General features: G+C 58.4%; 1 protein-coding gene and 3 pseudogenes across 1 annotated transcript; all 4 read right to left on the bottom strand.

Moving 5' to 3' along the window:
- Nucleotides 1–1,801: 1,801 nt before the first annotated feature.
- On the bottom strand, nt 1,802–2,661 carry LOC133073000 (ubiquitin carboxyl-terminal hydrolase 17-like protein 6; annotated as a pseudogene).
- Nucleotides 2,662–6,427: 3,766 nt separating this feature from the next.
- LOC133072999 (ubiquitin carboxyl-terminal hydrolase 17-like protein 6) lies at nt 6,428–7,287 on the bottom strand (annotated as a pseudogene).
- Nucleotides 7,288–15,680: 8,393 nt separating this feature from the next.
- On the bottom strand, nt 15,681–16,540 carry LOC133072998 (ubiquitin carboxyl-terminal hydrolase 17-like protein 6; annotated as a pseudogene).
- A 13,018-nt stretch (nt 16,541–29,558) lies between these two features.
- LOC133072997 (ubiquitin carboxyl-terminal hydrolase 17-like protein 6) lies at nt 29,559–30,418 on the bottom strand (the record flags this gene model as incomplete). Its single annotated transcript, XM_061166513.1, is given in 2 exon segments — nt 29,559–29,740; nt 29,743–30,418. Coding segments are annotated over 2 exon segments (858 nt in total), but the record flags the coding sequence as incomplete, so codon positions are not given.
- Between the last annotated feature and the right edge of the window lie 39,278 nt (nt 30,419–69,696).

The raw sequence follows: 69,696 nt of genomic DNA, 5'->3' as shown, positions 1-69,696 counted from the left end.
AGCGGAACGTTCTCTGTTCCTTGCCAAGCCGACTAGCGCGGTCAGGAGCCACAGTTGTCCCTCTAGGTCCAAGATGCTAAATCGCTAATTCCAGATCCACCGTTTAATGGAGGGTTTTGGGTTTGAAGCCGGCAACCAAGAGAAAGAAAGAAACCGCAAGAGGGGATTGATAAGGGTCCTCGGGCGCCCCTCCACCAGGTCACGGGATCACGAGGCAGGAGGGAAAGCAGCTAGGAGAGGACAGTTTCCCCACCGGCCCAGACACTTCAGAGGCCGGCCGCGTCTCATGGCGTCCACCCGCTTTTGTCCGGGGCCAAGCTGGACGAGACAACTGACTGACAGGTAGGATGGGCAGACTCGGGTGTCCAGTTGTCTTGCTCTCCCAATCTAGGGCGGGCTTGGGTCTTTCCTCAGTGTGGGGAGGACCTTTGCTTTCAGAAAGCAATGGTTGCATGACCCGTCTCCACTTAGGCCTCTGTGCCATGCTGGTGGAGAAGTTTCTTTGGGACTCCATGGGTCGCCTTTCTCCCCTTGGCCTTCGTGTTGGTGCCTGTGGTGCTGCTGGTGATGCTCGTGGCACGGTGAATCACTTGTCCCGTTTGGCACTTGGAGGTTCTGCAGCAGTCTCCTTGCACCGGAAATGGAGCCCAGGCAACTCTGTGCACGAGTGTCCCGCCGGTGACGAACACATCCCTGCGTCATTCCTGCCGAAGGTCCCTTTCCCAAGTAGCACTACACCTCCCAAGGACATTCCACATATAGAGCCTGTTCGCCCATCTTCTCCCCGGACCCTGCTCGACGTGTGTGGCGTTTTTGAGAGCCTGGCCAGCCAGAAGGAGATGATTCACGGACCTGCACCCGCTCCTCCCTGCCCCCCGGAGGGCTCAGGAGATGGTCTACTTGCTCCGTTGGCTGTGGGCATACTGCGAGGCGTCACCCTGCCGCATCACTCACCAGAGGCCAGCGGTAAGGCCAGAGAATGCAGACCGGGAAAGAAAGGCAAACCAACATCCAAAGTCCCGTCCAGAGAGGACTCTCCCACCCCCGCAGAAGTGCGAGGCCCTCGGATCGTGCTCAAACGCGGTCACGCACCCCATCGTCCCCAGGAACTTCCCAGCAGAGACAGCCCTCGAGAGCTCGGCTGCTCAGCGTGATCCAGGTGAACACCGGGGCCCCGGGCACACTGCAGGCCCCGCCTTTTTCCAGGAGGCTGCACCAGCCACACCGCCGAGAGGAACTCGCTCGTCGCCGGAACACTTGGTGGGTCACACAGGGCGTGCCGCACGCAGAGTGTGCCTGTGCGTCTGCATGCATGTGCCTCAGAGCCTACCTACCGCCACAGCCCCAGAGATGGCTGCGGCTTCTTGTTCTTCCTCTTGGTCGCTCAGGCCCTCCCGCTGGCACAAGGGCCATTGCCAACGCTCGTGAGGCCCGGAGGCGGGCTGTCCGTTCTGGGACGGCCGAGCCGGTCGTGCTCCTGTTCTGGAAGCTTGCCGTTTCTCCCTTCTCCGTGGTTGGACTGGTGAATCACGACTGCTCCGGCAGGCAGAGCTGACTGGATCTTCCGGAGGTCGAAGGCCGGCTTCGGCCGCTTGTGCTCTTGGAGGCGTCTCCACTGCTCTAAGCTGATTCCTTCGACCTCTGTGTCCCCCGGGGACACGTGCGACTCAGGAGCTCTGCCGCTGGCGGCTCCCGCAGGCTCCCCGGGGCCGGAAGGGTCAGGCTCCCCGGGGTGAGTGGGGTCAGCCGTGAGGGGGGCCGCTGCCCCTCCCCCACCTCCCCCTTGCCACGCACCCTCCCGGGAGTAGAAGAGCACGTAGGCGCTCTGGCTCAGGGCAGCACTCTCGTCACAGGCGCTCACCTTGGCATCATCCATCTTATACCACTGGCCGTTGCCCGCTCGCACGTAAGAAAAGTAGTGTCCTCGCTCACAGCTCCAGCCGGAGTGCACCAGCACGGCATAGAGCACGTAGCCCAGTGGCCTGCCTTCCACTCAGACGTGTAGGGCTGCAGGTCGAGGCACTGGGGAGAGCGCACTTCCTGAGCCCTTTTGGCCCCGCTCACCTGTGTGAACCGCTTCAGCACCAGCACCAGGACCTGGGACGTGCTGTGCAAAGTCAACCTCTTGGTGGCAGGCACCTTCCGGAGACAAACGCCACAGTCATATGCGTTTTCAGCGTCCAGCTTCTCGGGCTTCAGCAGCTCTCTCAGAGCTTGCTCCACACTCTGAGCCGCCGTGATATCCAGACTGATGTCCAGGTAAGGATCGAACGTGTCCGAGACTCCGAGGCTGTGGACACACTGTATCTGAGTCCTCCAAGTCCCGCCAAAGATCTGACGGATGAGGGTGGTGTCCTCGGAGGGATGGCCCGACAGCTGAGATGCACTCAAGCACCCTTGCTGCATGGTATTCAGAGTGAATATCAGAAACTCGTGGGCATCTTCCTGCTGGTGTCTTTCGAAGCCCGCCAGCAGGTCCTTGCGGGGCCGGATCACCTCTCCCGGCTGAAGGAGGGCTCGGGTCACGTGAGCTCGCACGGCACAGAGCGTGCAGGAGGTGCTGGCCGGACAGAGGGTGGCGTGCTGCTGGGACACCATCCAGCTGGCCAGGGGCGGCGTGTGGCTCAGACACTGCAGCGCTGCATTCACGTAGCAGGTATTCCCCAGAATATGAAGCCCAGCCCAGACCCTCCACGGCCCCCTCCAATTCAGGGCGACTTGGTGGCCAGGCACCAGCCCTGCTGACCCATGAGCGAAGTCACACCTCTGGGGCCGCCCGACCGCCGGCCACGGCCCCTCACGGACACAGGGTTCCCAAAGGGTTTCCACACCCGCGGCACTGGGCCGACAACCTTGCCCTCCGGGGAAGACGTTGAAGGGAGAAGGACATTCACCTCCCCCGTGCGCAGAAGCAGCCCCCGGGTCTCTGCAAACAAGGCCCACGAGTCTTTCCGTCTCCTACCTGCCTCTGCACAACGAAGCCTCCTTCCCTCAGAGGGTGCTTCTCTGAGAAAGGGCCTGGGCCCCGCCCCCTCGGGCCTTTTATGGCTTTCCCACGGCCCCACCCCCGCACGCGCAACATCCTCATTGGCTGAGGCCTCCCAGGGCGTGCTCACTGCCACTCCCGACATTCCACCACCGACACTTTTCTCCGGGAATTCCCCATGACGAACCCCCGCACGTACTTCCTATCTGGCCCTGGACCAAAGGGCTCAGGATGCAAATGAATCCCGGGGCCTTTGGCCTTCCAGACTTGCCTGCTAGACAGTCACTGCAGGGCTTCCAAGTTCAGCACACACATGTGGGCTGGGGAGGAATTCCGTGGGCTCGCCCTTCAGGTCCTAACACACTTGTGGAAAGACATGTCTGCCCACCTACCCTCTCTCCTTGAGGGCTCTCCCCACCCCAGTCCCCTGCCTGAGGACAACCCCTCCCCAGAGAACAAGAAACCCTTGCCTCAACTTTGCTCTCGACTGAGGTCCACTCCAATTTCTATGGTTTCTCACGAGCCACTCTTCTAGCGTTCAGGGTCCTGGCACCAAAACATGCCGCGACTGTGGCACATATGCTTCTCTCCCTTCAGGGCCGTTGGTTATGGTCCAAAGCGAGCTCCTTCAGAAAGCCACAGGCTCGCTGAAACTTTGGATTCATTTCTTCAGCTCCTTTCCAACCTTAGTTGTCTTCTTTATTATTTGCTTCTTTTTTTTTTGGGGGGGGGGGTATTCGCTCATTTATTATTGGTTATTTTTTTTGTATTGTCTGTTCATTTTATTTATTTATTTATTCATTTTTGCTTGATATTATTCTCTGTTTCTACCTTAATTACACTAGTTGACTTTTAGAGTCATCTTTCCAATGTAGGGGCTCAAAACGCACTATAACTTAAGGTATAAAGAGATTTCCCTCCTGGAAGAGGATGACTGTTGGTTTCTTTCTTGGCTTGTGACATGTATGTTTGTTTGCTCTGCCGACCTGGATATTGTGCTTGCCTTCCAACACTACGGGCGTTCCACAGTCCATGGGTTTCCCATAGCTGATGTGGTGATTCCTTTGATCCTTACTAGGAAAAGACGGTCGTGACCCCATTTTCTTCCTTAGCCTATTGCACCCCTCCCACCTCCCGCTGCCCCATCCCATCCCAGGACCCTACTGCTTTGTGCTTTATGACGCACGTGCTCACACACTTGCTGTCCTTTTGCCTCCTTCCTATGGCACAGAGAAGCCAGATCAGCCAGTATTTGTCTCTCTTTTGCACAGATTTCCCCCAGCATCAGGCGACATTCCCCTTCCCCCTGCCACGCCATTCCAATCACTGTTTTCTCCTTCTTCTCCTTCTTCAACTTCTTCACCTCCTTCTCCTTTTCTGTCTCCTTCTTCTTCCTCGTCGTCTTCTTCTTCTTCCTCTTCTTCAGAGGGTGTAGATGGGGCAAGCAGTAAGTTCATTTGAGGCGATGGGGCAGAGGAAGACTGGTGGGGATACTGAGGGTGGCCTGTGGGTGGCTCGACTTCCTCGTCCAGGGCACGCTTGTTCGTGTTCTTGGGCAAAGGTACTGCTCATCATTCTTTTTCCTCTCTGCGTGTGGTGGGCACGGTGCTTTGTAGGTAACCGTGCGGGGGGAAGGAGCCAGCGGAACGTTCTCTGTTCCTTGCCAAGCCGACTAGCGCGGTCAGGAGCCACAGTTGTCCCTCTAGGTCCAAGATGCTAAATCGCTAATTCCAGATCCACCGTTTAATGGAGGGTTTTGGGTTTGAAGCCGGCAACCAAGAGAAAGAAAGAAACCGCAAGAGGGGATTGATAAGGGTCCTCGGGCGCCCCTCCACCAGGTCACGGGATCACGAGGCAGGAGGGAAAGCAGCTAGGAGAGGACAGTTTCCCCACCGGCCCAGACACTTCAGAGGCCGGCCGCGTCTCATGGCGTCCACCCGCTTTTGTCCGGGGCCAAGCTGGACGAGACAACTGACTGACAGGTAGGATGGGCAGACTCGGGTGTCCAGTTGTCTTGCTCTCCCAATCTAGGGCGGGCTTGGGTCTTTCCTCAGTGTGGGGAGGACCTTTGCTTTCAGAAAGCAATGGTTGCATGACCCGTCTCCACTTAGGCCTCTGTGCCATGCTGGTGGAGAAGTTTCTTTGGGACTCCATGGGTCGCCTTTCTCCCCTTGGCCTTCGTGTTGGTGCCTGTGGTGCTGCTGGTGATGCTCGTGGCACGGTGAATCACTTGTCCCGTTTGGCACTTGGAGGTTCTGCAGCAGTCTCCTTGCACCGGAAATGGAGCCCAGGCAACTCTGTGCACGAGTGTCCCGCCGGTGACGAACACATCCCTGCGTCATTCCTGCCGAAGGTCCCTTTCCCAAGTAGCACTACACCTCCCAAGGACATTCCACATATAGAGCCTGTTCGCCCATCTTCTCCCCGGACCCTGCTCGACGTGTGTGGCGTTTTTGAGAGCCTGGCCAGCCAGAAGGAGATGATTCACGGACCTGCACCCGCTCCTCCCTGCCCCCCGGAGGGCTCAGGAGATGGTCTACTTGCTCCGTTGGCTGTGGGCATACTGCGAGGCGTCACCCTGCCGCATCACTCACCAGAGGCCAGCGGTAAGGCCAGAGAATGCAGACCGGGAAAGAAAGGCAAACCAACATCCAAAGTCCCGTCCAGAGAGGACTCTCCCACCCCCGCAGAAGTGCGAGGCCCTCGGATCGTGCTCAAACGCGGTCACGCACCCCATCGTCCCCAGGAACTTCCCAGCAGAGACAGCCCTCGAGAGCTCGGCTGCTCAGCGTGATCCAGGTGAACACCGGGGCCCCGGGCACACTGCAGGCCCCGCCTTTTTCCAGGAGGCTGCACCAGCCACACCGCCGAGAGGAACTCGCTCGTCGCCGGAACACTTGGTGGGTCACACAGGGCGTGCCGCACGCAGAGTGTGCCTGTGCGTCTGCATGCATGTGCCTCAGAGCCTACCTACCGCCACAGCCCCAGAGATGGCTGCGGCTTCTTGTTCTTCCTCTTGGTCGCTCAGGCCCTCCCGCTGGCACAAGGGCCATTGCCAACGCTCGTGAGGCCCGGAGGCGGGCTGTCCGTTCTGGGACGGCCGAGCCGGTCGTGCTCCTGTTCTGGAAGCTTGCCGTTTCTCCCTTCTCCGTGGTTGGACTGGTGAATCACGACTGCTCCGGCAGGCAGAGCTGACTGGATCTTCCGGAGGTCGAAGGCCGGCTTCGGCCGCTTGTGCTCTTGGAGGCGTCTCCACTGCTCTAAGCTGATTCCTTCGACCTCTGTGTCCCCCGGGGACACGTGCGACTCAGGAGCTCTGCCGCTGGCGGCTCCCGCAGGCTCCCCGGGGCCGGAAGGGTCAGGCTCCCCGGGGTGAGTGGGGTCAGCCGTGAGGGGGGCCGCTGCCCCTCCCCCACCTCCCCCTTGCCACGCACCCTCCCGGGAGTAGAAGAGCACGTAGGCGCTCTGGCTCAGGGCAGCACTCTCGTCACAGGCGCTCACCTTGGCATCATCCATCTTATACCACTGGCCGTTGCCCGCTCGCACGTAAGAAAAGTAGTGTCCTCGCTCACAGCTCCAGCCGGAGTGCACCAGCACGGCATAGAGCACGTAGCCCAGTGGCCTGCCTTCCACTCAGACGTGTAGGGCTGCAGGTCGAGGCACTGGGGAGAGCGCACTTCCTGAGCCCTTTTGGCCCCGCTCACCTGTGTGAACCGCTTCAGCACCAGCACCAGGACCTGGGACGTGCTGTGCAAAGTCAACCTCTTGGTGGCAGGCACCTTCCGGAGACAAACGCCACAGTCATATGCGTTTTCAGCGTCCAGCTTCTCGGGCTTCAGCAGCTCTCTCAGAGCTTGCTCCACACTCTGAGCCGCCGTGATATCCAGACTGATGTCCAGGTAAGGATCGAACGTGTCCGAGACTCCGAGGCTGTGGACACACTGTATCTGAGTCCTCCAAGTCCCGCCAAAGATCTGACGGATGAGGGTGGTGTCCTCGGAGGGATGGCCCGACAGCTGAGATGCACTCAAGCACCCTTGCTGCATGGTATTCAGAGTGAATATCAGAAACTCGTGGGCATCTTCCTGCTGGTGTCTTTCGAAGCCCGCCAGCAGGTCCTTGCGGGGCCGGATCACCTCTCCCGGCTGAAGGAGGGCTCGGGTCACGTGAGCTCGCACGGCACAGAGCGTGCAGGAGGTGCTGGCCGGACAGAGGGTGGCGTGCTGCTGGGACACCATCCAGCTGGCCAGGGGCGGCGTGTGGCTCAGACACTGCAGCGCTGCATTCACGTAGCAGGTATTCCCCAGAATATGAAGCCCAGCCCAGACCCTCCACGGCCCCCTCCAATTCAGGGCGACTTGGTGGCCAGGCACCAGCCCTGCTGACCCATGAGCGAAGTCACACCTCTGGGGCCGCCCGACCGCCGGCCACGGCCCCTCACGGACACAGGGTTCCCAAAGGGTTTCCACACCCGCGGCACTGGGCCGACAACCTTGCCCTCCGGGGAAGACGTTGAAGGGAGAAGGACATTCACCTCCCCCGTGCGCAGAAGCAGCCCCCGGGTCTCTGCAAACAAGGCCCACGAGTCTTTCCGTCTCCTACCTGCCTCTGCACAATGAAGCCTCCTTCCCTCAGAGGGTGCTTCTCTGAGAAAGGGCCTGGGCCCCGCCCCCTCGGGCCTTTCATGGCTTTCCCACGGCCCCACCCCCGCACGCGCAACATCCTCATTGGCTGAGGCGTCCCAGGGCGTGCTCACTCCCACTCCCGACATTCCACCACCGACACTTTTCTCCGGGAATTCCCCATGACGAACCCCCGCACGTACTTCCGATCTGGCCCTGGACCAAAGGGCTCAGGATGCAAATGAATCCCGGGGCCTTTGGCCTTCCAGACTTGCCTGCTAGACAGTCACTGCAGGGCTTCCAAGTTCAGCACACACATGTGGGCTGGGGAGGAATTCCGTGGGCTCGCCCTTCAGGTCCTAACACACTTGTGGAAAGACATGTCTGCCCACCTACCCTCTCTCCTTGAGGGCTCTCCCCACCCCAGTCCCCTGCCTGAGGACAACCCCTCCCCGGACAACAAGAAACCCTTGCCTCAACTTTGCTCTCGACTGAGGTCCACTCCAATTTCTATGGTTTCTCACGAGCCACTCTTCTAGCGTTCAGGGTCCTGGCACCAAAACATGCCGCGACTGTGGCACATATGCTTCTCTCCCTTCAGGGCCGTTGGTTATGGTCCAAAGCGAGCTCCTTCAGAAAGCCACAGGCTCGCTGAAACTTTGGATTCATTTCTTCAGCTCCTTTCCAACCTTAGTTGTCTTCTTTATTATTTGCTTCTTTTTTTTTTTTGGGGGGGGGGGTATTCGCTCATTTATTATTGGTTATTTTTTTTGTATTGTCTGTTCATTTTATTTATTTATTTATTCATTTTTGCTTGATATTATTCTCTGTTTCTACCTTAATTACACTAGTTGACTTTTAGAGTCATCTTTCCAATGTAGGGGCTCAAAACGCACTATAACTTAAGGTATAAAGAGATTTCCCTCCTGGAAGAGGATGACTGTTGGTTTCCTTCTTGGCGTGTGACATGTATGTTTGTTTGCTCTGCCGACCTGGATATTGTGCTTGCCTTCCAACACTACGGGCGTTCCACAGTCCATGGGTTTCCCATAGCTGATGTGGTGATTCCTTTGATCCTTACTAGGAAAAGACGGTCGTGACCCCATTTTCTTCCTTAGCCTATTGCACCCCTCCCACCTCCCGCTGCCCCATCCCATCCCAGGACCCTACTGCTTTGTGCTTTATGACGCACGTGCTCACACACTTGCTGTCCTTTTGCCTCCTTCCTATGGCACAGAGAAGCCAGATCAGCCAGTATTTGTCTCTCTTTTGCACAGATTTCCCCCAGCATCAGGCGACATTCCCCTTCCCCCTGCCACGCCATTCCAATCACTGTTTTCTCCTTCTTCTCCTTCTTCAACTTCTTCACCTCCTTCTCCTTTTCTGTCTCCTTCTTCTTCGTCATCGTCTTCTTCTTCTTCCTCTTCTTCAGAGGGTGTAGATGGGGCAAGCAGTAAGTTCATTTGAGGCGATGGGGCAGAGGAAGACTGGTGGGGATACTGAGGGTGGCCTGTGGGTGGCTCGACTTCCTCGTCCAGGGCACGCTTGTTCGTGTTCTTGGGCAAAGGTACTGCTCATCATTCTTTTTCCTCTCTGCGTGTGGTGGGCACGGTGCTTTGTAGGTAACCGTGCGGGGGGAAGGAGCCAGCGGAACGTTCTCTGTTCCTTGCCAAGCCGACTAGCGCGGTCAGGAGCCACAGTTGTCCCTCTAGGTCCAAGATGCTAAATCGCTAATTCCAGATCCACCGTTTAATGGAGGGTTTTGGGTTTGAAGCCGGCAACCAAGAGAAAGAAAGAAACCGCAAGAGGGGATTGATAAGGGTCCTCGGGCGCCCCTCCACCAGGTCACGGGATCACGAGGCAGGAGGGAAAGCAGCTAGGAGAGGACAGTTTCCCCACCGGCCCAGACACTTCAGAGGCCGGCCGCGTCTCATGGCGTCCACCCGCTTTTGTCCGGGGCCAAGCTGGACGAGACAACTGACTGACAGGTAGGATGGGCAGACTCGGGTGTCCAGTTGTCTTGCTCTCCCAATCTAGGGCGGGCTTGGGTCTTTCCTCAGTGTGGGGAGGACCTTTGCTTTCAGAAAGCAATGGTTGCATGACCCGTCTCCACTTAGGCCTCTGTGCCATGCTGGTGGAGAAGTTTCTTTGGGACTCCATGGGTCGCCTTTCTCCCCTTGGCCTTCGTGTTGGTGCCTGTGGTGCTGCTGGTGATGCTCGTGGCACGGTGAATCACTTGTCCCGTTTGGCACTTGGAGGTTCTGCAGCAGTCTCCTTGCACCGGAAATGGAGCCCAGGCAACTCTGTGCACGAGTGTCCCGCCGGTGACGAACACATCCCTGCGTCATTCCTGCCGAAGGTCCCTTTCCCAAGTAGCACTACACCTCCCAAGGACATTCCACATATAGAGCCTGTTCGCCCATCTTCTCCCCGGACCCTGCTCGACGTGTGTGGCGTTTTTGAGAGCCTGGCCAGCCAGAAGGAGATGATTCACGGACCTGCACCCGCTCCTCCCTGCCCCCCGGAGGGCTCAGGAGATGGTCTACTTGCTCCGTTGGCTGTGGGCATACTGCGAGGCGTCACCCTGCCGCATCACTCACCAGAGGCCAGCAGTAAGGCCAGAGAATGCAGACCGGGAAAGAAAGGCAAACCAACATCCAAAGTCCCGTCCAGAGAGGACTCTCCCACCCCCGCAGAAGTGCGAGGCCCTCGGATCGTGCTCAAACGCGGTCACGCACCCCATCCTCCCCAGGAACTTCCCAGCAGAGACAGCCCTCGAGAGCTCGGCTGCTCAGCGTGATCCAGGTGAACACCGGGGCCCCGGGCACACTGCAGGCCCCGCCTTTTTCCAGGAGGCTGCACCAGCCACACCGCCGAGAGGAACTCGCTCGTCGCCGGAACACTTGGTGGGTCACACAGGGCGTGCCGCACGCAGAGTGTGCCTGTGCGTCTGCATGCATGTGCCTCAGAGCCTACCTACCGCCACAGCCCCAGAGATGGCTGCGGCTTCTTGTTCTTCCTCTTGGTCGCTCAGGCCCTCCCGCTGGCACAAGGGCCATTGCCAACGCTCGTGAGGCCCGGAGGCGGGCTGTCCGTTCTGGGACGGCCGAGCCGGTCGTGCTCCTGTTCTGGCAGCTTGCCGTTTCTCCCTTCTCCGTGGTTGGACTGGTGAATCACGACTGCTCCGGCAGGCAGAGCTGACTGGATCTTCCGGAGGTCGAAGGCCGGCTTCGGCCGCTTGTGCTCTTGGAGGCGTCTCCACTGCTCTAAGCTGATTCCTTCGACCTCTGTGTCCCCCGGGGACACGTGCGACTCAGGAGCTCTGCCGCTGGCGGCTCCCGCAGGCTCCCCGGGGCCGGAGGGGTCAGGCTCCCCGGGGTGAGTGGGGTCAGCCGTGAGGGGGGCCGCTGCCCCTCCCCCAGCTCCCCCTTGCCACGCACCCTCCCGGGAGTAGAAGAGCACGTAGGCGCTCTGGCTCAGGGCAGCACTCTCGTCACAGGCGCTCACCTTGGCATCATCCATCTTATACCACTGGCCGTTGCCCGCTCGCACGTAAGAAAAGTAGTGTCCTCGCTCACAGCTCCAGCCGGAGTGCACCAGCACGGCATAGAGCACGTAGCCCAGTGGCCTGCCTTCCGCTCAGACGTGTAGGGCTGCAGGTCGAGGCACTGGGGAGAGCGCACTTCCTGAGCCCTTTTGGCCCCGCTCACCTGTGTGAACCGCTTCAGCACCAGCACCAGGACCTGGGACGTGCTGTGCAAAGTCAACCTCTTGGTGGCAGGCACCTTCCGGGGACAAACGCCACTGTCATAGGCGTTTTCAGCGTCCAGCTTCTCGGGCTTCAGCAGCTCTCTCAGAGCTTGCTCCACACTCTGAGCCGCCGTGATATCCAGACTGATGTCCAGGTAAGGATCGAACGTGTCCGAGACTCCGAGGCTGTGGACACACTGGATCTGAGTCCTCCAAGTCCCGCCAAAGATCTGACGGATGAGGGTGGTGTCCTCGGAGGGATGGCCCGACAGCTGAGATGCACTCAAGCACCCTTGCTGCATGGTATTCAGAGTGAATATCAGAAACTCGTGGGCATCTTCCTGCTGGTGTCTTTCGAAGCCCGCCAGCAGGTCCTTGCGGGGCCGGATCACCTCTCCCGGCTGAAGGAGGGCTCGGGTCACGTGAGCTCGCACGGCACAGAGCGTGCAGGAGGTGCTGGCCGGACAGAGGGTGGCGTGCTGCTGGGACACCATCCAGCTGGCCAGGGGCGGCGTGTGGCTCAGACACTGCAGCGCTGCATTCACGTAGCAGGTATTCCCCAGAATATGAAGCCCAGCCCAGACCCTCCACGGCCCCCTCCAATTCAGGGCGACTTGGTGGCCAGGCACCAGCCCTGCTGACCCATGAGCGAAGTCACACCTCTGGGGCCGCCCGACCGCCGGCCACGGCCCCTCACGGACACAGGGTTCCCAAAGGGTTTCCACACCCGCGGCACTGGGCCGACAACCTTGCCCTCCGGGGAAGACGTTGAAGGGAGAAGGACATTCACCTCCCCCGTGCGCAGAAGCAGCCCCCGGGTCTCTGCAAACAAGGCCCACGAGTCTTTCCGTCTCCTACCTGCCTCTGCACAATGAAGCCTCCTTCCCTCAGAGGGTGCTTCTCTGAGAAAGGGCCTGGGCCCCGCCCCCTCGGGCCTTTCATGGCTTTCCCACGGCCCCACCCCCGCACGCGCAACATCCTCATTGGCTGAGGCGTCCCAGGGCGTGCTCACTCCCACTCCCGACATTCCACCACCGACACTTTTCTCCGGGAATTCCCCATGACGAACCCCCGCACGTACTTCCGATCTGGCCCTGGACCAAAGGGCTCAGGATGCAAATGAATCCCGGGGCCTTTGGCCTTCCAGACTTGCCTGCTAGACAGTCACTGCAGGGCTTCCAAGTTCAGCACACACATGTGGGCTGGGGAGGAATTCCGTGGGCTCGCCCTTCAGGTCCTAACACACTTGTGGAAAGACATGTCTGCCCACCTACCCTCTCTCCTTGAGGGCTCTCCCCACCCCAGTCCCCTGCCTGAGGACAACCCCTCCCCGGACAACAAGAAACCCTTGCCTCAACTTTGCTCTCGACTGAGGTCCACTCCAATTTCTATGGTTTCTCACGAGCCACTCTTCTAGCGTTCAGGGTCCTGGCACCAAAACATGCCGCGACTGTGGCACATATGCTTCTCTCCCTTCAGGGCCGTTGGTTATGGTCCAAAGCGAGCTCCTTCAGAAAGCCACAGGCTCGCTGAAACTTTGGATTCATTTCTTCAGCTCCTTTCCAACCTTAGTTGTCTTCTTTATTATTTGCTTCTTTTTTTTTGGGGGGGGGGGTATTCGCTCATTTATTATTGGTTATTTTTTTTGTATTGTCTGTTCATTTTATTTATTTATTTATTCATTTTTGCTTGATATTATTCTCTGTTTCTACCTTAATTACACTAGTTGACTTTTAGAGTCATCTTTCCAATGTAGGGGCTCAAAACGCACTATAACTTAAGGTATAAAGAGATTTCCCTCCTGGAAGAGGATGACTGTTGGTTTCTTTCTTGGCGTGTGACATGTATGTTTGTTTGCTCTGCCGACCTGGATATTGTGCTTGCCTTCCAACACTACGGGCGTTCCACAGTCCATGGGTTTCCCATAGCTGATGTGGTGATTCCTTTGATCCTTACTAGGAAAAGACGGTCGTGACCCCATTTTCTTCCTTAGCCTATTGCACCCCTCCCACCTCCCGCTGCCCCATCCCATCCCAGGACCCTACTGCTTTGTGCTTTATGACGCACGTGCTCACACACTTGCTGTCCTTTTGCCTCCTTCCTATGGCACAGAGAAGCCAGATCAGCCAGTATTTGTCTCTCTTTTGCACAGATTTCCCCCAGCATCAGGCGACATTCCCCTTCCCCCTGCCACGCCATTCCAATCACTGTTTTCTCCTTCTTCTCCTTCTTCAACTTCTTCACCTCCTTCTCCTTTTCTGTCTCCTTCTTCTTCGTCATCGTCTTCTTCTTCTTCCTCTTCTTCAGAGGGTGTAGATGGGGCAAGCAGTAAGTTCATTTGAGGCGATGGGGCAGAGGAAGACTGGTGGGGATACTGAGGGTGGCCTGTGGGTGGCTCGACTTCCTCGTCCAGGGCACGCTTGTTCGTGTTCTTGGGCAAAGGTACTGCTCATCATTCTTTTTCCTCTCTGCGTGTGGTGGGCACGGTGCTTTGTAGGTAACCGTGCGGGGGGAAGGAGCCAGCGGAACGTTCTCTGTTCCTTGCCAAGCCGACTAGCGCAGTCAGGAGCCACAGTTGTCCCTCTAGGTCCAAGATGCTAAATCGCTAATTCCAGATCCACCGTTTAATGGAGGGTTTTGGGTTTGAAGCCGGCAACCAAGAGAAAGAAAGAAACCGCAAGAGGGGATTGATAAGGGTCCTCGGGCGCCCCTCCACCAGGTCACGGGATCACGAGGCAGGAGGGAAAGCAGCTAGGAGAGGACAGTTTCCCCACCGGCCCAGACACTTCAGAGGCCGGCCGCGTCTCATGGCGTCCACCCGCTTTTGTCCGGGGCCAAGCTGGACGAGACAACTGACTGACAGGTAGGATGGGCAGACTCGGGTGTCCAGTTGTCTTGCTCTCCCAATCTAGGGCGGGCTTGGGTCTTTCCTCAGTGTGGGGAGGACCTTTGCTTTCAGAAAGCAATGGTTGCATGACCCGTCTCCACTTAGGCCTCTGTGCCATGCTGGTGGAGAAGTTTCTTTGGGACTCCATGGGTCGCCTTTCTCCCCTTGGCCTTCGTGTTGGTGCCTGTGGTGCTGCTGGTGATGCTCGTGGCACGGTGAATCACTTGTCCCGTTTGGCACTTGGAGGTTCTGCAGCAGTCTCCTTGCACCGGAAATGGAGCCCAGGCAACTCTGTGCACGAGTGTCCCGCCGGTGACGAACACATCCCTGCGTCATTCCTGCCGAAGGTCCCTTTCCCAAGTAGCACTACACCTCCCAAGGACATTCCACATATAGAGCCTGTTCGCCCATCTTCTCCCCGGACCCTGCTCGACGTGTGTGGCGTTTTTGAGAGCCTGGCCAGCCAGAAGGAGATGATTCACGGACCTGCACCCGCTCCTCCCTGCCCCCCGGAGGGCTCAGGAGATGGTCTACTTGCTCCGTTGGCTGTGGGCATACTGCGAGGCGTCACCCTGCCGCATCACTCACCAGAGGCCAGCGGTAAGGCCAGAGAATGCAGACCGGGAAAGAAAGGCAAACCAACATCCAAAGTCCCGTCCAGAGAGGACTCTCCCACCCCCGCAGAAGTGCGAGGCCCTCGGATCGTGCTCAAACGCGGTCACGCACCCCATCGTCCCCAGGAACTTCCCAGCAGAGACAGCCCTCGAGAGCTCGGCTGCTCAGCGTGATCCAGGTGAACACCGGGGCCCCGGGCACACTGCAGGCCCCGCCTTTTTCCAGGAGGCTGCACCAGCCACACCGCCGAGAGGAACTCGCTCGTCGCCGGAACACTTGGTGGGTCACACAGGGCGTGCCGCACGCAGAGTGTGCCTGTGCGTCTGCATGCATGTGCCTCAGAGCCTACCTACCGCCACAGCCCCAGAGATGGCTGCGGCTTCTTGTTCTTCCTCTTGGTCGCTCAGGCCCTCCCGCTGGCACAAGGGCCATTGCCAACGCTCGTGAGGCCCGGAGGCGGGCTGTCCGTTCTGGGACGGCCGAGCCGGTCGTGCTCCTGTTCTGGAAGCTTGCCGTTTCTCCCTTCTCCGTGGTTGGACTGGTGAATCACGACTGCTCCGGCAGGCAGAGCTGACTGGATCTTCCGGAGGTCGAAGGCCGGCTTCGGCCGCTTGTGCTCTTGGAGGCGTCTCCACTGCTCTAAGCTGATTCCTTCGACCTCTGTGTCCCCCGGGGACACGTGCGACTCAGGAGCTCTGCCGCTGGCGGCTCCCGCAGGCTCCCCGGGGCCGGAAGGGTCAGGCTCCCCGGGGTGAGTGGGGTCAGCCGTGAGGGGGGCCGCTGCCCCTCCCCCACCTCCCCCTTGCCACGCACCCTCCCGGGAGTAGAAGAGCACGTAGGCGCTCTGGCTCAGGGCAGCACTCTCGTCACAGGCGCTCACCTTGGCATCATCCATCTTATACCACTGGCCGTTGCCCGCTCGCACGTAAGAAAAGTAGTGTCCTCGCTCACAGCTCCAGCCGGAGTGCACCAGCACGGCATAGAGCACGTAGCCCAGTGGCCTGCCTTCCACTCAGACGTGTAGGGCTGCAGGTCGAGGCACTGGGGAGAGCGCACTTCCTGAGCCCTTTTGGCCCCGCTCACCTGTGTGAACCGCTTCAGCACCAGCACCAGGACCTGGGACGTGCTGTGCAAAGTCAACCTCTTGGTGGCAGGCACCTTCCGGAGACAAACGCCACAGTCATATGCGTTTTCAGCGTCCAGCTTCTCGGGCTTCAGCAGCTCTCTCAGAGCTTGCTCCACACTCTGAGCCGCCGTGATATCCAGACTGATGTCCAGGTAAGGATCGAACGTGTCCGAGACTCCGAGGCTGTGGACACACTGTATCTGAGTCCTCCAAGTCCCGCCAAAGATCTGACGGATGAGGGTGGTGTCCTCGGAGGGATGGCCCGACAGCTGAGATGCACTCAAGCACCCTTGCTGCATGGTATTCAGAGTGAATATCAGAAACTCGTGGGCATCTTCCTGCTGGTGTCTTTCGAAGCCCGCCAGCAGGTCCTTGCGGGGCCGGATCACCTCTCCCGGCTGAAGGAGGGCTCGGGTCACGTGAGCTCGCACGGCACAGAGCGTGCAGGAGGTGCTGGCCGGACAGAGGGTGGCGTGCTGCTGGGACACCATCCAGCTGGCCAGGGGCGGCGTGTGGCTCAGACACTGCAGCGCTGCATTCACGTAGCAGGTATTCCCCAGAATATGAAGCCCAGCCCAGACCCTCCACGGCCCCCTCCAATTCAGGGCGACTTGGTGGCCAGGCACCAGCCCTGCTGACCCATGAGCGAAGTCACACCTCTGGGGCCGCCCGACCGCCGGCCACGGCCCCTCACGGACACAGGGTTCCCAAAGGGTTTCCACACCCGCGGCACTGGGCCGACAACCTTGCCCTCCGGGGAAGACGTTGAAGGGAGAAGGACATTCACCTCCCCCGTGCGCAGAAGCAGCCCCCGGGTCTCTGCAAACAAGGCCCACGAGTCTTTCCGTCTCCTACCTGCCTCTGCACAATGAAGCCTCCTTCCCTCAGAGGGTGCTTCTCTGAGAAAGGGCCTGGGCCCCGCCCCCTCGGGCCTTTCATGGCTTTCCCACGGCCCCACCCCCGCACGCGCAACATCCTCATTGGCTGAGGCGTCCCAGGGCGTGCTCACTCCCACTCCCGACATTCCACCACCGACACTTTTCTCCGGGAATTCCCCATGACGAACCCCCGCACGTACTTCCGATCTGGCCCTGGACCAAAGGGCTCAGGATGCAAATGAATCCCGGGGCCTTTGGCCTTCCAGACTTGCCTGCTAGACAGTCACTGCAGGGCTTCCAAGTTCAGCACACACATGTGGGCTGGGGAGGAATTCCGTGGGCTCGCCCTTCAGGTCCTAACACACTTGTGGAAAGACATGTCTGCCCACCTACCCTCTCTCCTTGAGGGCTCTCCCCACCCCAGTCCCCTGCCTGAGGACAACCCCTCCCCGGACAACAAGAAACCCTTGCCTCAACTTTGCTCTCGACTGAGGTCCACTCCAATTTCTATGGTTTCTCACGAGCCACTCTTCTAGCGTTCAGGGTCCTGGCACCAAAACATGCCGCGACTGTGGCACATATGCTTCTCTCCCTTCAGGGCCGTTGGTTATGGTCCAAAGCGAGCTCCTTCAGAAAGCCACAGGCTCGCTGAAACTTTGGATTCATTTCTTCAGCTCCTTTCCAACCTTAGTTGTCTTCTTTATTATTTGCTTCTTTTTTTTTTTTGGGGGGGGGGGTATTCGCTCATTTATTATTGGTTATTTTTTTTGTATTGTCTGTTCATTTTATTTATTTATTTATTCATTTTTGCTTGATATTATTCTCTGTTTCTACCTTAATTACACTAGTTGACTTTTAGAGTCATCTTTCCAATGTAGGGGCTCAAAACGCACTATAACTTAAGGTATAAAGAGATTTCCCTCCTGGAAGAGGATGACTGTTGGTTTCCTTCTTGGCGTGTGACATGTATGTTTGTTTGCTCTGCCGACCTGGATATTGTGCTTGCCTTCCAACACTACGGGCGTTCCACAGTCCATGGGTTTCCCATAGCTGATGTGGTGATTCCTTTGATCCTTACTAGGAAAAGACGGTCGTGACCCCATTTTCTTCCTTAGCCTATTGCACCCCTCCCACCTCCCGCTGCCCCATCCCATCCCAGGACCCTACTGCTTTGTGCTTTATGACGCACGTGCTCACACACTTGCTGTCCTTTTGCCTCCTTCCTATGGCACAGAGAAGCCAGATCAGCCAGTATTTGTCTCTCTTTTGCACAGATTTCCCCCAGCATCAGGCGACATTCCCCTTCCCCCTGCCACGCCATTCCAATCACTGTTTTCTCCTTCTTCTCCTTCTTCAACTTCTTCACCTCCTTCTCCTTTTCTGTCTCCTTCTTCTTCGTCATCGTCTTCTTCTTCTTCCTCTTCTTCAGAGGGTGTAGATGGGGCAAGCAGTAAGTTCATTTGAGGCGATGGGGCAGAGGAAGACTGGTGGGGATACTGAGGGTGGCCTGTGGGTGGCTCGACTTCCTCGTCCAGGGCACGCTTGTTCGTGTTCTTGGGCAAAGGTACTGCTCATCATTCTTTTTCCTCTCTGCGTGTGGTGGGCACGGTGCTTTGTAGGTAACCGTGCGGGGGGAAGGAGCCAGCGGAACGTTCTCTGTTCCTTGCCAAGCCGACTAGCGCGGTCAGGAGCCACAGTTGTCCCTCTAGGTCCAAGATGCTAAATCGCTAATTCCAGATCCACCGTTTAATGGAGGGTTTTGGGTTTGAAGCCGGCAACCAAGAGAAAGAAAGAAACCGCAAGAGGGGATTGATAAGGGTCCTCGGGCGCCCCTCCACCAGGTCACGGGATCACGAGGCAGGAGGGAAAGCAGCTAGGAGAGGACAGTTTCCCCACCGGCCCAGACACTTCAGAGGCCGGCCGCGTCTCATGGCGTCCACCCGCTTTTGTCCGGGGCCAAGCTGGACGAGACAACTGACTGACAGGTAGGATGGGCAGACTCGGGTGTCCAGTTGTCTTGCTCTCCCAATCTAGGGCGGGCTTGGGTCTTTCCTCAGTGTGGGGAGGACCTTTGCTTTCAGAAAGCAATGGTTGCATGACCCGTCTCCACTTAGGCCTCTGTGCCATGCTGGTGGAGAAGTTTCTTTGGGACTCCATGGGTCGCCTTTCTCCCCTTGGCCTTCGTGTTGGTGCCTGTGGTGCTGCTGGTGATGCTCGTGGCACGGTGAATCACTTGTCCCGTTTGGCACTTGGAGGTTCTGCAGCAGTCTCCTTGCACCGGAAATGGAGCCCAGGCAACTCTGTGCACGAGTGTCCCGCCGGTGACGAACACATCCCTGCGTCATTCCTGCCGAAGGTCCCTTTCCCAAGTAGCACTACACCTCCCAAGGACATTCCACATATAGAGCCTGTTCGCCCATCTTCTCCCCGGACCCTGCTCGACGTGTGTGGCGTTTTTGAGAGCCTGGCCAGCCAGAAGGAGATGATTCACGGACCTGCACCCGCTCCTCCCTGCCCCCCGGAGGGCTCAGGAGATGGTCTACTTGCTCCGTTGGCTGTGGGCATACTGCGAGGCGTCACCCTGCCGCATCACTCACCAGAGGCCAGCAGTAAGGCCAGAGAATGCAGACCGGGAAAGAAAGGCAAACCAACATCCAAAGTCCCGTCCAGAGAGGACTCTCCCACCCCCGCAGAAGTGCGAGGCCCTCGGATCGTGCTCAAACGCGGTCACGCACCCCATCCTCCCCAGGAACTTCCCAGCAGAGACAGCCCTCGAGAGCTCGGCTGCTCAGCGTGATCCAGGTGAACACCGGGGCCCCGGGCACACTGCAGGCCCCGCCTTTTTCCAGGAGGCTGCACCAGCCACACCGCCGAGAGGAACTCGCTCGTCGCCGGAACACTTGGTGGGTCACACAGGGCGTGCCGCACGCAGAGTGTGCCTGTGCGTCTGCATGCATGTGCCTCAGAGCCTACCTACCGCCACAGCCCCAGAGATGGCTGCGGCTTCTTGTTCTTCCTCTTGGTCGCTCAGGCCCTCCCGCTGGCACAAGGGCCATTGCCAACGCTCGTGAGGCCCGGAGGCGGGCTGTCCGTTCTGGGACGGCCGAGCCGGTCGTGCTCCTGTTCTGGCAGCTTGCCGTTTCTCCCTTCTCCGTGGTTGGACTGGTGAATCACGACTGCTCCGGCAGGCAGAGCTGACTGGATCTTCCGGAGGTCGAAGGCCGGCTTCGGCCGCTTGTGCTCTTGGAGGCGTCTCCACTGCTCTAAGCTGATTCCTTCGACCTCTGTGTCCCCCGGGGACACGTGCGACTCAGGAGCTCTGCCGCTGGCGGCTCCCGCAGGCTCCCCGGGGCCGGAGGGGTCAGGCTCCCCGGGGTGAGTGGGGTCAGCCGTGAGGGGGGCCGCTGCCCCTCCCCCACCTCCCCCTTGCCACGCACCCTCCCGGGAGTAGAAGAGCACGTAGGCGCTCTGGCTCAGGGCAGCACTCTCGTCACAGGCGCTCACCTTGGCATCATCCATCTTATACCACTGGCCGTTGCCCGCTCGCACGTAAGAAAAGTAGTGTCCTCGCTCACAGCTCCAGCCGGAGTGCACCAGCACGGCATAGAGCACGTAGCCCAGTGGCCTGCCTTCCGCTCAGACGTGTAGGGCTGCAGGTCGAGGCACTGGGGAGAGCGCACTTCCTGAGCCCTTTTGGCCCCGCTCACCTGTGTGAACCGCTTCAGCACCAGCACCAGGACCTGGGACGTGCTGTGCAAAGTCAACCTCTTGGTGGCAGGCACCTTCCGGGGACAAACGCCACTGTCATAGGCGTTTTCAGCGTCCAGCTTCTCGGGCTTCAGCAGCTCTCTCAGAGCTTGCTCCACACTCTGAGCCGCCGTGATATCCAGACTGATGTCCAGGTAAGGATCGAACGTGTCCGAGACTCCGAGGCTGTGGACACACTGGATCTGAGTCCTCCAAGTCCCGCCAAAGATCTGACGGATGAGGGTGGTGTCCTCGGAGGGATGGCCCGACAGCTGAGATGCACTCAAGCACCCTTGCTGCATGGTATTCAGAGTGAATATCAGAAACTCGTGGGCATCTTCCTGCTGGTGTCTTTCGAAGCCCGCCAGCAGGTCCTTGCGGGGCCGGATCACCTCTCCCGGCTGAAGGAGGGCTCGGGTCACGTGAGCTCGCACGGCACAGAGCGTGCAGGAGGTGCTGGCCGGACAGAGGGTGGCGTGCTGCTGGGACACCATCCAGCTGGCCAGGGGCGGCGTGTGGCTCAGACACTGCAGCGCTGCATTCACGTAGCAGGTATTCCCCAGAATATGAAGCCCAGCCCAGACCCTCCACGGCCCCCTCCAATTCAGGGCGACTTGGTGGCCAGGCACCAGCCCTGCTGACCCATGAGCGAAGTCACACCTCTGGGGCCGCCCGACCGCCGGCCACGGCCCCTCACGGACACAGGGTTCCCAAAGGGTTTCCACACCCGCGGCACTGGGCCGACAACCTTGCCCTCCGGGGAAGACGTTGAAGGGAGAAGGACATTCACCTCCCCCGTGCGCAGAAGCAGCCCCCGGGTCTCTGCAAACAAGGCCCACGAGTCTTTCCGTCTCCTACCTGCCTCTGCACAATGAAGCCTCCTTCCCTCAGAGGGTGCTTCTCTGAGAAAGGGCCTGGGCCCCGCCCCCTCGGGCCTTTCATGGCTTTCCCACGGCCCCACCCCCGCACGCGCAACATCCTCATTGGCTGAGGCGTCCCAGGGCGTGCTCACTCCCACTCCCGACATTCCACCACCGACACTTTTCTCCGGGAATTCCCCATGACGAACCCCCGCACGTACTTCCGATCTGGCCCTGGACCAAAGGGCTCAGGATGCAAATGAATCCCGGGGCCTTTGGCCTTCCAGACTTGCCTGCTAGACAGTCACTGCAGGGCTTCCAAGTTCAGCACACACATGTGGGCTGGGGAGGAATTCCGTGGGCTCGCCCTTCAGGTCCTAACACACTTGTGGAAAGACATGTCTGCCCACCTACCCTCTCTCCTTGAGGGCTCTCCCCACCCCAGTCCCCTGCCTGAGGACAACCCCTCCCCGGACAACAAGAAACCCTTGCCTCAACTTTGCTCTCGACTGAGGTCCACTCCAATTTCTATGGTTTCTCACGAGCCACTCTTCTAGCGTTCAGGGTCCTGGCACCAAAACATGCCGCGACTGTGGCACATATGCTTCTCTCCCTTCAGGGCCGTTGGTTATGGTCCAAAGCGAGCTCCTTCAGAAAGCCACAGGCTCGCTGAAACTTTGGATTCATTTCTTCAGCTCCTTTCCAACCTTAGTTGTCTTCTTTATTATTTGCTTCTTTTTTTTTGGGGGGGGGGGTATTCGCTCATTTATTATTGGTTATTTTTTTTGTATTGTCTGTTCATTTTATTTATTTATTTATTCATTTTTGCTTGATATTATTCTCTGTTTCTACCTTAATTACACTAGTTGACTTTTAGAGTCATCTTTCCAATGTAGGGGCTCAAAACGCACTATAACTTAAGGTATAAAGAGATTTCCCTCCTGGAAGAGGATGACTGTTGGTTTCTTTCTTGGCGTGTGACATGTATGTTTGTTTGCTCTGCCGACCTGGATATTGTGCTTGCCTTCCAACACTACGGGCGTTCCACAGTCCATGGGTTTCCCATAGCTGATGTGGTGATTCCTTTGATCCTTACTAGGAAAAGACGGTCGTGACCCCATTTTCTTCCTTAGCCTATTGCACCCCTCCCACCTCCCGCTGCCCCATCCCATCCCAGGACCCTACTGCTTTGTGCTTTATGACGCACGTGCTCACACACTTGCTGTCCTTTTGCCTCCTTCCTATGGCACAGAGAAGCCAGATCAGCCAGTATTTGTCTCTCTTTTGCACAGATTTCCCCCAGCATCAGGCGACATTCCCCTTCCCCCTGCCACGCCATTCCAATCACTGTTTTCTCCTTCTTCTCCTTCTTCAACTTCTTCACCTCCTTCTCCTTTTCTGTCTCCTTCTTCTTCGTCATCGTCTTCTTCTTCTTCCTCTTCTTCAGAGGGTGTAGATGGGGCAAGCAGTAAGTTCATTTGAGGCGATGGGGCAGAGGAAGACTGGTGGGGATACTGAGGGTGGCCTGTGGGTGGCTCGACTTCCTCGTCCAGGGCACGCTTGTTCGTGTTCTTGGGCAAAGGTACTGCTCATCATTCTTTTTCCTCTCTGCGTGTGGTGGGCACGGTGCTTTGTAGGTAACCGTGCGGGGGGAAGGAGCCAGCGGAACGTTCTCTGTTCCTTGCCAAGCCGACTAGCGCAGTCAGGAGCCACAGTTGTCCCTCTAGGTCCAAGATGCTAAATCGCTAATTCCAGATCCACCGTTTAATGGAGGGTTTTGGGTTTGAAGCCGGCAACCAAGAGAAAGAAAGAAACCGCAAGAGGGGATTGATAAGGGTCCTCGGGCGCCCCTCCACCAGGTCACGGGATCACGAGGCAGGAGGGAAAGCAGCTAGGAGAGGACAGTTTCCCCACCGGCCCAGACACTTCAGAGGCCGGCCGCGTCTCATGGCGTCCACCCGCTTTTGTCCGGGGCCAAGCTGGACGAGACAACTGACTGACAGGTAGGATGGGCAGACTCGGGTGTCCAGTTGTCTTGCTCTCCCAATCTAGGGCGGGCTTGGGTCTTTCCTCAGTGTGGGGAGGACCTTTGCTTTCAGAAAGCAATGGTTGCATGACCCGTCTCCACTTAGGCCTCTGTGCCATGCTGGTGGAGAAGTTTCTTTGGGACTCCATGGGTCGCCTTTCTCCCCTTGGCCTTCGTGTTGGTGCCTGTGGTGCTGCTGGTGATGCTCGTGGCACGGTGAATCACTTGTCCCGTTTGGCACTTGGAGGTTCTGCAGCAGTCTCCTTGCACCGGAAATGGAGCCCAGGCAACTCTGTGCACGAGTGTCCCGCCGGTGACGAACACATCCCTGCGTCATTCCTGCCGAAGGTCCCTTTCCCAAGTAGCACTACACCTCCCAAGGACATTCCACATATAGAGCCTGTTCGCCCATCTTCTCCCCGGACCCTGCTCGACGTGTGTGGCGTTTTTGAGAGCCTGGCCAGCCAGAAGGAGATGATTCACGGACCTGCACCCGCTCCTCCCTGCCCCCCGGAGGGCTCAGGAGATGGTCTACTTGCTCCGTTGGCTGTGGGCATACTGCGAGGCGTCACCCTGCCGCATCACTCACCAGAGGCCAGCAGTAAGGCCAGAGAATGCAGACCGGGAAAGAAAGGCAAACCAACATCCAAAGTCCCGTCCAGAGAGGACTCTCCCACCCCCGCAGAACTGCGAGGCCCTCGGATCGTGCTCAAACGCGGTCACGCACCCCATCCTCCCCAGGAACTTCCCAGCAGAGACAGCCCTCGAGAGCTCGGCTGCTCAGCGTGATCCAGGTGAACACCGGGGCCCCGGGCACACTGCAGGCCCCGCCTTTTTCCAGGAGGCTGCACCAGCCACACCGCCGAGAGGAACTCGCTCGTCGCCGGAACACTTGGTGGGTCACACAGGGCGTGCCGCACGCAGAGTGTGCCTGTGCGTCTGCATGCATGTGCCTCAGAGCCTACCTACCGCCACAGCCCCAGAGATGGCTGCGGCTTCTTGTTCTTCCTCTTGGTCGCTCAGGCCCTCCCGCTGGCACAAGGGCCATTGCCAACGCTCGTGAGGCCCGGAGGCGGGCTGTCCGTTCTGGGACGGCCGAGCCGGTCGTGCTCCTGTTCTGGAAGCTTGCCGTTTCTCCCTTCTCCGTGGTTGGACTGGTGAATCACGACTGCTCCGGCAGGCAGAGCTGACTGGATCTTCCGGAGGTCGAAGGCCGGCTTCGGCCGCTTGTGCTCTTGGAGGCGTCTCCACTGCTCTAAGCTGATTCCTTCGACCTCTGTGTCCCCCGGGGACACGTGCGACTCAGGAGCTCTGCCGCTGGCGGCTCCCGCAGGCTCCCCGGGGCCGGAGGGGTCAGGCTCCCCGGGGTGAGTGGGGTCAGCCGTGAGGGGGGCCGCTGCCCCTCCTCCAGCTCCCCCTTGCCACGCACCCTCCCGGGAGTAGAAGAGCACGTAGGCGCTCTGGCTCAGGGCAGCACTCTCGTCACAGGCGCTCACCTTGGCATCATCCATCTTATACCACTGGCCGTTGCCCGCTCGCACGTAAGAAAAGTAGTGTCCTCGCTCACAGCTCCAGCCGGAGTGCACCAGCACGGCATAGAGCACGTAGCCCAGTGGCCTGCCTTCCGCTCAGACGTGTAGGGCTGCAGGTCGAGGCACTGGGGAGAGCGCACTTCCTGAGCCCTTTTGGCCCCGCTCACCTGTGTGAACCGCTTCAGCACCAGCACCAGGACCTGGGACGTGCTGTGCAAAGTCAACCTCTTGGTGGCAGGCACCTTCCGGGGACAAACGCCACTGTCATAGGCGTTTTCAGCGTCCAGCTTCTCGGGCTTCAGCAGCTCTCTCAGAGCTTGCTCCACACTCTGAGCCGCCGTGATATCCAGACTGATGTCCAGGTAAGGATCGAACGTGTCCGAGACTCCGAGGCTGTGGACACACTGGATCTGAGTCCTCCAAGTCCCGCCAAAGATCTGACGGATGAGGGTGGTGTCCTCGGAGGGATGGCCCGACAGCTGAGATGCACTCAAGCACCCTTGCTGCATGGTATTCAGAGTGAATATCAGAAACTCGTGGGCATCTTCCTGCTGGTGTCTTTCGAAGCCCGCCAGCAGGTCCTTGCGGGGCCGGATCACCTCTCCCGGCTGAAGGAGGGCTCGGGTCACGTGAGCTCGCACGGCACAGAGCGTGCAGGAGGTGCTGGCCGGACAGAGGGTGGCGTGCTGCTGGGACACCATCCAGCTGGCCAGGGGCGGCGTGTGGCTCAGACACTGCAGCGCTGCATTCACGTAGCAGGTATTCCCCAGAATATGAAGCCCAGCCCAGACCCTCCACGGCCCCCTCCAATTCAGGGCGACTTGGTGGCCAGGCACCAGCCCTGCTGACCCATGAGCGAAGTCACACCTCTGGGGCCGCCCGACCGCCGGCCACGGCCCCTCACGGACACAGGGTTCCCAAAGGGTTTCCACACCCGCGGCACTGGGCCGACAACCTTGCCCTCCGGGGAAGACGTTGAAGGGAGAAGGACATTCACCTCCCCCGTGCGCAGAAGCAGCCCCCGGGTCTCTGCAAACAAGGCCCACGAGTCTTTCCGTCTCCTACCTGCCTCTGCACAATGAAGCCTCCTTCCCTCAGAGGGTGCTTCTCTGAGAAAGGGCCTGGGCCCCGCCCCCTCGGGCCTTTCATGGCTTTCCCACGGCCCCACCCCCGCACGCGCAACATCCTCATTGGCTGAGGCGTCCCAGGGCGTGCTCACTCCCACTCCCGACATTCCACCACCGACACTTTTCTCCGGGAATTCCCCATGACGAACCCCCGCACGTACTTCCGATCTGGCCCTGGACCAAAGGGCTCAGGATGCAAATGAATCCCGGGGCCTTTGGCCTTCCAGACTTGCCTGCTAGACAGTCACTGCAGGGCTTCCAAGTTCAGCACACACATGTGGGCTGGGGAGGAATTCCGTGGGCTCGCCCTTCAGGTCCTAACACACTTGTGGAAAGACATGTCTGCCCACCTACCCTCTCTCCTTGAGGGCTCTCCCCACCCCAGTCCCCTGCCTGAGGACAACCCCTCCCCGGACAACAAGAAACCCTTGCCTCAACTTTGCTCTCGACTGAGGTCCACTCCAATTTCTATGGTTTCTCACGAGCCACTCTTCTAGCGTTCAGGGTCCTGGCACCAAAACATGCCGCGACTGTGGCACATATGCTTCTCTCCCTTCAGGGCCGTTGGTTATGGTCCAAAGCGAGCTCCTTCAGAAAGCCACAGGCTCGCTGAAACTTTGGATTCATTTCTTCAGCTCCTTTCCAACCTTAGTTGTCTTCTTTATTATTTGCTTCTTTTTTTTTTGGGGGGGGGGTATTCGCTCATTTATTATTGGTTATTTTTTTTGTATTGTCTGTTCATTTTATTTATTTATTTATTCATTTTTGCTTGATATTATTCTCTGTTTCTACCTTAATTACACTAGTTGACTTTTAGAGTCATCTTTCCAATGTAGGGGCTCAAAACGCACTATAACTTAAGGTATAAAGAGATTTCCCTCCTGGAAGAGGATGACTGTTGGTTTCTTTCTTGGCGTGTGACATGTATGTTTGTTTGCTCTGCCGACCTGGATATTGTGCTTGCCTTCCAACACTACGGGCGTTCCACAGTCCATGGGTTTCCCATAGCTGATGTGGTGATTCCTTTGATCCTTACTAGGAAAAGACGGTCGTGACCCCATTTTCTTCCTTAGCCTATTGCACCCCTCCCACCTCCCGCTGCCCCATCCCATCCCAGGACCCTACTGCTTTGTGCTTTATGACGCACGTGCTCACACACTTGCTGTCCTTTTGCCTCCTTCCTATGGCACAGAGAAGCCAGATCAGCCAGTATTTGTCTCTCTTTTGCACAGATTTCCCCCAGCATCAGGCGACATTCCCCTTCCCCCTGCCACGCCATTCCAATCACTGTTTTCTCCTTCTTCTCCTTCTTCAACTTCTTCACCTCCTTCTCCTTTTCTGTCTCCTTCTTCTTCGTCATCGTCTTCTTCTTCTTCCTCTTCTTCAGAGGGTGTAGATGGGGCAAGCAGTAAGTTCATTTGAGGCGATGGGGCAGAGGAAGACTGGTGGGGATACTGAGGGTGGCCTGTGGGTGGCTCGACTTCCTCGTCCAGGGCACGCTTGTTCGTGTTCTTGGGCAAAGGTACTGCTCATCATTCTTTTTCCTCTCTGCGTGTGGTGGGCACGGTGCTTTGTAGGTAACCGTGCGGGGGGAAGGAGCCAGCGGAACGTTCTCTGTTCCTTGCCAAGCCGACTAGCGCGGTCAGGAGCCACAGTTGTCCCTCTAGGTCCAAGATGCTAAATCGCTAATTCCAGATCCACCGTTTAATGGAGGGTTTTGGGTTTGAAGCCGGCAACCAAGAGAAAGAAAGAAACCGCAAGAGGGGATTGATAAGGGTCCTCGGGCGCCCCTCCACCAGGTCACGGGATCACGAGGCAGGAGGGAAAGCAGCTAGGAGAGGACAGTTTCCCCACCGGCCCAGACACTTCAGAGGCCGGCCGCGTCTCATGGCGTCCACCCGCTTTTGTCCGGGGCCAAGCTGGACGAGACAACTGACTGACAGGTAGGATGGGCAGACTCGGGTGTCCAGTTGTCTTGCTCTCCCAATCTAGGGCGGGCTTGGGTCTTTCCTCAGTGTGGGGAGGACCTTTGCTTTCAGAAAGCAATGGTTGCATGACCCGTCTCCACTTAGGCCTCTGTGCCATGCTGGTGGAGAAGTTTCTTTGGGACTCCATGGGTCGCCTTTCTCCCCTTGGCCTTCGTGTTGGTGCCTGTGGTGCTGCTGGTGATGCTCGTGGCACGGTGAATCACTTGTCCCGTTTGGCACTTGGAGGTTCTGCAGCAGTCTCCTTGCACCGGAAATGGAGCCCAGGCAACTCTGTGCACGAGTGTCCCGCCGGTGACGAACACATCCCTGCGTCATTCCTGCCGAAGGTCCCTTTCCCAAGTAGCACTACACCTCCCAAGGACATTCCACATATAGAGCCTGTTCGCCCATCTTCTCCCCGGACCCTGCTCGACGTGTGTGGCGTTTTTGAGAGCCTGGCCAGCCAGAAGGAGATGATTCACGGACCTGCACCCGCTCCTCCCTGCCCCCCGGAGGGCTCAGGAGATGGTCTCCTTGCTCCGTTGGCTGTGGGCATACTGCGAGGCGTCACCCTGCCGCATCACTCACCAGAGGCCAGCAGTAAGGCCAGAGAATGCAGACCGGGAAAGAAAGGCAAACCAACATCCAAAGTCCCGTCCAGAGAGGACTCTCCCACCCCCGCAGAAGTGCGAGGCCCTCGGATCGTGCTCAAACGCGGTCACGCACCCCATCCTCCCCAGGAACTTCCCAGCAGAGACAGCCCTCGAGAGCTCGGCTGCTCAGCGTGATCCAGGTGAACACCGGGGCCCCGGGCACACTGCAGGCCCCGCCTTTTTCCAGGAGGCTGCACCAGCCACACCGCCGAGAGGAACTCGCTCGTCGCCGGAACACTTGGTGGGTCACACAGGGCGTGCCGCACGCAGAGTGTGCCTGTGCGTCTGCATGCATGTGCCTCAGAGCCTACCTACCGCCACAGCCCCAGAGATGGCTGCGGCTTCTTGTTCTTCCTCTTGGTCGCTCAGGCCCTCCCGCTGGCACAAGGGCCATTGCCAACGCTCGTGAGGCCCGGAGGCGGGCTGTCCGTTCTGGGACGGCCGAGCCGGTCGTGCTCCTGTTCTGGCAGCTTGCCGTTTCTCCCTTCTCCGTGGTTGGACTGGTGAATCACGACTGCTCCGGCAAGCAGAGCTGACTGGATCTTCCGGAGGTCGAAGGCCGGCTTCGGCCGCTTGTGCTCTTGGAGGCGTCTCCACTGCTCTAAGCTGATTCCTTCGACCTCTGTGTCCCCCGGGGACACGTGCGACTCAGGAGCTCTGCCGCTGGCGGCTCCCGCAGGCTCCCCGGGGCCGGAAGGGTCAGGCTCCCCGGGGTGAGTGGGGTCAGCCGTGAGGGGGGCCGCTGCCCCTCCCCCACCTCCCCCTTGCCACGCACCCTCCCGGGAGTAGAAGAGCACGTAGGCGCTCTGGCTCAGGGCAGCACTCTCGTCACAGGCGCTCACCTTGGCATCATCCATCTTATACCACTGGCCGTTGCCCGCTCGCACGTAAGAAAAGTAGTGTCCTCGCTCACAGCTCCAGCCGGAGTGCACCAGCACGGCATAGAGCACGTAGCCCAGTGGCCTGCCTTGCGCTCAGACGTGTAGGGCTGCAGGTCGAGGCACTGGGGAGAGCGCACTTCCTGAGCCCTTTTGGCCCCGCTCACCTGTGTGAACCGCTTCAGCACCAGCACCAGGACCTGGGACATGCTGTGCAAAGTCAACCTCTTGGTGGCAGGCACCTTCCGGAGACAAACGCCACAGTCATATGCGTTTTCAGCGTCCAGCTTCTCGGGCTTCAGCAGCTCTCTCAGAGCTTGCTCCACACTCTGAGCCGCCGTGATATCCAGACTGATGTCCAGGTAAGGATCGAACGTGTCCGAGACTCCGAGGCTGTGGACACACTGTATCTGAGTCCTCCAAGTCCCGCCAAAGATCTGACGGATGAGGGTGGTGTCCTCGGAGGGATGGCCCGACAGCTGAGATGCACTCAAGCACCCTTGCTGCATGGTATTCAGAGTGAATATCAGAAACTCGTGGGCATCTTCCTGCTGGTGTCTTTCGAAGCCCGCCAGCAGGTCCTTGCGGGGCCGGATCACCTCTCCCGGCTGAAGGAGGGCTCGGGTCACGTGAGCTCGCACGGCACAGAGCGTGCAGGAGGTGCTGGCCGGACAGAGGGTGGCGTGCTGCTGGGACACCATCCAGCTGGCCAGGGGCGGCGTGTGGCTCAGACACTGCAGCGCTGCATTCACGTAGCAGGTATTCCCCAGAATATGAAGCCCAGCCCAGACCCTCCACGGCCCCCTCCAATTCAGGGCGACTTGGTGGCCAGGCACCAGCCCTGCTGACCCATGAGCGAAGTCACACCTCTGGGGCCGCCCGACCGCCGGCCACGGCCCCTCACGGACACAGGGTTCCCAAAGGGTTTCCACACCCGCGGCACTGGGCCGACAACCTTGCCCTCCGGGGAAGACGTTGAAGGGAGAAGGACATTCACCTCCCCCGTGCGCAGAAGCAGCCCCCGGGTCTCTGCAAACAAGGCCCACGAGTCTTTCCGTCTCCTACCTGCCTCTGCACAACGAAGCCTCCTTCCCTCAGAGGGTGCTTCTCTGAGAAAGGGCCTGGGCCCCGCCCCCTCGGGCCTTTCATGGCTTTCCCACGGCCCCACCCCCGCACGCGCAACATCCTCATTGGCTGAGGCGTCCCAGGGCGTGCTCACTCCCACTCCCGACATTCCACCACCGACACTTTTCTCCGGGAATTCCCCATGACGAACCCCCGCACGTACTTCCGATCTGGCCCTGGACCAAAGGGCTCAGGATGCAAATGAATCCCGGGGCCTTTGGCCTTCCAGACTTGCCTGCTAGACAGTCACTGCAGGGCTTCCAAGTTCAGCACACACATGTGGGCTGGGGAGGAATTCCGTGGGCTCGCCCTTCAGGTCCTAACACACTTGTGGAAAGACATGTCTGCCCACCTACCCTCTCTCCTTGAGGGCTCTCCCCACCCCAGTCCCCTGCCTGAGGACAACCCCTCCCCGGACAACAAGAAACCCTTGCCTCAACTTTGCTCTCGACTGAGGTCCACTCCAATTTCTATGGTTTCTCACGAGCCACTCTTCTAGCGTTCAGGGTCCTGGCACCAAAACATGCCGCGACTGTGGCACATATGCTTCTCTCCCTTCAGGGCCGTTGGTTATGGTCCAAAGCGAGCTCCTTCAGAAAGCCACAGGCTCGCTGAAACTTTGGATTCATTTCTTCAGCTCCTTTCCAACCTTAGTTGTCTTCTTTATTATTTGCTTCTTTTTTTTTTTGGGGGGGGGGTATTCGCTCATTTATTATTGGTTATTTTTTTTGTATTGTCTGTTCATTTTATTTATTTATTTATTCATTTTTGCTTGATATTATTCTCTGTTTCTACCTTAATTACACTAGTTGACTTTTAGAGTCATCTTTCCAATGTAGGGGCTCAAAACGCACTATAACTTAAGGTATAAAGAGATTTCCCTCCTGGAAGAGGATGACTGTTGGTTTCCTTCTTGGCGTGTGACATGTATGTTTGTTTGCTCTGCCGACCTGGATATTGTGCTTGCCTTCCAACACTACGGGCGTTCCACAGTCCATGGGTTTCCCATAGCTGATGTGGTGATTCCTTTGATCCTTAATAGGAAAAGACAGTCGTGACCCCATTTTCTTCCTTAGCCTATTGCACCCCTCCCACCTCCCGCTGCCCCATCCCATCCCAGGACCCTACTGCTTTGTGCTTTATGACGCACGTGCTCACACACTTGCTGTCCTTTTGCCTCCTTCCTATGGCACAGAGAAGACAGATCAGCCAGTATTTGTCTCTCTGTTGCACAGATTTCCCCCAGCATCAGGCGACATTCCCCTTCCCCCTGCCACGCCATTCCAATCACTGTTTTCTCCTTCTTCTCCTTCTTCAACTTCTTCACCTCCTTCTCCTTTTCTGTCTCCTTCTTCTTCTTCGTCGTCTTCTTCTTCTTCCTCTTCTTCAGAGGGTGTAGATGGGGCAAGCAGTAAGTTCATTTGAGGCGATGGGGCAGAGGAAGACTGGTGGGGATACTGAGGGCGGCCTGTGGGTGGCTCGACTTCCTCGTCCAGGGCACGCTTGTTCGTGTTCTTGGGCAAAGGTACTGCTCATCATTCTTTTTCCTCTCTGCGTGTGGTGGGCACGGTGCTTTGTAGGTAACCGTGCGGGGGGAAGGAGCCAGCGGAACGTTCTCTGTTCCTTGCCAAGCCGACTAGCGCGGTCAGGAGCCACAGTTGTCCCTCTAGGCCCAAGATGCTAAATCGCTAATTCCAGATCCACCGTTTAATGGAGGGTTTTGGGTTTGAAGCCGGCAACCAAGAGAAAGAAAGAAACCGCAAGAGGGGATTGATAAGGGTCCTCGGGCGCCCCTCCACCAGGTCACGGGATCACGAGGCAGGAGGGAAAGCAGCTAGGAGAGGACAGTTTCCCCACCGGCCCAGACACTTCAGAGGCCGGCCGCGTCTCATGGCGTCCACCCGCTTTTGTCCGGGGCCAAGCTGGACGAGACAACTGACTGACAGGTAGGATGGGCAGACTCGGGTGTCCAGTTGTCTTGCTCTCCCAATCTAGGGCGGGCTTGGGTCTTTCCTCAGTGTGGGGAGGACCTTTGCTTTCAGAAAGCAATGGTTGCATGACCCGTCTCCACTTAGGCCTCTGTGCCATGCTGGTGGAGAAGTTTCTTTGGGACTCCATGGGTCGCCTTTCTCCCCTTGGCCTTCGTGTTGGTGCCTGTGGTGCTGCTGGTGATGCTCGTGGCACGGTGAATCACTTGTCCCGTTTGGCACTTGGAGGTTCTGCAGCAGTCTCCTTGCACCGGAAATGGAGCCCAGGCAACTCTGTGCACGAGTGTCCCGCCGGTGACGAACACATCCCTGCGTCATTCCTGCCGAAGGTCCCTTTCCCAAGTAGCACTACACCTCCCAAGGACATTCCACATATAGAGCCTGATCGCCCATCTTCTCCCCGGACCCTGCTCGACGTGTGTGGCGTTTTTGAGAGCCTGGCCAGCCAGAAGGAGATGATTCACGGACCTGCACCCGCTCCTCCCTGCCCCCCGGAGGGCTCAGGAGATCGTCTCTTTGCTCCGTTGGCTGTGGGCATACTGCGAGGCGTCACCCTGCCGCATCACTCACCAGAGGCCAGCAGTAAGGCCAGAGAATGCAGACCGGGAAAGAAAGGCAAACCAACATCCAAAGTCCCGTCCAGAGAGGACTCTCCCACCCCCGCAGAACTGCGAGGCCCTCGGATCGTGCTCAAACGCGGTCACGCACCCCATCCTCCCCAGGAACTTCCCAGCAGAGACAGCCCTCGAGAGCTCGGCTGCTCAGCGTGATCCAGGTGAACACCGTGGCCCCGGGCACACTGCAGGCCCCGCCTTTTTCCAGGAGGCTGCACCAGCCACACCGCCGAGAGGAACTCGCTCGTCGCCGGAACACTTGGTGGGTCACACAGGGCGTGCCGCACGCAGAGTGTGCCTGTGCGTCTGCATGCATGTGCCTCAGAGCCTACCTACCGCCACAGCCCCAGAGATGGCTGCGGCTTCTTGTTCTTCCTCTTGGTCGTTCAGGCCCTCCCGCTGGCACAAGGGCCATTGCCAACGCTCGTGAGGCCCGGAGGCGGGCTGTCCGTTCTGGGACGGCCGAGCCGGTCGTGCTCCTGTTCTGGCAGCTTGCCGTTTCTCCCTTCTCCGTGGTTGGACTGGTGAATCACGACTGCTCCGGCAGGCAGAGCTGACTGGATCTTCCGGAGGTCGAAGGCCGGCTTCGGCCGCTTGTGCTCTTGGAGGCGTCTCCACTGCTCTAAGCTGATTCCTTCGACCTCTGTGTCCCCCGGGGACACGTGCGACTCAGGAGCTCTGCCGCTGGCGGCTCCCGCAGGCTCCCCGGGGCCGGAGGGGTCAGGCTCCCCGGGGTGAGTGGGGTCAGCCGTGAGGGGGGCCGCTGCCCCTCCCCCAGCTCCCCCTTGCCACGCACCCTCCCGGGAGTAGAAGAGCACGTAGGCGCTCTGGCTCAGGGCAGCACTCTCGTCACAGGCGCTCACCTTGGCATCATCCATCTTATACCACTGGCCGTTGCCCGCTCGCACGTAAGAAAAGTAGTGTCCTCGCTCACAGCTCCAGCCGGAGTGCACCAGCACGGCATAGAGCACGTAGCCCAGTGGCCTGCCTTCCGCTCAGACGTGTAGGGCTGCAGGGCGAGGCACTGGGGAGAGCGCACTTCCTGAGCCCTTTTGGCCCCGCTCACCTGTGTGAACCGCTTCAGCACCAGCACCAGGACCTGGGACGTGCTGTGCAAAGTCAACCTCTTGGTGGCAGGCACCTTCCGGGGACAAACGCCACTGTCATAGGCGTTTTCAGCGTCCAGCTTCTCGGGCTTCAGCAGCTCTCTCAGAGCTTGCTCCACACTCTGAGCCGCCGTGATATCCAGACTGATGTCCAGGTAAGGATCGAACGTGTCCGAGACTCCGAGGCTGTGGACACACTGGATCTGAGTCCTCCAAGTCCCGCCAAAGATCTGACGGATGAGGGTGGTGTCCTCGGAGGGATGGCCCGACAGCTGAGATGCACTCAAGCACCCTTGCTGCATGGTATTCAGAGTGAATATCAGAAACTCGTGGGCATCTTCCTGCTGGTGTCTTTCGAAGCCCGCCAGCAGGTCCTTGCGGGGCCGGATCACCTCTCCCGGCTGAAGGAGGGCTCGGGTCACGTGAGCTCGCACGGCACAGAGCGTGCAGGAGGTGCTGGCCGGACAGAGGGTGGCGTGCTGCTGGGACACCATCCAGCTGGCCAGGGGCGGCGTGTGGCTCAGACACTGCAGCGCTGCATTCACGTAGCAGGTATTCCCCAGAATATGAAGCCCAGCCCAGACCCTCCACGGCCCCCTCCAATTCAGGGCGACTTGGTGGCCAGGCACCAGCCCTGCTGACCCATGAGCGAAGTCACACCTCTGGGGCCGCCCGACCGCCGGCCACGGCCCCTCACGGACACAGGGTTCCCAAAGGGTTTCCACACCCGCGGCACTGGGCCGACAACCTTGCCCTCCGGGGAAGACGTTGAAGGGAGAAGGACATTCACCTCCCCCGTGCGCAGAAGCAGCCCCCGGGTCTCTGCAAACAAGGCCCACGAGTCTTTCCGTCTCCTACCTGCCTCTGCACAATGAAGCCTCCTTCCCTCAGAGGGTGCTTCTCTGAGAAAGGGCCTGGGCCCCGCCCCCTCGGGCCTTTCATGGCTTTCCCACGGCCCCACCCCCGCACGCGCAACATCCTCATTGGCTGAGGCGTCCCAGGGCGTGCTCACTCCCACTCCCGACATTCCACCACCGACACTTTTCTCCGGGAATTCCCCATGACGAACCCCCGCACGTACTTCCGATCTGGCCCTGGACCAAAGGGCTCAGGATGCAAATGAATCCCGGGGCCTTTGGCCTTCCAGACTTGCCTGCTAGACAGTCACTGCAGGGCTTCCAAGTTCAGCACACACATGTGGGCTGGGGAGGAATTCCGTGGGCTCGCCCTTCAGGTCCTAACACACTTGTGGAAAGACATGTCTGCCCACCTACCCTCTCTCCTTGAGGGCTCTCCCCACCCCAGTCCCCTGCCTGAGGACAACCCCTCCCCGGACAACAAGAAACCCTTGCCTCAACTTTGCTCTCGACTGAGGTCCACTCCAATTTCTATGGTTTCTCACGAGCCACTCTTCTAGCGTTCAGGGTCCTGGCACCAAAACATGCCGCGACTGTGGCACATATGCTTCTCTCCCTTCAGGGCCGTTGGTTATGGTCCAAAGCGAGCTCCTTCAGAAAGCCACAGGCTCGCTGAAACTTTGGATTCATTTCTTCAGCTCCTTTCCAACCTTAGTTGTCTTCTTTATTATTTGCTTCTTTTTTTTTGGGGGGGGGGGGTATTCGCTCATTTATTATTGGTTATTTTTTTTGTATTGTCTGTTCATTTTATTTATTTATTTATTCATTTTTGCTTGATATTATTCTCTGTTTCTACCTTAATTACACTAGTTGACTTTTAGAGTCATCTTTCCAATGTAGGGGCTCAAAACGCACTATAACTTAAGGTATAAAGAGATTTCCCTCCTGGAAGAGGATGACTGTTGGTTTCTTTCTTGGCGTGTGACATGTATGTTTGTTTGCTCTGCCGACCTGGATATTGTGCTTGCCTTCCAACACTACGGGCGTTCCACAGTCCATGGGTTTCCCATAGCTGATGTGGTGATTCCTTTGATCCTTACTAGGAAAAGACGGTCGTGACCCCATTTTCTTCCTTAGCCTATTGCACCCCTCCCACCTCCCGCTGCCCCATCCCATCCCAGGACCCTACTGCTTTGTGCTTTATGACGCACGTGCTCACACACTTGCTGTCCTTTTGCCTCCTTCCTATGGCACAGAGAAGCCAGATCAGCCAGTATTTGTCTCTCTTTTGCACAGATTTCCCCCAGCATCAGGCGACATTCCCCTTCCCCCTGCCACGCCATTCCAATCACTGTTTTCTCCTTCTTCTCCTTCTTCAACTTCTTCACCTCCTTCTCCTTTTCTGTCTCCTTCTTCTTCGTCATCGTCTTCTTCTTCTTCCTCTTCTTCAGAGGGTGTAGATGGGGCAAGCAGTAAGTTCATTTGAGGCGATGGGGCAGAGGAAGACTGGTGGGGATACTGAGGGTGGCCTGTGGGTGGCTCGACTTCCTCGTCCAGGGCACGCTTGTTCGTGTTCTTGGGCAAAGGTACTGCTCATCATTCTTTTTCCTCTCTGCGTGTGGTGGGCACGGTGCTTTGTAGGTAACCGTGCGGGGGGAAGGAGCCAGCGGAACGTTCTCTGTTCCTTGCCAAGCCGACTAGCGCGGTCAGGAGCCACAGTTGTCCCTCTAGGTCCAAGATGCTAAATCGCTAATTCCAGATCCACCGTTTAATGGAGGGTTTTGGGTTTGAAGCCGGCAACCAAGAGAAAGAAAGAAACCGCAAGAGGGGATTGATAAGGGTCCTCGGGCGCCCCTCCACCAGGTCACGGGATCACGAGGCAGGAGGGAAAGCAGCTAGGAGAGGACAGTTTCCCCACCGGCCCAGACACTTCAGAGGCCGGCCGCGTCTCATGGCGTCCACCCGCTTTTGTCCGGGGCCAAGCTGGACGAGACAACTGACTGACAGGTAGGATGGGCAGACTCGGGTGTCCAGTTGTCTTGCTCTCCCAATCTAGGGCGGGCTTGGGTCTTTCCTCAGTGTGGGGAGGACCTTTGCTTTCAGAAAGCAATGGTTGCATGACCCGTCTCCACTTAGGCCTCTGTGCCATGCTGGTGGAGAAGTTTCTTTGGGACTCCATGGGTCGCCTTTCTCCCCTTGGCCTTCGTGTTGGTGCCTGTGGTGCTGCTGGTGATGCTCGTGGCACGGTGAATCACTTGTCCCGTTTGGCACTTGGAGGTTCTGCAGCAGTCTCCTTGCACCGGAAATGGAGCCCAGGCAACTCTGTGCACGAGTGTCCCGCCGGTGACGAACACATCCCTGCGTCATTCCTGCCGAAGGTCCCTTTCCCAAGTAGCACTACACCTCCCAAGGACATTCCACATATAGAGCCTGTTCGCCCATCTTCTCCCCGGACCCTGCTCGACGTGTGTGGCGTTTTTGAGAGCCTGGCCAGCCAGAAGGAGATGATTCACGGACCTGCACCCGCTCCTCCCTGCCCCCCGGAGGGCTCAGGAGATGGTCTACTTGCTCCGTTGGCTGTGGGCATACTGCGAGGCGTCACCCTGCCGCATCACTCACCAGAGGCCAGCAGTAAGGCCAGAGAATGCAGACCGGGAAAGAAAGGCAAACCAACATCCAAAGTCCCGTCCAGAGAGGACTCTCCCACCCCCGCAGAAGTGCGAGGCCCTCGGATCGTGCTCAAACGCGGTCACGCACCCCATCGTCCCCAGGAACTTCCCAGCAGAGACAGCCCTCGAGAGCTCGGCTGCTCAGCGTGATCCAGGTGAACACCGGGGCCCCGGGCACACTGCAGGCCCCGCCTTTTTCCAGGAGGCTGCACCAGCCACACCGCCGAGAGGAACTCGCTCGTCGCCGGAACACTTGGTGGGTCACACAGGGCGTGCCGCACGCAGAGTGTGCCTGTGCGTCTGCATGCATGTGCCTCAGAGCCTACCTACCGCCACAGCCCCAGAGATGGCTGCGGCTTCTTGTTCTTCCTCTTGGTCGCTCAGGCCCTCCCGCTGGCACAAGGGCCATTGCCAACGCTCGTGAGGCCCGGAGGCGGGCTGTCCGTTCTGGGACGGCCGAGCCGGTCGTGCTCCTGTTCTGGAAGCTTGCCGTTTCTCCCTTCTCCGTGGTTGGACTGGTGAATCACGACTGCTCCGGCAGGCAGAGCTGACTGGATCTTCCGGAGGTCGAAGGCCGGCTTCGGCCGCTTGTGCTCTTGGAGGCGTCTCCACTGCTCTAAGCTGATTCCTTCGACCTCTGTGTCCCCCGGGGACACGTGCGACTCAGGAGCTCTGCCGCTGGCGGCTCCCGCAGGCTCCCCGGGGCCGGAAGGGTCAGGCTCCCCGGGGTGAGTGGGGTCAGCCGTGAGGGGGGCCGCTGCCCCTCCCCCACCTCCCCCTTGCCACGCACCCTCCCGGGAGTAGAAGAGCACGTAGGCGCTCTGGCTCAGGGCAGCACTCTCGTCACAGGCGCTCACCTTGGCATCATCCATCTTATACCACTGGCCGTTGCCCGCTCGCACGTAAGAAAAGTAGTGTCCTCGCTCACAGCTCCAGCCAGAGTGCACCAGCACGGCATAGAGCACGTAGCCCAGTGGCCTGCCTTCCGCTCAGACGTGTAGGGCTGCAGGTCGAGGCACTGGGGAGAGCGCACTTCCTGAGCCCTTTTGGCCCCGCTCACCTGTGTGAACCGCTTCAGCACCAGCACCAGGACCTGGGACGTGCTGTGCAAAGTCAACCTCTTGGTGGCAGGCACCTTCCGGGGACAAACGCCACTGTCATAGGCGTTTTCAGCGTCCAGCTTCTCGGGCTTCAGCAGCTCTCTCAGAGCTTGCTCCACACTCTGAGCCGCCGTGATATCCAGACTGATGTCCAGGTAAGGATCGAACGTGTCCGAGACTCCGAGGCTGTGGACACACTGGATCTGAGTCCTCCAAGTCCCGCCAAAGATCTGACGGATGAGGGTGGTGTCCTCGGAGGGATGGCCCGACAGCTGAGATGCACTCAAGCACCCTTGCTGCATGGTATTCAGAGTGAATATCAGAAACTCGTGGGCATCTTCCTGCTGGTGTCTTTCGAAGCCCGCCAGCAGGTCCTTGCGGGGCCGGATCACCTCTCCCGGCTGAAGGAGGGCTCGGGTCACGTGAGCTCGCACGGCACAGAGCGTGCAGGAGGTGCTGGCCGGACAGAGGGTGGCGTGCTGCTGGGACACCATCCAGCTGGCCAGGGGCGGCGTGTGGCTCAGACACTGCAGCGCTGCATTCACGTAGCAGGTATTCCCCAGAATATGAAGCCCAGCCCAGACCCTCCACGGCCCCCTCCAATTCAGGGCGACTTGGTGGCCAGGCACCAGCCCTGCTGACCCATGAGCGAAGTCACACCTCTGGGGCCGCCCGACCGCCGGCCACGGCCCCTCACGGACACAGGGTTCCCAAAGGGTTTCCACACCCGCGGCACTGGGCCGACAACCTTGCCCTCCGGGGAAGACGTTGAAGGGAGAAGGACATTCACCTCCCCCGTGCGCAGAAGCAGCCCCCGGGTCTCTGCAAACAAGGCCCACGAGTCTTTCCGTCTCCTACCTGCCTCTGCACAATGAAGCCTCCTTCCCTCAGAGGGTGCTTCTCTGAGAAAGGGCCTGGGCCCCGCCCCCTCGGGCCTTTCATGGCTTTCCCACGGCCCCACCCCCGCACGCGCAACATCCTCATTGGCTGAGGCGTCCCAGGGCGTGCTCACTCCCACTCCCGACATTCCACCACCGACACTTTTCTCCGGGAATTCCCCATGACGAACCCCCGCACGTACTTCCGATCTGGCCCTGGACCAAAGGGCTCAGGATGCAAATGAATCCCGGGGCCTTTGGCCTTCCAGACTTGCCTGCTAGACAGTCACTGCAGGGCTTCCAAGTTCAGCACACACATGTGGGCTGGGGAGGAATTCCGTGGGCTCGCCCTTCAGGTCCTAACACACTTGTGGAAAGACATGTCTGCCCACCTACCCTCTCTCCTTGAGGGCTCTCCCCACCCCAGTCCCCTGCCTGAGGACAACCCCTCCCCAGAGAACAAGAAACCCTTGCCTCAACTTTGCTCTCGACTGAGGTCCACTCCAATTTCTATGGTTTCTCACGAGCCACTCTTCTAGCGTTCAGGGTCCTGGCACCAAAACATGCCGCGACTGTGGCACATATGCTTCTCTCCCTTCAGGGCCGTTGGTTATGGTCCAAAGCGAGCTCCTTCAGAAAGCCACAGGCTCGCTGAAACTTTGGATTCATTTCTTCAGCTCCTTTCCAACCTTAGTTGTCTTCTTTATTATTTGCTTCTTTTTTTTTGGGGGGGGGGTATTCGCTCATTTATTATTGGTTATTTTTTTTGTATTGTCTGTTCATTTTATTTATTTATTTATTCATTTTTGCTTGATATTATTCTCTGTTTCTACCTTAATTACACTAGTTGACTTTTAGAGTCATCTTTCCAATGTAGGGGCTCAAAACGCACTATAACTTAAGGTATAAAGAGATTTCCCTCCTGGAAGAGGATGACTGTTGGTTTCTTTCTTGGCGTGTGACATGTATGTTTGCTTGCTCTGCCGACCTGGATATTGTGCTTGCCTTCCAACACTACGGGCGTTCCACAGTCCATGGGTTTCCCATAGCTGATGTGGTGATTCCTTTGATCCTTACTAGGAAAAGACGGTCGTGACCCCATTTTCTTCCTTAGCCTATTGCACCCCTCCCACCTCCCGCTGCCCCATCCCATCCCAGGACCCTACTGCTTTGTGCTTTATGACGCACGTGCTCACACACTTGCTGTCCTTTTGCCTCCTTCCTATGGCACAGAGAAGCCAGATCAGCCAGTATTTGTCTCTCTTTTGCACAGATTTCCCCCAGCATCAGGCGACATTCCCCTTCCCCCTGCCACGCCATTCCAATCACTGTTTTCTCCTTCTTCTCCTTCTTCAACTTCTTCACCTCCTTCTCCTTTTCTGTCTCCTTCTTCTTCGTCATCGTCTTCTTCTTCTTCCTCTTCTTCAGAGGGTGTAGATGGGGCAAGCAGTAAGTTCATTTGAGGCGATGGGGCAGAGGAAGACTGGTGGGGATACTGAGGGTGGCCTGTGGGTGGCTCGACTTCCTCGTCCAGGGCACGCTTGTTCGTGTTCTTGGGCAAAGGTACTGCTCATCATTCTTTTTCCTCTCTGCGTGTGGTGGGCACGGTGCTTTGTAGGTAACCGTGCGGGGGGAAGGAGCCAGCGGAACGTTCTCTGTTCCTTGCCAAGCCGACTAGCGCGGTCAGGAGCCACAGTTGTCCCTCTAGGTCCAAGATGCTAAATCGCTAATTCCAGATCCACCGTTTAATGGAGGGTTTTGGGTTTGAAGCCGGCAACCAAGAGAAAGAAAGAAACCGCAAGAGGGGATTGATAAGGGTCCTCGGGCGCCCCTCCACCAGGTCACGGGATCACGAGGCAGGAGGGAAAGCAGCTAGGAGAGGACAGTTTCCCCACCGGCCCAGACACTTCAGAGGCCGGCCGCGTCTCATGGCGTCCACCCGCTTTTGTCCGGGGCCAAGCTGGACGAGACAACTGACTGACAGGTAGGATGGGCAGACTCGGGTGTCCAGTTGTCTTGCTCTCCCAATCTAGGGCGGGCTTGGGTCTTTCCTCAGTGTGGGGAGGACCTTTGCTTTCAGAAAGCAATGGTTGCATGACCCGTCTCCACTTAGGCCTCTGTGCCATGCTGGTGGAGAAGTTTCTTTGGGACTCCATGGGTCGCCTTTCTCCCCTTGGCCTTCGTGTTGGTGCCTGTGGTGCTGCTGGTGATGCTCGTGGCACGGTGAATCACTTGTCCCGTTTGGCACTTGGAGGTTCTGCAGCAGTCTCCTTGCACCGGAAATGGAGCCCAGGCAACTCTGTGCACGAGTGTCCCGCCGGTGACGAACACATCCCTGCGTCATTCCTGCCGAAGGTCCCTTTCCCAAGTAGCACTACACCTCCCAAGGACATTCCACATATAGAGCCTGTTCGCCCATCTTCTCCCCGGACCCTGCTCGACGTGTGTGGCGTTTTTGAGAGCCTGGCCAGCCAGAAGGAGATGATTCACGGACCTGCACCCGCTCCTCCCTGCCCCCCGGAGGGCTCAGGAGATGGTCTACTTGCTCCGTTGGCTGTGGGCATACTGCGAGGCGTCACCCTGCCGCATCACTCACCAGAGGCCAGCAGTAAGGCCAGAGAATGCAGACCGGGAAAGAAAGGCAAACCAACATCCAAAGTCCCGTCCAGAGAGGACTCTCCCACCCCCGCAGAAGTGCGAGGCCCTCGGATCGTGCTCAAACGCGGTCACGCACCCCATCGTCCCCAGGAACTTCCCAGCAGAGACAGCCCTCGAGAGCTCGGCTGCTCAGCGTGATCCAGGTGAACACCGGGGCCCCGGGCACACTGCAGGCCCCGCCTTTTTCCAGGAGGCTGCACCAGCCACACCGCCGAGAGGAACTCGCTCGTCGCCGGAACACTTGGTGGGTCACACAGGGCGTGCCGCACGCAGAGTGTGCCTGTGCGTCTGCATGCATGTGCCTCAGAGCCTACCTACCGCCACAGCCCCAGAGATGGCTGCGGCTTCTTGTTCTTCCTCTTGGTCGCTCAGGCCCTCCCGCTGGCACAAGGGCCATTGCCAACGCTCGTGAGGCCCGGAGGCGGGCTGTCCGTTCTGGGACGGCCGAGCCGGTCGTGCTCCTGTTCTGGAAGCTTGCCGTTTCTCCCTTCTCCGTGGTTGGACTGGTGAATCACGACTGCTCCGGCAGGCAGAGCTGACTGGATCTTCCGGAGGTCGAAGGCCGGCTTCGGCCGCTTGTGCTCTTGGAGGCGTCTCCACTGCTCTAAGCTGATTCCTTCGACCTCTGTGTCCCCCGGGGACACGTGCGACTCAGGAGCTCTGCCGCTGGCGGCTCCCGCAGGCTCCCCGGGGCCGGAAGGGTCAGGCTCCCCGGGGTGAGTGGGGTCAGCCGTGAGGGGGGCCGCTGCCCCTCCCCCACCTCCCCCTTGCCACGCACCCTCCCGGGAGTAGAAGAGCACGTAGGCGCTCTGGCTCAGGGCAGCACTCTCGTCACAGGCGCTCACCTTGGCATCATCCATCTTATACCACTGGCCGTTGCCCGCTCGCACGTAAGAAAAGTAGTGTCCTCGCTCACAGCTCCAGCCAGAGTGCACCAGCACGGCATAGAGCACGTAGCCCAGTGGCCTGCCTTCCGCTCAGACGTGTAGGGCTGCAGGTCGAGGCACTGGGGAGAGCTCACTTCCTGAGCCCTTTTGGCCCCGCTCACCTGTGTGAACCGCTTCAGCACCAGCACCAGGACCTGGGACATGCTGTGCAAAGTCAACCTCTTGGTGGCAGGCACCTTCCGGGGACAAACGCCACTGTCATAGGCGTTTTCAGCGTCCAGCTTCTCGGGCTTCAGCAGCTCTCTCAGAGCTTGCTCCACACTCTGAGCCGCCGTGATATCCAGACTGATGTCCAGGTAAGGATCGAACGTGTCCGAGACTCCGAGGCTGTGGACACACTGGATCTGAGTCCTCCAAGTCCCGCCAAAGATCTGACGGATGAGGGTGGTGTCCTCGGAGGGATGGCCCGACAGCTGAGATGCACTCAAGCACCCTTGCTGCATGGTATTCAGAGTGAATATCAGAAACTCGTGGGCATCTTCCTGCTGGTGTCTTTCGAAGCCCGCCAGCAGGTCCTTGCGGGGCCGGATCACCTCTCCCGGCTGAAGGAGGGCTCGGGTCACGTGAGCTCGCACGGCACAGAGCGTGCAGGAGGTGCTGGCCGGACAGAGGGTGGCGTGCTGCTGGGACACCATCCAGCTGGCCAGGGGCGGCGTGTGGCTCAGACACTGCAGCGCTGCATTCACGTAGCAGGTATTCCCCAGAATATGAAGCCCAGCCCAGACCCTCCACGGCCCCCTCCAATTCAGGGCGACTTGGTGGCCAGGCACCAGCCCTGCTGACCCATGAGCGAAGTCACACCTCTGGGGCCGCCCGACCGCCGGCCACGGCCCCTCACGGACACAGGGTTCCCAAAGGGTTTCCACACCCGCGGCACTGGGCCGACAACCTTGCCCTCCGGGGAAGACGTTGAAGGGAGAAGGACATTCACCTCCCCCGTGCGCAGAAGCAGCCCCCGGGTCTCTGCAAACAAGGCCCACGAGTCTTTCCGTCTCCTACCTGCCTCTGCACAATGAAGCCTCCTTCCCTCAGAGGGTGCTTCTCTGAGAAAGGGCCTGGGCCCCGCCCCCTCGGGCCTTTCATGGCTTTCCCACGGCCCCACCCCCGCACGCGCAACATCCTCATTGGCTGAGGCGTCCCAGGGCGTGCTCACTCCCACTCCCGACATTCCACCACCGACACTTTTCTCCGGGAATTCCCCATGACGAACCCCCGCACGTACTTCCGATCTGGCCCTGGACCAAAGGGCTCAGGATGCAAATGAATCCCGGGGCCTTTGGCCTTCCAGACTTGCCTGCTAGACAGTCACTGCAGGGCTTCCAAGTTCAGCACACACATGTGGGCTGGGGAGGAATTCCGTGGGCTCGCCCTTCAGGTCCTAACACACTTGTGGAAAGACATGTCTGCCCACCTACCCTCTCTCCTTGAGGGCTCTCCCCACCCCAGTCCCCTGCCTGAGGACAACCCCTCCCCGGACAACAAGAAACCCTTGCCTCAACTTTGCTCTCGACTGAGGTCCACTCCAATTTCTATGGTTTCTCACGAGCCACTCTTCTAGCGTTCAGGGTCCTGGCACCAAAACATGCCGCGACTGTGGCACATATGCTTCTCTCCCTTCAGGGCCGTTGGTTATGGTCCAAAGCGAGCTCCTTCAGAAAGCCACAGGCTCGCTGAAACTTTGGATTCATTTCTTCAGCTCCTTTCCAACCTTAGTTGTCTTCTTTATTATTTGCTTCTTTTTTTTTTGGGGGGGGGGGGTATTCGCTCATTTATTATTGGTTATTTTTTTTGTATTGTCTGTTCATTTTATTTATTTATTTATTCATTTTTGCTTGATATTATTCTCTGTTTCTACCTTAATTACACTAGTTGACTTTTAGAGTCATCTTTCCAATGTAGGGGCTCAAAACGCACTATAACTTAAGGTATAAAGAGATTTCCCTCCTGGAAGAGGATGACTGTTGGTTTCTTTCTTGGCGTGTGACATGTATGTTTGTTTGCTCTGCCGACCTGGATATTGTGCTTGCCTTCCAACACTACGGGCGTTCCACAGTCCATGGGTTTCCCATAGCTGATGTGGTGATTCCTTTGATCCTTACTAGGAAAAGACGGTCGTGACCCCATTTTCTTCCTTAGCCTATTGCACCCCTCCCACCTCCTGCTGCCCCATCCCATCCCAGGACCCTACTGCTTTGTGCTTTATGACGCACGTGCTCACACACTTGCTGTCCTTTTGCCTCCTTCCTATGGCACAGAGAAGCCAGATCAGCCAGTATTTGTCTCTCTTTTGCACAGATTTCCCCCAGCATCAGGCGACATTCCCCTTCCCCCTGCCACGTCATTCCAATCACTGTTTTCTCCTTCTTCTCCTTCTTCAACTTCTTCACCTCCTTCTCCTTTTCTGTCTCCTTCTTCTTCGTCATCGTCTTCTTCTTCTTCCTCTTCTTCAGAGGGTGTAGATGGGGCAAGCAGTAAGTTCATTTGAGGCGATGGGGCAGAGGAAGACTGGTGGGGATACTGAGGGTGGCCTGTGGGTGGCTCGACTTCCTCGTCCAGGGCACGCTTGTTCGTGTTCTTGGGCAAAGGTACTGCTCATCATTCTTTTTCCTCTCTGCGTGTGGTGGGCACGGTGCTTTGTAGGTAACCGTGCGGGGGGAAGGAGCCAGCGGAACGTTCTCTGTTCCTTGCCAAGCCGACTAGCGCAGTCAGGAGCCACAGTTGTCCCTCTAGGTCCAAGATGCTAAATCGCTAATTCCAGATCCACCGTTTAATGGAGGGTTTTGGGTTTGAAGCCGGCAACCAAGAGAAAGAAAGAAACCGCAAGAGGGGATTGATAAGGGTCCTCGGGCGCCCCTCCACCAGGTCACGGGATCACGAGGCAGGAGGGAAAGCAGCTAGGAGAGGACAGTTTCCCCACCGGCCCAGACACTTCAGAGGCCGGCCGCGTCTCATGGCGTCCACCCGCTTTTGTCCGGGGCCAAGCTGGACGAGACAACTGACTGACAGGTAGGATGGGCAGACTCGGGTGTCCAGTTGTCTTGCTCTCCCAATCTAGGGCGGGCTTGGGTCTTTCCTCAGTGTGGGGAGGACCTTTGCTTTCAGAAAGCAATGGTTGCATGACCCGTCTCCACTTAGGCCTCTGTGCCATGCTGGTGGAGAAGTTTCTTTGGGACTCCATGGGTCGCCTTTCTCCCCTTGGCCTTCGTGTTGGTGCCTGTGGTGCTGCTGGTGATGCTCGTGGCACGGTGAATCACTTGTCCCGTTTGGCACTTGGAGGTTCTGCAGCAGTCTCCTTGCACCGGAAATGGAGCCCAGGCAACTCTGTGCACGAGGGTCCCGCCGGTGACGAACACATCCCTGCGTCATTCCTGCCGAAGGTCCCTTTCCCAAGTAGCACTACACCTCCCAAGGACATTCCACATATAGAGCCTGTTCGCCCATCTTCTCCCCGGACCCTGCTCGACGTGTGTGGCGTTTTTGAGAGCCTGGCCAGCCAGAAGGAGATGATTCACGGACCTGCACCCGCTCCTCCCTGCCCCCCGGAGGGCTCAGGAGATGGTCTACTTGCTCCGTTGGCTGTGGGCATACTGCGAGGCGTCACCCTGCCGCATCACTCACCAGAGGCCAGCAGTAAGGCCAGAGAATGCAGACCGGGAAAGAAAGGCAAACCAACATCCAAAGTCCCGTCCAGAGAGGACTCTCCCACCCCCGCAGAAGTGCGAGGCCCTCGGATCGTGCTCAAACGCGGTCACGCACCCCATCGTCCCCAGGAACTTCCCAGCAGAGACAGCCCTCGAGAGCTCGGCTGCTCAGCGTGATCCAGGTGAACACCGGGGCCCCGGGCACACTGCAGGCCCCGCCTTTTTCCAGGAGGCTGCACCAGCCACACCGCCGAGAGGAACTCGCTCGTCGCCGGAACACTTGGTGGGTCACACAGGGCGTGCCGCACGCAGAGTGTGCCTGTGCGTCTGCATGCATGTGCCTCAGAGCCTACCTACCGCCACAGCCCCAGAGATGGCTGCGGCTTCTTGTTCTTCCTCTTGGTCGCTCAGGCCCTCCCGCTGGCACAAGGGCCATTGCCAACGCTCGTGAGGCCCGGAGGCGGGCTGTCCGTTCTGGGACGGCCGAGCCGGTCGTGCTCCTGTTCTGGAAGCTTGCCGTTTCTCCCTTCTCCGTGGTTGGACTGGTGAATCACGACTGCTCCGGCAGGCAGAGCTGACTGGATCTTCCGGAGGTCGAAGGCCGGCTTCGGCCGCTTGTGCTCTTGGAGGCGTCTCCACTGCTCTAAGCTGATTCCTTCGACCTCTGTGTCCCCCGGGGACACGTGCGACTCAGGAGCTCTGCCGCTGGCGGCTCCCGCAGGCTCCCCGGGGCCGGAAGGGTCAGGCTCCCCGGGGTGAGTGGGGTCAGCCGTGAGGGGGGCCGCTGCCCCTCCCCCAGCTCCCCCTTGCCACGCACCCTCCCGGGAGTAGAAGAGCACGTAGGCGCTCTGGCTCAGGGCAGCACTCTCGTCACAGGCGCTCACCTTGGCATCATCCATCTTATACCACTGGCCGTTGCCCGCTCGCACGTAAGAAAAGTAGTGTCCTCGCTCACAGCTCCAGCCGGAGTGCACCAGCACGGCATAGAGCACGTAGCCCAGTGGCCTGCCTTCCGCTCAGACGTGTAGGGCTGCAGGTCGAGGCACTGGGGAGAGCGCACTTCCTGAGCCCTTTTGGCCCCGCTCACCTGTGTGAACCGCTTCAGCACCAGCACCAGGACCTGGGACATGCTGTGCAAAGTCAACCTCTTGGTGGCAGGCACCTTCCGGGGACAAACGCCACTGTCATAGGCGTTTTCAGCGTCCAGCTTCTCGGGCTTCAGCAGCTCTCTCAGAGCTTGCTCCACACTCTGAGCCGCCGTGATATCCAGACTGATGTCCAGGTAAGGATCGAACGTGTCCGAGACTCCGAGGCTGTGGACACACTGGATCTGAGTCCTCCAAGTCCCGCCAAAGATCTGACGGATGAGGGTGGTGTCCTCGGAGGGATGGCCCGACAGCTGAGATGCACTCAAGCACCCTTGCTGCATGGTATTCAGAGTGAATATCAGAAACTCGTGGGCATCTTCCTGCTGGTGTCTTTCGAAGCCCGCCAGCAGGTCCTTGCGGGGCCGGATCACCTCTCCCGGCTGAAGGAGGGCTCGGGTCACGTGAGCTCGCACGGCACAGAGCGTGCAGGAGGTGCTGGCCGGACAGAGGGTGGCGTGCTGCTGGGACACCATCCAGCTGGCCAGGGGCGGCGTGTGGCTCAGACACTGCAGCGCTGCATTCACGTAGCAGGTATTCCCCAGAATATGAAGCCCAGCCCAGACCCTCCACGGCCCCCTCCAATTCAGGGCGACTTGGTGGCCAGGCACCAGCCCTGCTGACCCATGAGCGAAGTCACACCTCTGGGGCCGCCCGACCGCCGGCCACGGCCCCTCACGGACACAGGGTTCCCAAAGGGTTTCCACACCCGCGGCACTGGGCCGACAACCTTGCCCTCCGGGGAAGACGTTGAAGGGAGAAGGACATTCACCTCCCCCGTGCGCAGAAGCAGCCCCCGGGTCTCTGCAAACAAGGCCCACGAGTCTTTCCGTCTCCTACCTGCCTCTGCACAATGAAGCCTCCTTCCCTCAGAGGGTGCTTCTCTGAGAAAGGGCCTGGGCCCCGCCCCCTCGGGCCTTTCATGGCTTTCCCACGGCCCCACCCCCGCACGCGCAACATCCTCATTGGCTGAGGCGTCCCAGGGCGTGCTCACTCCCACTCCCGACATTCCACCACCGACACTTTTCTCCGGGAATTCCCCATGACGAACCCCCGCACGTACTTCCGATCTGGCCCTGGACCAAAGGGCTCAGGATGCAAATGAATCCCGGGGCCTTTGGCCTTCCAGACTTGCCTGCTAGACAGTCACTGCAGGGCTTCCAAGTTCAGCACACACATGTGGGCTGGGGCGGAATTCCGTGGGCTCGCCCTTCAGGTCCTAACACACTTGTGGAAACACATGTCTGCCCACCTACCCTCTCTCCTTGAGGGCTCTCCCCACCCCAGTCCCCTGCCTGAGGACAACCCCTCCCCGGACAACAAGAAACCCTTGCCTCAACTTTGCTCTCGACTGAGGTCCACTCCAATTTCTATGGTTTCTCACGAGCCACTCTTCTAGCGTTCAGGGTCCTGGCACCAAAACATGCCGCGACTGTGGCACATATGCTTCTCTCCCTTCAGGGCCGTTGGTTATGGTCCAAAGCGAGCTCCTTCAGAAAGCCACAGGCTCGCTGAAACTTTGGATTCATTTCTTCAGCTCCTTTCCAACCTTAGTTGTCTTCTTTATTATTTGCTTCTTTTTTTTTGGGGGGGGGGGTATTCGCTCATTTATTATTGGTTATTTTTTTTGTATTGTCTGTTCATTTTATTTATTTATTTATTCATTTTTGCTTGATATTATTCTCTGTTTCTACCTTAATTACACTAGTTGACTTTTAGAGTCATCTTTCCAATGTAGGGGCTCAAAACGCACTATAACTTAAGGTATAAAGAGATTTCCCTCCTGGAAGAGGATGACTGTTGGTTTCCTTCTTGGCGTGTGACATGTATGTTTGTTTGCTCTGCCGACCTGGATATTGTGCTTGCCTTCCAACACTACGGGCGTTCCACAGTCCATGGGTTTCCCATAGCTGATGTGGTGATTCCTTTGATCCTTGCTAGGAAAAGACAGTCGTGACCCCATTTTCTTCCTTAGCCTATTGCACCCCTCCCACCTCCCGCTGCCCCATCCCATCCCAGGACCCTACTGCTTTGTGCTTTATGACGCACGTGCTCACACACTTGCTGTCCTTTTGCCTCCTTCCTATGGCACAGAGAAGCCAGATCAGCCAGTATTTGTCTCTCTTTTGCACAGATTTCCCCCAGCATCAGGCGACATTCCCCTTCCCCCTGCCACGCCATTCCAATCACTGTTTTCTCCTTCTTCTCCTTCTTCAACTTCTTCACCTCCTTCTCCTTTTCTGTCTCCTTCTTCTTCTTCGTCGTCTTCTTCTTCTTCCTCTTCTTCAGAGGGTGTAGATGGGGCAAGCAGTAAGTTCATTTGAGGCGATGGGGCAGAGGAAGACTGGTGGGGATACTGAGGGCGGCCTGTGGGTGGCTCGACTTCCTCGTCCAGGGCACGCTTGTTCGTGTTCTTGGGCAAAGGTACTGCTCATCATTCTTTTTCCTCTCTGCGTGTGGTGGGCACGGTGCTTTGTAGGTAACCGTGCGGGGGGAAGGAGCCAGCGGAACGTTCTCTGTTCCTTGCCAAGCCGACTAGCGCAGTCAGGAGCCACAGTTGTCCCTCTAGGTCCAAGATGCTAAATCGCTAATTCCAGATCCACCGTTTAATGGAGGGTTTTGGGTTTGAAGCCGGCAACCAAGAGAAAGAAAGAAACCGCAAGAGGGGATTGATAAGGGTCCTCGGGCGCCCCTCCACCAGGTCACGGGATCACGAGGCAGGAGGGAAAGCAGCTAGGAGAGGACAGTTTCCCCACCGGCCCAGACACTTCAGAGGCCGGCCGCGTCTCATGGCGTCCACCCGCTTTTGTCCGGGGCCAAGCTGGACGAGACAACTGACTGACAGGTAGGATGGGCAGACTCGGGTGTCCAGTTGTCTTGCTCTCCCAATCTAGGGCGGGCTTGGGTCTTTCCTCAGTGTGGGGAGGACCTTTGCTTTCAGAAAGCAATGGTTGCATGACCCGTCTCCACTTAGGCCTCTGTGCCATGCTGGTGGAGAAGTTTCTTTGGGACTCCATGGGTCGCCTTTCTCCCCTTGGCCTTCGTGTTGGTGCCTGTGGTGCTGCTGGTGATGCTCGTGGCACGGTGAATCACTTGTCCCGTTTGGCACTTGGAGGTTCTGCAGCAGTCTCCTTGCACCGGAAATGGAGCCCAGGCAACTCTGTGCACGAGTGTCCCGCCGGTGACGAACACATCCCTGCGTCATTCCTGCCGAAGGTCCCTTTCCCAAGTAGCACTACACCTCCCAAGGACATTCCACATATAGAGCCTGTTCGCCCATCTTCTCCCCGGACCCTGCTCGACGTGTGTGGCGTTTTTGAGAGCCTGGCCAGCCAGAAGGAGATGATTCACGGACCTGCACCCGCTCCTCCCTGCCCCCCGGAGGGCTCAGGAGATGGTCTCCTTGCTCCGTTGGCTGTGGGCATACTGCGAGGCGTCACCCTGCCGCATCACTCACCAGAGGCCAGCAGTAAGGCCAGAGAATGCAGACCGGGAAAGAAAGGCAAACCAACATCCAAAGTCCCGTCCAGAGAGGACTCTCCCACCCCCGCAGAAGTGCGAGGCCCTCGGATCGTGCTCAAACGCGGTCACGCACCCCATCGTCCCCAGGAACTTCCCAGCAGAGACAGCCCTCGAGAGCTCGGCTGCTCAGCGTGATCCAGGTGAACACCGTGGCCCCGGGCACACTGCAGGCCCCGCCTTTTTCCAGGAGGCTGCACCAGCCACACCGCCGAGAGGAACTCGCTCGTCGCCGGAACACTTGGTGGGTCACACAGGGCGTGCCGCACGCAGAGTGTGCCTGTGCGTCTGCATGCATGTGCCTCAGAGCCTACCTACCGCCACAGCCCCAGAGATGGCTGCGGCTTCTTGTTCTTCCTCTTGGTCGCTCAGGCCCTCCCGCTGGCACAAGGGCCATTGCCAACGCTCGTGAGGCCCGGAGGCGGGCTGTCCGTTCTGGGACGGCCGAGCCGGTCGTGCTCCTGTTCTGGCAGCTTGCCGTTTCTCCCTTCTCCGTGGTTGGACTGGTGAATCACGACTGCTCCGGCAGGCAGAGCTGACTGGATCTTCCGGAGGTCGAAGGCCGGCTTCAGCCGCTTGTGCTCTTGGAGGCGTCTCCACTGCTCTAAGCTGATTCCTTCGACCTCTGTGTCCCCCGGGGACACGTGCGACTCAGGAGCTCTGCCGCTGGCGGCTCCCGCAGGCTCCCCGGGGCCGGAGGGGTCAGGCTCCCCGGGGTGAGTGGGGTCAGCCGTGAGGGGGGCCGCTGCCCCTCCCCCAGCTCCCCCTTGCCACGCACCCTCCCGGGAGTAGAAGAGCACGTAGGCGCTCTGGCTCAGGGCAGCACTCTCGTCACAGGCGCTCACCTTGGCATCATCCATCTTATACCACTGGCCGTTGCCCGCTCGCACGTAAGAAAAGTAGTGTCCTCGCTCACAGCTCCAGCCGGAGTGCACCAGCACGGCATAGAGCACGTAGCCCAGTGGCCTGCCTTCCGCTCAGACGTGTAGGGCTGCAGGTCGAGGCACTGGGGAGAGCGCACTTCCTGAGCCCTTTTGGCCCCGCTCACCTGTGTGAACCGCTTCAGCACCAGCACCAGGACCTGGGACGTGCTGTGCAAAGTCAACCTCTTGGTGGCAGGCACCTTCCGGGGACAAACGCCACTGTCATATGCGTTTTCAGCGTCCAGCTTCTCGGGCTTCAGCAGCTCTCTCAGAGCTTGCTCCACACTCTGAGCCGCCGTGATATCCAGACTGATGTCCAGGTAAGGATCGAACGTGTCCGAGACTCCGAGGCTGTGGACACACTGGATCTGAGTCCTCCAAGTCCCGCCAAAGATCTGACGGATGAGGGTGGTGTCCTCGGAGGGATGGCCCGACAGCTGAGATGCACTCAAGCACCCTTGCTGCATGGTATTCAGAGTGAATATCAGAAACTCGTGGGCATCTTCCTGCTGGTGTCTTTCGAAGCCCGCCAGCAGGTCCTTGCGGGGCCGGATCACCTCTCCCGGCTGAAGGAGGGCTCGGGTCACGTGAGCTCGCACGGCACAGAGCGTGCAGGAGGTGCTGGCCGGACAGAGGGTGGCGTGCTGCTGGGACACCATCCAGCTGGCCAGGGGCGGCGTGTGGCTCAGACACTGCAGCGCTGCATTCACGTAGCAGGTATTCCCCAGAATATGAAGCCCAGCCCAGACCCTCCACGGCCCCCTCCAATTCAGGGCGACTTGGTGGCCAGGCACCAGCCCTGCTGACCCATGAGCGAAGTCACACCTCTGGGGCCGCCCGACCGCCGGCCACGGCCCCTCACGGACACAGGGTTCCCAAAGGGTTTCCACACCCGCGGCACTGGGCCGACAACCTTGCCCTCCGGGGAAGACGTTGAAGGGAGAAGGACATTCACCTCCCCCGTGCGCAGAAGCAGCCCCCGGGTCTCTGCAAACAAGGCCCACGAGTCTTTCCGTCTCCTACCTGCCTCTGCACAATGAAGCCTCCTTCCCTCAGAGGGTGCTTCTCTGAGAAAGGGCCTGGGCCCCGCCCCCTCGGGCCTTTCATGGCTTTCCCACGGCCCCACCCCCGCACGCGCAACATCCTCATTGGCTGAGGCGTCCCAGGGCGTGCTCACTCCCACTCCCGACATTCCACCACCGACACTTTTCTCCGGGAATTCCCCATGACGAACCCCCGCACGTACTTCCGATCTGGCCCTGGACCAAAGGGCTCAGGATGCAAATGAATCCCGGGGCCTTTGGCCTTCCAGACTTGCCTGCTAGACAGTCACTGCAGGGCTTCCAAGTTCAGCACACACATGTGGGCTGGGGAGGAATTCCGTGGGCTCGCCCTTCAGGTCCTAACACACTTGTGGAAAGACATGTCTGCCCACCTACCCTCTCTCCTTGAGGGCTCTCCCCACCCCAGTCCCCTGCCTGAGGACAACCCCTCCCCGGACAACAAGAAACCCTTGCCTCAACTTTGCTCTCGACTGAGGTCCACTCCAATTTCTATGGTTTCTCACGAGCCACTCTTCTAGCGTTCAGGGTCCTGGCACCAAAACATGCCGCGACTGTGGCACATATGCTTCTCTCCCTTCAGGGCCGTTGGTTATGGTCCAAAGCGAGCTCCTTCAGAAAGCCACAGGCTCGCTGAAACTTTGGATTCATTTCTTCAGCTCCTTTCCAACCTTAGTTGTCTTCTTTATTATTTGCTTCTTTTTTTTGGGGGGGGGGGGTATTCGCTCATTTATTATTGGTTATTTTTTTTGTATTGTCTGTTCATTTTATTTATTTATTTATTCATTTTTGCTTGATATTATTCTCTGTTTCTACCTTAATTACACTAGTTGACTTTTAGAGTCATCTTTCCAATGTAGGGGCTCAAAACGCACTATAACTTAAGGTATAAAGAGATTTCCCTCCTGGAAGAGGATGACTGTTGGTTTCCTTCTTGGCGTGTGACATGTATGTTTGTTTGCTCTGCCGACCTGGATATTGTGCTTGCCTTCCAACACTACGGGCGTTCCACAGTCCATGGGTTTCCCATAGCTGATGTGGTGATTCCTTTGATCCTTGCTAGGAAAAGACAGTCGTGACCCCATTTTCTTCCTTAGCCTATTGCACCCCTCCCACCTCCCGCTGCCCCATCCCATCCCAGGACCCTACTGCTTTGTGCTTTATGACGCACGTGCTCACACACTTGCTGTCCTTTTGCCTCCTTCCTATGGCACAGAGAAGCCAGATCAGCCAGTATTTGTCTCTCTTTTGCACAGATTTCCCCCAGCATCAGGCGACATTCCCCTTCCCCCTGCCACGCCATTCCAATCACTGTTTTCTCCTTCTTCTCCTTCTTCAACTTCTTCACCTCCTTCTCCTTTTCTGTCTCCTTCTTCTTCTTCGTCGTCTTCTTCTTCTTCCTCTTCTTCAGAGGGTGTAGATGGGGCAAGCAGTAAGTTCATTTGAGGCGATGGGGCAGAGGAAGACTGGTGGGGATACTGAGGGCGGCCTGTGGGTGGCTCGACTTCCTCGTCCAGGGCACGCTTGTTCGTGTTCTTGGGCAAAGGTACTGCTCATCATTCTTTTTCCTCTCTGCGTGTGGTGGGCACGGTGCTTTGTAGGTAACCGTGCGGGGGGAAGGAGCCAGCGGAACGTTCTCTGTTCCTTGCCAAGCCGACTAGCGCAGTCAGGAGCCACAGTTGTCCCTCTAGGTCCAAGATGCTAAATCGCTAATTCCAGATCCACCGTTTAATGGAGGGTTTTGGGTTTGAAGCCGGCAACCAAGAGAAAGAAAGAAACCGCAAGAGGGGATTGATAAGGGTCCTCGGGCGCCCCTCCACCAGGTCACGGGATCACGAGGCAGGAGGGAAAGCAGCTAGGAGAGGACAGTTTCCCCACCGGCCCAGACACTTCAGAGGCCGGCCGCGTCTCATGGCGTCCACCCGCTTTTGTCCGGGGCCAAGCTGGACGAGACAACTGACTGACAGGTAGGATGGGCAGACTCGGGTGTCCAGTTGTCTTGCTCTCCCAATCTAGGGCGGGCTTGGGTCTTTCCTCAGTGTGGGGAGGACCTTTGCTTTCAGAAAGCAATGGTTGCATGACCCGTCTCCACTTAGGCCTCTGTGCCATGCTGGTGGAGAAGTTTCTTTGGGACTCCATGGGTCGCCTTTCTCCCCTTGGCCTTCGTGTTGGTGCCTGTGGTGCTGCTGGTGATGCTCGTGGCACGGTGAATCACTTGTCCCGTTTGGCACTTGGAGGTTCTGCAGCAGTCTCCTTGCACCGGAAATGGAGCCCAGGCAACTCTGTGCACGAGTGTCCCGCCGGTGACGAACACATCCCTGCGTCATTCCTGCCGAAGGTCCCTTTCCCAAGTAGCACTACACCTCCCAAGGACATTCCACATATAGAGCCTGTTCGCCCATCTTCTCCCCGGACCCTGCTCGACGTGTGTGGCGTTTTTGAGAGCCTGGCCAGCCAGAAGGAGATGATTCACGGACCTGCACCCGCTCCTCCCTGCCCCCCGGAGGGCTCAGGAGATGGTCTCCTTGCTCCGTTGGCTGTGGGCATACTGCGAGGCGTCACCCTGCCGCATCACTCACCAGAGGCCAGCAGTAAGGCCAGAGAATGCAGACCGGGAAAGAAAGGCAAACCAACATCCAAAGTCCCGTCCAGAGAGGACTCTCCCACCCCCGCAGAAGTGCGAGGCCCTCGGATCGTGCTCAAACGCGGTCACGCACCCCATCCTCCCCAGGAACTTCCCAGCAGAGACAGCCCTCGAGAGCTCGGCTGCTCAGCGTGATCCAGGTGAACACCGTGGCCCCGGGCACACTGCAGGCCCCGCCTTTTTCCAGGAGGCTGCACCAGCCACACCGCCGAGAGGAACTCGCTCGTCGCCGGAACACTTGGTGGGTCACACAGGGCGTGCCGCACGCAGAGTGTGCCTGTGCGTCTGCATGCATGTGCCTCAGAGCCTACCTACCGCCACAGCCCCAGAGATGGCTGCGGCTTCTTGTTCTTCCTCTTGGTCGCTCAGGCCCTCCCGCTGGCACAAGGGCCATTGCCAACGCTCGTGAGGCCCGGAGGCGGGCTGTCCGTTCTGGGACGGCCGAGCCGGTCGTGCTCCTGTTCTGGCAGCTTGCCGTTTCTCCCTTCTCCGTGGTTGGACTGGTGAATCACGACTGCTCCGGCAGGCAGAGCTGACTGGATCTTCCGGAGGTCGAAGGCCGGCTTCGGCCGCTTGTGCTCTTGGAGGCGTCTCCACTGCTCTAAGCTGATTCCTTCGACCTCTGTGTCCCCCGGGGACACGTGCGACTCAGGAGCTCTGCCGCTGGCGGCTCCCGCAGGCTCCCCGGGGCCGGAGGGGTCAGGCTCCCCGGGGTGAGTGGGGTCAGCCGTGAGGGGGGCCGCTGCCCCTCCCCCAGCTCCCCCTTGCCACGCACCCTCCCGGGAGTAGAAGAGCACGTAGGCGCTCTGGCTCAGGGCAGCACTCTCGTCACAGGCGCTCACCTTGGCATCATCCATCTTATACCACTGGCCGTTGCCCGCTCGCACGTAAGAAAAGTAGTGTCCTCGCTCACAGCTCCAGCCGGAGTGCACCAGCACGGCATAGAGCACGTAGCCCAGTGGCCTGCCTTCCGCTCAGACGTGTAGGGCTGCAGGGCGAGGCACTGGGGAGAGCGCACTTCCTGAGCCCTTTTGGCCCCGCTCACCTGTGTGAACCGCTTCAGCACCAGCACCAGGACCTGGGACGTGCTGTGCAAAGTCAACCTCTTGGTGGCAGGCACCTTCCGGGGACAAACGCCACTGTCATAGGCGTTTTCAGCGTCCAGCTTCTCGGGCTTCAGCAGCTCTCTCAGAGCTTGCTCCACACTCTGAGCCGCCGTGATATCCAGACTGATGTCCAGGTAAGGATCGAACGTGTCCGAGACTCCGAGGCTGTGGACACACTGTATCTGAGTCCTCCAAGTCCCGCCAAAGATCTGACGGATGAGGGTGGTGTCCTCGGAGGGATGGCCCGACAGCTGAGATGCACTCAAGCACCCTTGCTGCATGGTATTCAGAGTGAATATCAGAAACTCGTGGGCATCTTCCTGCTGGTGTCTTTCGAAGCCCGCCAGCAGGTCCTTGCGGGGCCGGATCACCTCTCCCGGCTGAAGGAGGGCTCGGGTCACGTGAGCTCGCACGGCACAGAGCGTGCAGGAGGTGCTGGCCGGACAGAGGGTGGCGTGCTGCTGGGACACCATCCAGCTGGCCAGGGGCGGCGTGTGGCTCAGACACTGCAGCGCTGCATTCACGTAGCAGGTATTCCCCAGAATATGAAGCCCAGCCCAGACCCCCCACGGCCCCCTCCAATTCAGGGCGACTTGGTGGCCAGGCACCAGCCCTGCTGACCCATGAGCGAAGTCACACCTCTGGGGCCGCCCGACCGCCGGCCACGGCCCCTCACGGACACAGGGTTCCCAAAGGGTTTCCACACCCGCGGCACTGGGCCGACAACCTTGCCCTCCGGGGAAGACGTTGAAGGGAGAAGGACATTCACCTCCCCCGTGCGCAGAAGCAGCCCCCGGGTCTCTGCAAACAAGGCCCACGAGTCTTTCCGTCTCCTACCTGCCTCTGCACAATGAAGCCTCCTTCCCTCAGAGGGTGCTTCTCTGAGAAAGGGCCTGGGCCCCGCCCCCTCGGGCCTTTCATGGCTTTCCCACGGCCCCACCCCCGCACGCGCAACATCCTCATTGGCTGAGGCGTCCCAGGGCGTGCTCACTCCCACTCCCGACATTCCACCACCGACACTTTTCTCCGGGAATTCCCCATGACGAACCCCCGCACGTACTTCCGATCTGGCCCTGGACCAAAGGGCTCAGGATGCAAATGAATCCCGGGGCCTTTGGCCTTCCAGACTTGCCTGCTAGACAGTCACTGCAGGGCTTCCAAGTTCAGCACACACATGTGGGCTGGGGAGGAATTCCGTGGGCTCGCCCTTCAGGTCCTAACACACTTGTGGAAAGACATGTCTGCCCACCTACCCTCTCTCCTTGAGGGCTCTCCCCACCCCAGTCCCCTGCCTGAGGACAACCCCTCCCCGGACAACAAGAAACCCTTGCCTCAACTTTGCTCTCGACTGAGGTCCACTCCAATTTCTATGGTTTCTCACGAGCCACTCTTCTAGCGTTCAGGGTCCTGGCACCAAAACATGCCGCGACTGTGGCACATATGCTTCTCTCCCTTCAGGGCCGTTGGTTATGGTCCAAAGCGAGCTCCTTCAGAAAGCCACAGGCTCGCTGAAACTTTGGATTCATTTCTTCAGCTCCTTTCCAACCTTAGTTGTCTTCTTTATTATTTGCTTCTTTTTTTTTTTTTGGGGGGGGGTATTCGCTCATTTATTATTGGTTATTTTTTTTGTATTGTCTGTTCATTTTATTTATTTATTTATTCATTTTTGCTTGATATTATTCTCTGTTTCTACCTTAATTACACTAGTTGACTTTTAGAGTCATCTTTCCAATGTAGGGGCTCAAAACGCACTATAACTTAAGGTATAAAGAGATTTCCCTCCTGGAAGAGGATGACTGTTGGTTTCCTTCTTGGCGTGTGACATGTATGTTTGTTTGCTCTGCCGACCTGGATATTGTGCTTGCCTTCCAACACTACGGGCGTTCCACAGTCCATGGGTTTCCCATAGCTGATGTGGTGATTCCTTTGATCCTTACTAGGAAAAGACGGTCGTGACCCCATTTTCTTCCTTAGCCTATTGCACCCCTCCCACCTCCCGCTGCCCCATCCCATCCCAGGACCCTACTGCTTTGTGCTTTATGACGCACGTGCTCACACACTTGCTGTCCTTTTGCCTCCTTCCTATGGCACAGAGAAGCCAGATCAGCCAGTATTTGTCTCTCTTTTGCACAGATTTCCCCCAGCATCAGGCGACATTCCCCTTCCCCCTGCCACGCCATTCCAATCACTGTTTTCTCCTTCTTCTCCTTCTTCAACTTCTTCACCTCCTTCTCCTTTTCTGTCTCCTTCTTCTTCTTCGTCGTCTTCTTCTTCTTCCTCTTCTTCAGAGGGTGTAGATGGGGCAAGCAGTAAGTTCATTTGAGGCGATGGGGCAGAGGAAGACTGGTGGGGATACTGAGGGCGGCCTGTGGGTGGCTCGACTTCCTCGTCCAGGGCACGCTTGTTCGTGTTCTTGGGCAAAGGTACTGCTCATCATTCTTTTTCCTCTCTGCGTGTGGTGGGCACGGTGCTTTGTAGGTAACCGTGCGGGGGGAAGGAGCCAGCGGAACGTTCTCTGTTCCTTGCCAAGCCGACTAGCGCGGTCAGGAGCCACAGTTGTCCCTCTAGGTCCAAGATGCTAAATCGCTAATTCCAGATCCACCGTTTAATGGAGGGTTTTGGGTTTGAAGCCGGCAACCAAGAGAAAGAAAGAAACCGCAAGAGGGAATTGATAATGGTCCTCGGACGCCCCTCCACCAGGTCACGGGATCACGAGGCAGGAGGGAAAGCAGCTAGGAGAGGACAGTTTCCCCACCGGCCCAGACACTTCAGAGGCCGGCCGCGTCTCATGGCGTCCACCCGCTTTTGTCCGGGGCCAAGCTGGACGAGACAACTGACTGACAGGTAGGATGGGCAGACTCGGGTGTCCAGTTGTCTTGCTCTCCCAATCTAGGGCGGGCTTGGGTCTTTCCTCAGTGTGGGGAGGACCTTTGCTTTCAGAAAGCAATGGTTGCATGACCCGTCTCCACTTAGGCCTCTGTGCCATGCTGGTGGAGAAGTTTCTTTGGGACTCCATGGGTCGCCTTTCTCCCCTTGGCCTTCGTGTTGGTGCCTGTGGTGCTGCTGGTGATGCTCGTGGCACGGTGAATCACTTGTCCCGTTTGGCACTTGGAGGTTCTGCAGCAGTCTCCTTGCACCGGAAATGGAGCCCAGGCAACTCTGTGCACCAGTGTCCCGCCGGTGACGAACACATCCCTGCGTCATTCCTGCCGAAGGTCCCTTTCCCAAGTAGCACTACACCTCCCAAGGACATTCCACATATAGAGCCTGTTCGCCCATCTTCTCCCCGGACCCTGCTCGACGTGTGTGGCGTTTTTGAGAGCCTGGCCAGCCAGAAGGAGATGATTCACGGACCTGCACCCGCTCCTCCCTGCCCCCCGGAGGGCTCAGGAGATGGTCTCCTTGCTCCGTTGGCTGTGGGCATACTGCGAGGCGTCACCCTGCCGCATCACTCACCAGAGGCCAGCAGTAAGGCCAGAGAATGCAGACCGGGAAAGAAAGGCAAACCAACATCCAAAGTCCCGTCCAGAGAGGACTCTCCCACCCCCGCAGAAGTGCGAGGCCCTCGGATCGTGCTCAAACGCGGTCACGCACCCCATCCTCCCCAGGAACTTCCCAGCAGAGACAGCCCTCGAGAGCTCGGCTGCTCAGCGTGATCCAGGTGAACACCGTGGCCCCGGGCACACTGCAGGCCCCGCCTTTTTCCAGGAGGCTGCACCAGCCACACCGCCGAGAGGAACTCGCTCGTCGCCGGAACACTTGGTGGGTCACACAGGGCGTGCCGCACGCAGAGTGTGCCTGTGCGTCTGCATGCATGTGCCTCAGAGCCTACCTACCGCCACAGCCCCAGAGATGGCTGCGGCTTCTTGTTCTTCCTCTTGGTCGCTCAGGCCCTCCCGCTGGCACAAGGGCCATTGCCAACGCTCGTGAGGCCCGGAGGCGGGCTGTCCGTTCTGGGACGGCCGAGCCGGTCGTGCTCCTGTTCTGGCAGCTTGCCGTTTCTCCCTTCTCCGTGGTTGGACTGGTGAATCACGACTGCTCCGGCAGGCAGAGCTGACTGGATCTTCCGGAGGTCGAAGGCCGGCTTCGGCCGCTTGTGCTCTTGGAGGCGTCTCCACTGCTCTAAGCTGATTCCTTCGACCTCTGTGTCCCCCGGGGACACGTGCGACTCAGGAGCTCTGCCGCTGGCGGCTCCCGCAGGCTCCCCGGGGCCGGAGGGGTCAGGCTCCCCGGGGTGAGTGGGGTCAGCCGTGAGGGGGGCCGCTGCCCCTCCCCCAGCTCCCCCTTGCCACGCACCCTCCCGGGAGTAGAAGAGCACGTAGGCGCTCTGGCTCAGGGCAGCACTCTCGTCACAGGCGCTCACCTTGGCATCATCCATCTTATACCACTGGCCGTTGCCCGCTCGCACGTAAGAAAAGTAGTGTCCTCACTCACAGCTCCAGCCGGAGTGCACCAGCACGGCATAGAGCACGTAGCCCAGTGGCCTGCCTTCCGCTCAGACGTGTAGGGCTGCAGGGCGAGGCACTGGGGAGAGCGCACTTCCTGAGCCCTTTTGGCCCCGCTCACCTGTGTGAACCGCTTCAGCACCAGCACCAGGACCTGGGACGTGCTGTGCAAAGTCAACCTCTTGGTGGCAGGCACCTTCCGGGGACAAACGCCACTGTCATAGGCGTTTTCAGCGTCCAGCTTCTCGGGCTTCAGCAGCTCTCTCAGAGCTTGCTCCACACTCTGAGCCGCCGTGATATCCAGACTGATGTCCAGGTAAGGATCGAACGTGTCCGAGACTCCGAGGCTGTGGACACACTGGATCTGAGTCCTCCAAGTCCCGCCAAAGATCTGACGGATGAGGGTGGTGTCCTCGGAGGGATGGCCCGACAGCTGAGATGCACTCAAGCACCCTTGCTGCATGGTATTCAGAGTGAATATCAGAAACTCGTGGGCATCTTCCTGCTGGTGTCTTTCGAAGCCCGCCAGCAGGTCCTTGCGGGGCCGGATCACCTCTCCCGGCTGAAGGAGGGCTCGGGTCACGTGAGCTCGCACGGCACAGAGCGTGCAGGAGGTGCTGGCCGGACAGAGGGTGGCGTGCTGCTGGGACACCATCCAGCTGGCCAGGGGCGGCGTGTGGCTCAGACACTGCAGCGCTGCATTCACGTAGCAGGTATTCCCCAGAATATGAAGCCCAGCCCAGACCCTCCACGGCCCCCTCCAATTCAGGGCGACTTGGTGGCCAGGCACCAGCCCTGCTGACCCATGAGCGAAGTCACACCTCTGGGGCCGCCCGACCGCCGGCCACGGCCCCTCATGGACACAGGGTTCCCAAAGGGTTTCCACACCCGCGGCACTGGGCCGACAACCTTGCCCTCCGGGGAAGACGTTGAAGGGAGAAGGACATTCACCTCCCCCGTGCGCAGAAGCAGCCCCCGGGTCTCTGCAAACAAGGCCCACGAGTCTTTCCGTCTCCTACCTGCCTCTGCACAATGAAGCCTCCTTCCCTCAGAGGGTGCTTCTCTGAGAAAGGGCCTGGGCCCCGCCCCCTCGGGCCTTTCATGGCTTTCCCACGGCCCCACCCCCGCACGCGCAACATCCTCATTGGCTGAGGCGTCCCAGGGCGTGCTCACTCCCACTCCCGACATTCCACCACCGACACTTTTCTCCGGGAATTCCCCATGACGAACCCCCGCACGTACTTCCGATCTGGCCCTGGACCAAAGGGCTCAGGATGCAAATGAATCCCGGGGCCTTTGGCCTTCCAGACTTGCCTGCTAGACAGTCACTGCAGGGCTTCCAAGTTCAGCACACACATGTGGGCTGGGGAGGAATTCCGTGGGCTCGCCCTTCAGGTCCTAACACACTTGTGGAAAGACATGTCTGCCCACCTACCCTCTCTCCTTGAGGGCTCTCCCCACCCCAGTCCCCTGCCTGAGGACAACCCCTCCCCGGACAACAAGAAACCCTTGCCTCAACTTTGCTCTCGACTGAGGTCCACTCCAATTTCTATGGTTTCTCACGAGCCACTCTTCTAGAGTTCAGGGTCCTGGCACCAAAACATGCCGCGACTGTGGCACATATGCTTCTCTCCCTTCAGGGCCGTTGGTTATGGTCCAAAGCGAGCTCCTTCAGAAAGCCACAGGCTCGCTGAAACTTTGGATTCATTTCTTCAGCTCCTTTCCAACCTTAGTTGTCTTCTTTATTATTTGCTTCTTTTTTTTTGGGGGGGGGGGGTATTCGCTCATTTATTATTGGTTATTTTTTTTGTATTGTCTGTTCATTTTATTTATTTATTTATTCATTTTTGCTTGATATTATTCTCTGTTTCTACCTTAATTACACTAGTTGACTTTTAGAGTCATCTTTCCAATGTAGGGGCTCAAAACGCACTATAACTTAAGGTATAAAGAGATTTCCCTCCTGGAAGAGGATGACTGTTGGTTTCCTTCTTGGCGTGTGACATGTATGTTTGTTTGCTCTGCCGACCTGGATATTGTGCTTGCCTTCCAACACTACGGGCGTTCCACAGTCCATGGGTTTCCCATAGCTGATGTGGTGATTCCTTTGATCCTTACTAGGAAAAGACGGTCGTGACCCCATTTTCTTCCTTAGCCTATTGCACCCCTCCCACCTCCCGCTGCCCCATCCCATCCCAGGACCCTACTGCTTTGTGCTTTATGACGCACGTGCTCACACACTTGCTGTCCTTTTGCCTCCTTCCTATGGCACAGAGAAGCCAGATCAGCCAGTATTTGTCTCTCTTTTGCACAGATTTCCCCCAGCATCAGGCGACATTCCCCTTCCCCCTGCCACGCCATTCCAATCACTGTTTTCTCCTTCTTCTCCTTCTTCAACTTCTTCACCTCCTTCTCCTTTTCTGTCTCCTTCTTCTTCTTCGTCGTCTTCTTCTTCTTCCTCTTCTTCAGAGGGTGTAGATGGGGCAAGCAGTAAGTTCATTTGAGGCGATGGGGCAGAGGAAGACTGGTGGGGATACTGAGGGCGGCCTGTGGGTGGCTCGACTTCCTCGTCCAGGGCACGCTTGTTCGTGTTCTTGGGCAAAGGTACTGCTCATCATTCTTTTTCCTCTCTGCGTGTGGTGGGCACGGTGCTTTGTAGGTAACCGTGCGGGGGGAAGGAGCCAGCGGAACGTTCTCTGTTCCTTGCCAAGCCGACTAGCGCGGTCAGGAGCCACAGTTGTCCCTCTAGGTCCAAGATGCTAAATCGCTAATTCCAGATCCACCGTTTAATGGAGGGTTTTGGGTTTGAAGCCGGCAACCAAGAGAAAGAAAGAAACCGCAAGAGGGGATTGATAAGGGTCCTCGGGCGCCCCTCCACCAGGTCACGGGATCACGAGGCAGGAGGGAAAGCAGCTAGGAGAGGACAGTTTCCCCACCGGCCCAGACACTTCAGAGGCCGGCCGCGTCTCATGGCGTCCACCCGCTTTTGTCCGGGGCCAAGCTGGACGAGACAACTGACTGACAGGTAGGATGGGCAGACTCGGGTGTCCAGTTGTCTTGCTCTCCCAATCTAGGGCGGGCTTGGGTCTTTCCTCAGTGTGGGGAGGACCTTTGCTTTCAGAAAGCAATGGTTGCATGACCCGTCTCCACTTAGGCCTCTGTGCCATGCTGGTGGAGAAGTTTCTTTGGGACTCCATGGGTCGCCTTTCTCCCCTTGGCCTTCGTGTTGGTGCCTGTGGTGCTGCTGGTGATGCTCGTGGCACGGTGAATCACTTGTCCCGTTTGGCACTTGGAGGTTCTGCAGCAGTCTCCTTGCACCGGAAATGGAGCCAAGGCAACTCTGTGCACGAGTGTCCCGCCGGTGACGAACACATCCCTGCGTCATTCCTGCCGAAGGTCCCTTTCCCAAGTAGCACTACACCTCCCAAGGACATTCCACATATAGAGCCTGTTCGCCCATCTTCTCCCCGGACCCTGCTCGACGTGTGTGGCGTTTTTGAGAGCCTGGCCAGCCAGAAGGAGATGATTCACGGACCTGCACCCGCTCCTCCCTGCCCCCCGGAGGGCTCAGGAGATCGTCTCCTTGCTCCGTTGGCTGTGGGCATACTGCGAGGCGTCACCCTGCCGCATCACTCACCAGAGGCCAGCAGTAAGGCCAGAGAATGCAGACCGGGAAAGAAAGGCAAACCAACATCCAAAGTCCCGTCCAGAGAGGACTCTCCCACCCCCGCAGAAGTGCGAGGCCCTCGGATCGTGCTCAAACGCGGTCACGCACCCCATCCTCCCCAGGAACTTCCCAGCAGAGACAGCCCTCGAGAGCTCGGCTGCTCAGCGTGATCCAGGTGAACACCGTGGCCCCGGGCACACTGCAGGCCCCGCCTTTTTCCAGGAGGCTGCACCAGCCACACCGCCGAGAGGAACTCGCTCGTCGCCGGAACACTTGGTGGGTCACACAGGGCGTGCCGCACGCAGAGTGTGCCTGTGCGTCTGCATGCATGTGCCTCAGAGCCTACCTACCGCCACAGCCCCAGAGATGGCTGCGGCTTCTTGTTCTTCCTCTTGGTCGCTCAGGCCCTCCCGCTGGCACAAGGGCCATTGCCAACGCTCGTGAGGCCCGGAGGCGGGCTGTCCGTTCTGGGACGGCCGAGCCGGTCGTGCTCCTGTTCTGGCAGCTTGCCGTTTCTCCCTTCTCCGTGGTTGGACTGGTGAATCACGACTGCTCCGGCAGGCAGAGCTGACTGGATCTTCCGGAGGTCGAAGGCCGGCTTCGGCCGCTTGTGCTCTTGGAGGCGTCTCCACTGCTCTAAGCTGATTCCTTCGACCTCTGTGTCCCCCGGGGACACGTGCGACTCAGGAGCTCTGCCGCTGGCGGCTCCCGCAGGCTCCCCGGGGCCGGAGGGGTCAGGCTCCCCGGGGTGAGTGGGGTCAGCCGTGAGGGGGGCCGCTGCCCCTCCCCCAGCTCCCCCTTGCCACGCACCCTCCCGGGAGTAGAAGAGCACGTAGGCGCTCTGGCTCAGGGCAGCACTCTCGTCACAGGCGCTCACCTTGGCATCATCCATCTTATACCACTGGCCGTTGCCCGCTCGCACGTAAGAAAAGTAGTGTCCTCGCTCACAGCTCCAGCCGGAGTGCACCAGCACGGCATAGAGCACGTAGCCCAGTGGCCTGCCTTCCGCTCAGACGTGTAGGGCTGCAGGTCGAGGCACTGGGGAGAGCGCACTTCCTGAGCCCTTTTGGCCCCGCTCACCTGTGTGAACCGCTTCAGCACCAGCACCAGGACCTGGGACGTGCTGTGCAAAGTCAACCTCTTGGTGGCAGGCACCTTCCGGGGACAAACGCCACTGTCATAGGCGTTTTCAGCGTCCAGCTTCTCGGGCTTCAGCAGCTCTCTCAGAGCTTGCTCCACACTCTGAGCCGCCGTGATATCCAGACTGATGTCCAGGTAAGGATCGAACGTGTCCGAGACTCCGAGGCTGTGGACACACTGGATCTGAGTCCTCCAAGTCCCGCCAAAGATGTGACGGATGAGGGTGGTGTCCTCGGAGGGATGGCCCGACAGCTGAGATGCACTCAAGCACCCTTGCTGCATGGTATTCAGAGTGAATATCAGAAACTCGTGGGCATCTTCCTGCTGGTGTCTTTCGAAGCCCGCCAGCAGGTCCTTGCGGGGCCGGATCACCTCTCCCGGCTGAAGGAGGGCTCGGGTCACGTGAGCTCGCACGGCACAGAGCGTGCAGGAGGTGCTGGCCGGACAGAGGGTGGCGTGCTGCTGGGACACCATCCAGCTGGCCAGGGGCGGCGTGTGGCTCAGACACTGCAGCGCTGCATTCACGTAGCAGGTATTCCCCAGAATATGAAGCCCAGCCCAGACCCCCCACGGCCCCCTCCAATTCAGGGCGACTTGGTGGCCAGGCACCAGCCCTGCTGACCCATGAGCGAAGTCACACCTCTGGGGCCGCCCGACCGCCGGCCACGGCCCCTCACGGACACAGGGTTCCCAAAGGGTTTCCACACCCGCGGCACTGGGCCGACAACCTTGCCCTCCGGGGAAGACGTTGAAGGGAGAAGGACATTCACCTCCCCCGTGCGCAGAAGCAGCCCCCGGGTCTCTGCAAACAAGGCCCACGAGTCTTTCCGTCTCCTACCTGCCTCTGCACAATGAAGCCTCCTTCCCTCAGAGGGTGCTTCTCTGAGAAAGGGCCTGGGCCCCGCCCCCTCGGGCCTTTCATGGCTTTCCCACGGCCCCACCCCCGCACGCGCAACATCCTCATTGGCTGAGGCGTCCCAGGGCGTGCTCACTCCCACTCCCGACATTCCACCACCGACACTTTTCTCCGGGAATTCCCCATGACGAACCCCCGCACGTACTTCCGATCTGGCCCTGGACCAAAGGGCTCAGGATGCAAATGAATCCCGGGGCCTTTGGCCTTCCAGACTTGCCTGCTAGACAGTCACTGCAGGGCTTCCAAGTTCAGCACACACATGTGGGCTGGGGAGGAATTCCGTGGGCTCGCCCTTCAGGTCCTAACACACTTGTGGAAAGACATGTCTGCCCACCTACCCTCTCTCCTTGAGGGCTCTCCCCACCCCAGTCCCCTGCCTGAGGACAACCCCTCCCCGGAGAACAAGAAGCCCTTGCCTCAACTTTGCTCTCGACTGAGGTCCACTCCAATTTCTATGGTTTCTCACGAGCCACTCTTCTAGCGTTCAGGGTCCTGGCACCAAAACATGCCGCGACTGTGGCACATATGCTTCTCTCCCTTCAGGGCCGTTGGTTATGGTCCAAAGCGAGCTCCTTCAGAAAGCCACAGGCTCGCTGAAACTTTGGATTCATTTCTTCAGCTCCTTTCCAACCTTAGTTGTCTTCTTTATTATTTGCTTCTTTTTTTTTGGGGGGGGGGTATTCGCTCATTTATTATTGGTTATTTTTTTTGTATTGTCTGTTCATTTTATTTATTTATTTATTTATTTATTTTTGCTTGATATTATTCTCTGTTTCTACCTTAATTACACTAGTTGACTTTTAGAGTCATCTTTCCAATGTAGGGGCTCAAAACGCACTATAACTTAAGGTATAAAGAGATTTCCCTCCTGGAAGAGGATGACTGTTGGTTTCCTTCTTGGCGTGTGACATGTATGTTTGTTTGCTCTGCCGACCTGGATATTGTGCTTGCCTTCCAACACTACGGGCGTTCCACAGTCCATGGGTTTCCCATAGCTGATGTGGTGATTCCTTTGATCCTTACTAGGAAAAGACGGTCGTGACCCCATTTTCTTCCTTAGCCTATTGCACCCCTCCCACCTCCCGCTGCCCCATCCCATCCCAGGACCCTACTGCTTTGTGCTTTATGACGCACGTGCTCACACACTTGCTGTCCTTTTGCCTCCTTCCTATGGCACAGAGAAGCCAGATCAGCCAGTATTTGTCTCTCTTTTGCACAGATTTCCCCCAGCATCAGGCGACAATCCCCTTCCCTCTGCCACGCCATTCCAATCACTGTTTTCTCCTTCTTCTCCTTCTTCAACTTCTTCACCTCCTTCTCCTTTTCTGTCTCCTTCTTCTTCTTCGTCGTCTTCTTCTTCTTCCTCTTCTTCAGAGGGTGTAGATGGGGCAAGCAGTAAGTTCATTTGAGGCGATGGGGCAGAGGAAGACTGGTGGGGATACTGAGGGCGGCCTGTGGGTGGCTCGACTTCCTCGTCCAGGGCACGCTTGTTCGTGTTCTTGGGCAAAGGTACTGCTCATCATTCTTTTTCCTCTCTGCGTGTGGTGGGCACGGTGCTTTGTAGGTAACCGTGCGGGGGGAAGGAGCCAGCGGAACGTTCTCTGTTCCTTGCCAAGCCGACTAGCGCAGTCAGGAGCCACAGTTGTCCCTCTAGGTCCAAGATGCTAAATCGCTAATTCCAGATCCACCGTTTAATGGAGGGTTTTGGGTTTGAAGCCGGCAACCAAGAGAAAGAAAGAAACCGCAAGAGGGGATTGTTAATTATCCTCGGGCGCCCCTCCACCAGGTCACGGGATCACGAGGCAGGAGGGAAAGCAGCTAGGAGAGGACAGTTTCCCCACCGGCCCAGACACTTCAGAGGCCGGCCGCGTCTCATGGCGTCCACCCGCTTTT

This window comes from Dama dama, chromosome 18 (genome assembly GCF_033118175.1).
Source record: "Dama dama isolate Ldn47 chromosome 18, ASM3311817v1, whole genome shotgun sequence".
NCBI lineage: Eukaryota > Metazoa > Chordata > Mammalia > Artiodactyla > Cervidae > Dama > Dama dama.
The sequence above is the reverse complement of the archived record's forward strand: the minus strand, read 5'-3'. Positions and strand labels throughout refer to the sequence as shown.